Source organism: Oncorhynchus gorbuscha, linkage group LG02 (genome assembly GCF_021184085.1).
Source record: "Oncorhynchus gorbuscha isolate QuinsamMale2020 ecotype Even-year linkage group LG02, OgorEven_v1.0, whole genome shotgun sequence".
In the NCBI taxonomy this organism is placed as follows: domain Eukaryota; kingdom Metazoa; phylum Chordata; class Actinopteri; order Salmoniformes; family Salmonidae; genus Oncorhynchus; species Oncorhynchus gorbuscha.
In genome coordinates this window covers 12,907,120-12,974,572 of record NC_060174.1, presented here as the reverse complement: position 1 = coordinate 12,974,572, position 67,453 = coordinate 12,907,120, and the positions used below count along the sequence as shown (strand labels likewise).

Below are 67,453 nucleotides of genomic sequence, written 5' to 3'. Positions count from 1 at the left end.
CCCCTGATTGGAGTCCCTACTTATTCCTTTGTGTTCCGTTCCTGTCCTGTCGGTTCCTTGTTTAGTATTCACCGTGCTGTGATTGTGTTTCGCCCTGTCCTGTCGTGTTTTTGCCTTCATCAGATGCTGCGTGTGAGCAGGTGTCTCTGTCAACTACGGCCTGCGCCTACCCGGGCGACCTGCAGTCTGTGGCCGCTTCTCCTGTTATTCCCCTCTATAGACTAGAGGATGTCTGTTATTCCCTGTTTGGACTTGAATAAACTCTGTTTCTGTTAAGTCGCTTTTGGGTCCTCTTTCACCTGCATGACAGAAGGAACCGACCAAGGAATGGACCCAGCGACTTCAGACGCTCGTTACACTGCCGTCGAGATCCAAGGAGCCATGCTCGGCAGACACGAGCAGGAATTGTCTGCTGCTCGCCATGCCGTGGAGAACCTGGCCGCTCAGGTTTCCGACCTCTCTGGACAGTTCCAGAGTCTACGTCTCGTGCCACCTGTTACTTCCTGGCCTGCCGAGCCTCCAGAACCTAGGGTTAATAACCCACCTTGCTACTCCGGGCAGCCCACTGAGTGCCGCTCCTTTCTCACGCAGTGTGAGATTGTGTTCTCTCTCAACCCAACACATACTCTAGAGAGAGAGCTCGGGTTGCTTACGTCATTTCACTCCTTACTGGCCGGGCTCGAGAATGGGGCACAGCTATCTGGGAGGCAAGGGCTGATTGCTCTAACAAGTTCCAGAACTTTAAAGAGGAGATGATTCGGGTTTTTGACCGTTCAGTTTTTGGTAGGGAGGCTTCTAGGGCCCTGGCTTCCTTATGCCAAGGTGAACGGTCCATAACGGATTATTCTATTGAGTTTCGCACTCTTGCTGCCTCTAGTGAGTGGAACGAGCCGGCGCTGCTCGCTCGTTTTCTGGAGGGACTCCACGCAGTGGTTAAGGATGAGATTCTCTCCCGGGAGGTTCCTTCAGATGTGGACTCTTTGATTGCTCTCGCCATCCGCATAGAACGACGGGTAGATCTTCGTCACCGGGCTCGTGGAAGAGAGCTCGCATCAACGGTGTTTCCCTGCTCCGCATCGCAACCATCTCCCTCCTCTGGCTTTGAGACTGAGCCCATGCAGCTGGGAGGGATTCGCATCTCGACTAAGGAGAGGGAACGGAGGATCACCAACCGCCTGTGCCTCTATTGCGGAGTTGCTGGACATTTTGTTAATTCATGTCCAGTAAGAGGCCAGAGCCCATCAGTAAGCGGAGGGCTACTGGTGAGCGCTACTACTCAGTTCTCTTCATCTAGATCTTGTACTACTATGTCGGTCCATCTACGCTGGACCGGTTCGGGTGCTACATGCAGTGCCTTGATTGACTCTGGGGCTGAGGGTTGTTTCATGGACGAAGCATGGGTTCGGAAACATAACATTCCTTTCAGACCGTTAGACAAGCCTACGCCCATGTTTGCCTTAGATGGTAGTCATCTTCCCAGTATCAAATTTGAGACACTACCTTTAACTCTCACAGTATCTGGTAACCACAGTGAGACTATTTCTTTTTGATTTTCCGTTCACCGTTTACACCTGTTGTTTTGGGTCATCCCTGGCTAGTATGTCATAATCCTTCTATTAATTGGTCTAGTAATTCTATCCTATCCTGGAACGTTTCTTGTCATGTGAAGTGTTTAATGTCTGCCATCCCTCCCGTTTCTTCTCTCCCTACTTCTCAGGAGGAACCTGGCAATTTGACAGGAGTGCCGGAGGAATATCATGATCTGCGCACGGTCTTCAGTCGGTCCCGAGCCAACTCCCTTCCTCCTCACCGGTCGTATGATTGTAGTATTGATCTCCTTCCAGGGACCACTCCTCCTCGAGGTAGACTATACTCTCTGTCGGCTCCCGAACGTAAGGCTCTCGAGGATTATTTGTCTGTGTCTCTTGACGCCGGTACCATAGTGCCTTCTTCTTCTCCGGCCGGGGCGGGGTTCTTTTTTGTTAAGAAGAAGGACGGTACTCTGCGCCCCTGCGTGGATTATCGAGGGCTGAATGACATAACGGTTAAGAATCGTTATCCGCTTCCCCTTATGTCATCAGCCTTCGAGATTCTGCAGGGAGCCAGGTGCTTTACTAAGTTGGACCTTCGTAACGCTTACCATCTCGTGCGCATCAGAGAGGGGGACGAGTGGAAAACGGCGTTTAACACTCCGTTAGGGCATTTTGAGTACCGGGTTCTGCCGTTCGGTCTCGCCAATGCGCCAGCTGTTTTCAGGCATTAGTTAATGATGTTCTGAGAGACATGCTGAACATCTTTGTTTTTGTCTATCTTGACGATATCCTGATTTTTTCTCCGTCACTCGAGATTCATGTTCAGCACGTTCGACGTGTCCTACAGCGCCTTTTAGAGAATTGTCTCTACGTAAAGGCTGAGAAGTGCTCTTTTCATGTCTCCTCCGTTACTTTTCTCGGTTCCGTTATTTCCGCTGAAGGCATTCAGATGGATTCCGCTAAGGTCCAAGCTGTCAGTGATTGGCCCGTTCCAAGGTCACGTGTCGAGTTGCTGCGCTTTTTAGGTTTCGCTAATTTCTATCGGCGTTTCATTCGTAATTTCGGTCAAGTTGCTGCCCCTCTCACAGCTCTTACTTCTGTCAAGACGTGTTTTAAGTGGTCCGGTTCCGCCCAGGGAGCTTTTGATCTTCTAAAAGAACGTTTTACGTCCGCTCCTATCCTCGTTACTCCTGACGTCACTAGACAATTCATTGTCGAGGTTGACGCTTCAGAGGTAGGCGTGGGAGCCATTCTATCCCAGCGCTTCCAGTCTGACGATAAGGTTCATCCTTGCGCTTATTTTTCTCATCGCCTGTCGCCATCTGAGCGCAACTATGATGTGGGTAACCGTGAACTGCTCGCCATCCGCTTAGCCCTAGGCGAATGGCGACAGTGGTTGGAGGGGGGCGACCGTTCCTTTTGTCGTTTGGACAGACCATAAGAACCTTGAGTACATCCGTTCTGCCAAACGACTTAATGCCCGTCAAGCTCGTTGGGCGTTGTTTTTCGCTCGTTTCGAGTTTGTGATTTCTTACCGTCCGGGTAGCAAGAACACCAAGCCTGATGCCTTATCCCGTCTGTTTAGTTCTTCTGTGGCTTCTACTGATCCCGAGGGGATTCTTCCTTATGGGCGTGTTGTCGGGTTAACAGTCTGGGGAATTGAAAGACAGGTTAAGCAAGCACTCACGCACACTGCGTCGCCGCGCGCTTGTCCTAGTAACCTCCTTTTCGTTCCTGTTTCCACTCGTCTGGCTGTTCTTCAGTGGGCTCACTCTGCCAAGTTAGCTGGTCATCCCGGTGTTCGAGGCACTCTTGCGTCTATTCGCCAGCGCTTTTGGTGGCCGACTCAGGAGCGTGACACGCGCCGTTTCGTGGCTGCTTGTTCGGACTGCGCGCAGACTAAGTCGGGTAACTCTCCTCCTGCCGGTCGTCTCAGACCGCTCCCCATTCCTTCTCGACCATGGTCTCACATCGCCTTAGACTTCATTACCGGTCTGCCGTTGTCTGCGGGGAAGACTGTGATTCTTACGGTTGTCGATAGGTTCTCTAAGGCGGCACATTTCATTCCCCTCGCTAAACTTCCTTCCGCTAAGGAGACGGCACAAATCATTATTGAGAATGTATTCAGAATTCATGGCCTCCCGTTAGACGCCGTTTCAGACAGAGGCCCGCAATTCACGTCACAGTTTTGGAGGGAGTTCTGTCGTTTGATTGGTGCGTCCGTCAGTCTCTCTTCCGGGTTTCATCCCCAGTCTAACGGTCAAGCAGAGAGGGCCAATCAGACGATTGGTCGCATACTACGCAGCCTTTCTTTCAGAAACCCTGCGTCTTGGGCAGAACAGCTCCCCTGGGCAGAATACGCTCACAATTCGCTTCCTTCGTCTGCTACCGGGTTATCTCCGTTTCAGAGTAGTCTGGGTTACCAGCCTCCTCTGTTCTCATCCCAGCTTGCCGAGTCCAGCGTTCCCTCCGCTCAAGCGTTTGTCCAACGTTGTGAGCGCACCTGGAGGAGGGTGAGGTCTGCACTTTGCCGTTACAGGGCACAGACGGTGAGAGCCGCCAATAAACGCAGGATTAAGAGTCCAAGGTATTGTTGCGGCCAGAGAGTGTGGCTTTCCACTCGCAACCTTCCTCTTACGACAGCTTCTCGTAAGTTGACTCCGCGGTTCATTGGTCCGTTCCGTGTCTCCCAGGTCGTCAATCCTGTCGCTGTGCGACTGCTTCTTCCGCGACATCTTCGTCGCGTCCATCCTGTCTTCCATGTCTCCTGTGTTAAGCCCTTTCTTCGCACCCCCGTTCGTCTTCCCTCCCCCTCCCGTCCTTGTCGAGAGCGCACCTATTTACAAGGTACATAAGATCATGGACATGCGTTCTCGGGGACGGGGTCACCAATACTTAGTGGATTGGGAGGGTTACGGTCCTGAGGAGAGGAGTTGGGTTCCGTCTCGGGGCGTGCTGGACCGTTCACTCATCGATGATTTCCTCCGTTGCCGCCAGGATTCCTCCTCGAGTGCGCCAGGAGGCGCTCGGTGAGTGGGGGTACTGTCATGTTTGTCATTTATTATCATGTCTCGTCCCTGTGCTCCCCCATTCTATTCGTTTCCCTCTGCTGGTCTTATTAGGTTCTTTCCCTCTTTCTATCCCTCTCTCTCCCCCTCCCTCTCTCACTCTCTCGCTCTCTCTTCTCTCTATCGTTCCGTTCCTGCTCCCAGCTGTTCCTATTCCCCTAATCATCATTTAGTCTTCCCACACCTGTTCCCGATCCTTTCCCCTGATTGGAGTCCCTACTTATTCCTTTGTGTTCCGTTCCTGTCCTGTCGGTTCCTTGTTTAGTATTCACCGTGCTGTGATTGTGTTTCGCCCTGTCCTGTCGTGTTTTTTGCCTTCATCAGATGCTGCGTGTGAGCAGGTGTCTCTGTCAACTACGGCCTGCGCCTACCCGAAGCGACCTGCAGTCTGTGGCCGCTTCTCCTGTTATTCCCCTCTATAGACTAGAGGATGTCTGTTATTCCCTGTTTGGACTTGAATAAACTCTGTTTCTGTTAAGTCGCTTTTGGGTCCTCTTTCACCTGCATGACACGCTCTTACCTGAGTATTTCCCTGCCAGGTTCAAAGGTGACAGGTAAAACGGGTTGGTGCCCGTCTCCCGGCAGATGGCATGGACCGACATCTTCTTTCCCATGCCCGCGGGCCCTGCCAGCAGGATGGCCTTGATCATAGGAGCCTTCTCACGGACCACCTGAGGACCTACAAGCGACATTCAGAACTTGGCTAGAACCTTTAGAACCTTGGAGAAGATAGAATTCAAGCTATATTAGGAAGTATTATTTTAGCAGGTGACCTAAATCATACATTTGATCAGATTGACAGGCTTAGTGGTAAATTAAAGGCACATTTAGGGAGCCTTCAAAGCAGTGGCAGTCGGTGTCATTTAAGATGAGGGAGGACAATTATTATTTTTATGAGCATGGTCTTATTTCTATTACAGCATATTGGATGGCTGTCATTCATATTAGAGCGTTGGGCCAGTAACCGAAAGGTTGCTGGATCGAATCCCAAGCGCCAAAGAAGTGGATGTCGATTAAGGCATTCCCCCGCACCTCTCTGATTCAGAGGGATTAGGTTAAATGGGGAAGACACATTTCATTTGAATACATTCATTTGGAAAACTGACCAGTTTTCCCCATTTCCCTTTTCTTTCCATATTCCATTCACCCAGTTCAATGTAACAGTGATAGGTTTAGACTACAACATGATACTAACATTTTCCCTGTACCCATCATGAGGTTGCTACAACCTAGCCTATGAATTAAAGTTTACAACGTAGGTGCACACACGTCGCGACAGTGACAGACAGTGACACATTGCACACTCTTGCCTGCATCTAACTGATATAGGGTGTTATCATTAGCCCAACAGTTGCAAATTAAAGTTTCTATTGTACAAATTCAGGTATGTTTATCTCGTTTCATTTCATTTGCTTCCTTTTATGAAACTTTTTTTTATACAGAATTGTCGGAATGAATAGTACCTGTGGCACTCCAGGAACAGGGTTGTTTACACCTGCATTATAGTGACTCCACCAGATCAGAGGCAGTAGGGATGACCAGGGATGTTCTCTGTTTAGTGACTCTACCAGATCAGAGGCAGTAGGGATGACCAGGGATGTTCTCTGTTTAGTGAGTCCACCAGATCAGAGGCAGTAGGGATGACCAGGGATGTTCTCTGTTTAGTGAGTCCACCAGATCAGAGACAGTAGGGATGACCAGGGATGTTCTCTGTTTAGTGAGTCCACCAGATCAGAGGCAGTAGGGATGACCAGGGATGTTCTCTGTTTAGTGAGTCCACCAGATCAGAGGCAGTAGGGATGACCAGGGATGTTCTCTGTTTAGTGAGACCCTCTACCCTCTATTAGTTTATCCTATATTATTTTGCCAAACACTAGCCAGGTGAGGGCAGTATTTGCACACTTATCAAGCTCAGTCTCTTGTCGACAATACATAACAGCACTTATGATTAATGGCAGTCTGTACAAAATGTGCACAAAATGATTTAACACAGTTGAGTTGAAATTGGTATGAAAGGAGAGGTTAAGAAATATACCTTAATTTGGAGGTAAAAGTAGTGCATATCTACAGATCCCTTAAGGAAAAACCACATCATTTCCAAAAACCTGTTTTCACATGTGAAATTTCACATGAAATCATGTGATTTCCCACATGTGAAATCATGTGTTTTTTCTGTAAGGGATGGCCAAGGTATTGCTTACCTAAATAGTCCTGCAGTTTAACATTATCTGCCTGTTTCAAAAAGCTCTGCTCTACCAGCTCCTTATACAGAGATTCTATATTCCTATAGGATGTAAATATTTGAGAATGGTTGTGTTGTTTCATTAAAATCCTAACGCCCCTGTCATGTACATTCCATGGGTAAAAGTAGTGCATATCTACAGATCATTAAAATCCTAACGCCCCTGTCATGTACATTCCATGGGTAAAAGTAGTGCATATCTACAGATCATTAAAATCCTAATGCCCCTGTCATGTACATTCCATGGGTAAAAGTAGTGCATATCTACAGATCATTAAAATCCTAATGCCCCTGTCATGTACATTCCATGGGTAAAAGTGAATGGTACATAGCTAAAAGGGAGTAGAGGTGAACAGGACGTTTTGAAAGAGTAGGCTCCCAATATGCTCCACACCATCCCCAGGCTATGCCAGTGATGGATAGTCTGGACAAAGCAGTCTCATTCACCTAGCGAGTGTGATAAGCCTATGATGGCAACTGCCCCACAGGTCACTGTCCTTGGCCCTCCTTTGCCTCTCCTCATCCCTCTGGTTCTCCCTCATGAACTTGGTCCTCCTTTGCCTCTCCTCATCCCTCTGGTTCTCCCTCATGAACTTGGTCCTCCTTTGCCTTTCCTCATCCCTGTTTCTCCCTCATGAACTTGGTCCTCCTTTGCCTCTCCTCATCCCTCATGAACTTGGCCCTCCTTTGCCTCTCCTCATCCCTCATGAACTTGGTCCTCCTTTGCCTCTCCTCATCCCTCTGGTTCTCCCTCATGAACTTGGTCCTCCTTTGCCTCTCCTCATCCCTCTGGTTCTCCCTCATGAACTTGGTCCTCCTTTGCCTCTCCCCATCCCTCTGGTTCTCCCTCATGAACTTGGCCGTCCTTTGCCTCTCCTCATCCCTCTGGTTCTCCCTCATGAACTTGGTCCTCCTTTGCCTCTCCTCATCCCTCTGGTTCTCCCTCATGAACTTGGTCCTCCTTTGCCTTTCCTCATCCCTCTGGTTCTCCCTCATGAACTTGGTCCTCCTTTGCCTCTCCTCATCCCTCTGGTTCTCCCTCATGAACTTGGTCCTCCTTTGCCTCTCCTCATCCCTCTGGTTCTCACTCATGAACTTGGCCCTCCTTTGCCTCTCCTCATCCCTCTGGTTCTCCCTCATGAACTTGGCCCTCCTTTGCCTGTCCTCATCCCTCTGGTTCTCCCTCATGAACTTGGCCCTCCAACACCTGGATGATCTTTATGGCTTGCTCCCGGTTCAGGGCCCACACTCCTACAGGCTGGGGGCCCAACACAACATGGGGTACTAAAGGTGGTCCTGTGCGGCTCAGTAGGTAAGCATGGATCTAGCACTGCCAGAGTCATGGATTTGATTCCTGCTGGGGTCACAAACTTTAATGTATGCACTCCCTGTACTGTGAGTTGCTTTAGATAAAATCCATGTACTGTAGGAGACTAATCATGTTCTTGTCTTCTTATCAACTATCATTGAGCAAAAAGCCAAACATTTGGGGGCATGAACTCACAGGTGTGAATCCATTAGGCTACCTTAACTGTTAGGGGATAAGGTCGCTGCAATATAGTCCTATGTTTACAGATGACTTTCCATTGCCATGTAATTTACACCCATGACCTAACTGTCACTTAAAGATCCTATACATTTATCAATGCAAATAATGAGGAGGATAAAGGTATATGTTTTAATCTGTATTATCTCTGTGCCATATTTGATTAAAACCATATCTATCATTCTATTATCACATTACACTGTAAATAATAGGTTGCAGTGCTTGCATGATAGAATAGCATTTTAGGGCAATTTTGCAACCACAGGCTTTTTTGTGTCCCAGGAGTAGATTTTTAAGAAATAATTATAATTTAGATTTTTAAGTTGAGTCTAAAATAAAAATGTCATTTTTCAAGTATGTTTTTTTTTTCATTATCTAAAGCATGTTATTTCTGATTTCACTGTTTTGCATTGGCAAAGCAGTTGTCCCACACGCTGACTTTTGATCTTCTGCAATATATTTCCACAAGAAACATTTTGAGAATTTGAAAATAGTTAATAGACTTGGTTAGAAAGAAAGGGCCAAAATGGAAGATATATAAAGAAGCTCTTTACTCTGCATGAGCACAGTTGTTCCCCGTCATTAACATCACACTGAATAAAATGATCACTTATAGTATTTTTTAAAAACAATTTACACATTAAATCACACAAAACTGGAATTGACAGTCAAGAATATGACATAGAGATCTATTTTTCAAATGTGCCCTGTATATTAAAACACAAATATACACATTATATACTAAATATACATATATACAGTACCAGTCAAAGGTTTGGACACACCTACTCATTCAAGGGTTTTTCTTAATTATTACTATATTCTAAATTGAGGAATAATCGTGAAGACGTCAAAACTATGAAATAACACATATGGAGTCATGTCATAACCAAAAGAGGTGTTAATCAAATCAAAATATATTTTATATTTGAGATTCTTCAAAGTAGCCACCCTTTGTCTTGATGACAGCTTTGGCATTCTCTCAACCAGTTTCACCTACTGTACAATACTTTTGCAACAGTATTGAAGAAATTCCCACGTTGACAGCATTTCCTTCACTCTGCGGTCCAACTCATCCTAAACCATCTCAATTGGGTTGAGGTCGGGTGATTGTGGAGGCCAGGTCATCTAATGCAGCACTCCATCACGCACCTTCTTGGTCAAATAACTCTTATACAGCCTGGAGATGTGTTGGGTCATTGTCCTGTTGAAAAACAAATAGTCCCACTAAGCGCAAACCAGATGAGATGTCATATCGCTGCAGAATCCTGTAGTAGCCATGCTGGTTAAGTGTGCCTTTTATTCTAAACAAATCACAGTGTCCCTAGCAAAGCAACCCCACACCATCCCACCTCCTCCTCCATACTTCACGGTGGGAACCACAGATGGGGAGATCATCCATTCACCTACTCTGCCTCTCACATAGACATGGCGGTTGGAACCAAACATCTCAAATTTGGACTCATCAGACCAAAGAAGAGATTTCCACTGTCTAATGTCCATTGCTCGTGTTTCTTGGCACAAGCAAGTTTCTTCTTCTTACTGATGTCCTTTAGTAGTGGTTTCTTTGCAGCAATTCGACCATGAATGCCCGATACATGTAGTTGTAATGAATTTCCTCCTCTTCTTCCGAAGAGGAGAGGCGAAACGGATCAGAGGACCAATACGCGGCGTGGTAAGTGTCCATGGTTCTTTTTAATACGTTAAGGTACACATGAACAACTGACTACAAAAACAATAAATGTGAAAACTCAAAACAGTCCTATCTGGTGCAATCACAGAGATAGGAACAATCACCCACAAACACACAGTGAAACCCAGGCTACCTAAGTATGGTTCTCAATCAGAGACAACTAATGACACCTGCCTCTGATTGAGAACCATACTAGGCCGAAACATAGAAATTCCCAAAACCTAGAAAAACAGACTGCCCACCCAACTCACGCCCTGACCATACTAACTAAATACAAAACACAGGAAATAAAGGTCAGAACGTGACAGTACCCCCCCCCCCCAAAGGTGCGGACTCTGGCCGCAAAACCTTGACCTATAGGGGAGGGTCTGGGTGGGCGTCTGTCCGCGGTGGCGGTTCTGGCGCGGGACGCGGACCCCACTTCACCATTGTCTTAGTCCGCCTTATTGTCCGCCTCTGTGGCTTTCTCACCATGGCAACCCCTCTCAATGACCCCACTGGACAGAGGGGCAGCTCGGGACAGAGGGGCAGAAGCTCTGGACAGAGGGGCAGGGGCTCGGGACATTTAAGTCATTTAGCAGACGCTCTTATCCAGAGCGATAAGAGGGGCAGGGGCTCTGGGACAGAGGGGCAGGGGCTCTGGCACCTCTGGGCTGAGGGGCTCTGGCGCCTCTGGGCTGAGGGGCTCTGGCGCCTCTGGGCTGAGGGGCTCCGGCAGCGGCGCCGGACAGGCGGGAGGCTCCGGCAGCGGCGCCGGACAGGCGGGACGCTCCGGGAGCGGTGCCGGACAGGCGGGAGGCTCTGGCAGCGGCGCCGGACAGGCGGGAGGCTCCGGCAGCGGCGCCGACAGGCGGGACGCTCCGGCAGCGGCGCCGGACAGGCGGGAGCACCTGCAGGGAGGAGACAGAGAGACAGCCTGGTGCGTGGAGCTGCCACAGGAGACAGCGGCACCGGACAGGCGGGACACTCCGGCAGCGGTGCCGGACAGGCGGGACACTCCGGCAGCGGCGCCGGACAGGCGGGAGGCTCCGGCAGCGGCGCTGGACAGGCGGGAGGCTCCGGCAGCGGCGCCGGACAGGCGGGACGCTCCGGCAGCGCTGGAGAGGAGGAAGGCTCTGTAGGCCTGATGCGTGGTGCTGGCACTGGTGGTACTAGGCCGAGGACACGCACAAGAAGCCTGGTGCGGGGAGCTGCCACCGGAGGGCTGGTGTGTGGAGGTGGTGACGGATAGACCGGACCGTGAAGGCGTACTGGAGATCTTGAGAGCAGGGCTGGCACCAACCGCCCTGGCTGGATCTTCAGTCTAGCCCGGCAGATGTGAGGAGCTGAGATGTAGCGTACTGGGCTAAGCACGTGTACTGGGGACACCGTGCATTCCACCGCATAGCACGGTGCCTGACCAGTACCACGCCCGCCACGGTTAGCACTGCTAGGCACACTGTAGCGCTGAGCTGGCACAGGACATGCAAGGCTAGGGAGGTGCACAGGAGGCCTGGTGCGTGAGGCTGGCACCATCTTCACCAGCCGACTAGCACGCACCTCAGGACGAGTATGGAGAGCTGACCCAGGTGTCATCAAATCCTCGACACGCTCCGTCGGGCGAATTCCGTGTCTCATGCACCAACACAGCAACTCCCTCAGATCTCTCTCCTCCAATCTCCCCATTAACTCCTTCACAGTCTCTGCTTCGCTCACCTCCAACACCAGCTCTGGTTCTGAGCTCCTCCTTGGCTCCTCACGATAAGCGGGGGGAGTTGGCTCAGGTCTGACTCCTGACTCTGCCACACTCTCCCTGTGCCCCCACCCAAGAAAATTTTGGGGGTGCGTCTCGGGCTTCCAGCCGCTCTGCCGTGCTAGCTCCTCATAATGCCGCCTCTCTGCCTTCGCTGCCTCCAGCTCGGCTTTGGGGCGGCAATATTCCCCTGGCTCTGCCCAGGGTCCTTTCCCGTCAAGGATCTCCTCCCAAGTCCATTTATCCAAATAGTGCAGCCTCTCCCACTGCTTCTCCTGCTGCTGCCTTTGCTGCTGCTGCTCCTGCTGCACCTGTCGCTTCTCCTGCTGCTGCTCCTGCTGCACCTGTCGCTTCTCCTGCTGCTGCTGTTGCCTCTGTTTACCACGCCGCTTGGTCCTTGGTTGGTGGGTGATTCTGTAAGGGTTTTCTGGTGAAAGAGAAGCGGACCAAGAAGCAGCATGGTGGTTATTCATTTTCTTTAATTTATAAAGAAACTACACATGAGATAACTAACAAAAACAACAAACGTGAGAAAACCTAAAACAGTCCTATCTGGTGCAAACACAGAGACAGGAACAATCACCCACAAACACACAGTGAAACCCAGGCTACCTAAGTATGATTCTCAATCAGAGACAACTAATGACACCTGCCTCTGATTGAGAACCATACTAGGCCGAAACATAGAAATTCCCAAAACCTAGAAAAACAAACATAGACTGCCCACCCAACTCACGCCCTGACCATACTAACTAAATACAAAACACAGGAAACACAGGTCAGAACGTGACAGCATCATACTTGATTCCAACCTTTCTTTTAAAAAGCATGAGAAAAAGGTCATTCAGATAACCAAATTCAACCTCGCTAATTTCCGATTTATTCAAAATTGTTTGACTACAGAGGTAGCAAAACTGTACTTCAAATCTATGACACTCCCCCACTTAACATACTGCTTGACTCGTTGGGCCCAAGCTTGCTGTACAACATTAAAACCTATTCAGTCTGTCTACAAACAGGCTCTCAAAGTATTTGATAGGAAGCCCAATAGCCATCATCACTGTTACATCCTCAGAAAGCATGAGCTCCTGCGTTGGGAAAATCTTGTGCAATACACGCATGTCTTGTATTCAAGATCCTAAATGGCCTGGCTCCTCCTCCACTCAGTATTTTTGTTAAGCAGAAAACCCAAACATATGGCAGTAGATCCACAAGGTCTGCCATGAGAGGTGACTGTATAGTTCCCTTAAGGAAAAGCACCTTTAGTAAATCTTTCTCTGTGAGAGCTTCCCATGTCTGGAATACACTGCCATCAGACACACATAACTGCACCACATATCACACTTTCACAAAATGTATGAATACATGGCTAAAGGTCAATCAGATTTGTGATCATAATCCCTAGCTGTCTATTGCCGCTTTCCATGTTGTCTGTTGTCTGTAGCTTGTGAGGTGTGGAAACACACACCTAGTGCGCCGTGCACTCACTCAAAAACAATATCCCACAAAGCAGGTGGGAGAAAGGGCTTCCTAAATATGATCCCCAATTAGAGGCAACGATTACCAGCTGCCTCTAATTGGGTAACATACAACCCAGCCACATAGAAAATCAATGGCTAGAACACCCTCGTAGTCACACTCTGACCATTGTTTTGACAGGGGGGTGCAGAACCATTGTTTTGACAGGGGGGTGCAGAACCATTGTTTTGACAGGGGGGTGCAGAACCATTGTTTTGACAGGGGGTGCAGAACCATTGTTTTGACAGGGGGGTGCAGAACCATTGTTTTGACAGGGGGGTGCAGAACCATTGTTTTGACAGGGGGGTGCAGAACCATTGTTTTGACAGGGGGGTGCAGAACCATTGTTTTGACAGGGGGGTGCAGAACCATTGTTTTGATAGGGGGCTGCAGAACCATTGTTTTGACAGGGGAGCTTGTCTAAAATTAGATTCATGCAGCTTCTCTTCTGTCATTATATGTCGCCCTAGAATAAATAAATATTTGCTCAACAGAATGTTATATATTGATAGAATGAATGCTTCAATCTAGTTGACATCTGTAAACTTTTCTCTGTCTGGAGCAAAGACGTTTAAGAGTAAACGCAATAACAGATTTTTTAAAAGGTTTTCTGGGCAAAATGTCCAAATTGCATCAGTTTGACCGGTTGTAAGGAAATAGAGAGCTTTGAAAATGACCCAACATGTTTCTGATCAGATTTCAGTTTGGCCTGGATGCATATTTTATGTGGTTGAAATAGGCTACTAATCAGCTTTATGATGCTGATAAAAGCAGCACCTTGATAGAGGTTATCTAACTGCACAGGAGGAGGTGAGGGCCCTCGGAGTGTGGTGTCAGGAAAATAACCTCACACTCAACGTCAACAAAACTAAGGAGATGATTGTGGACTTCAGGAAACAGCAGAGGGAACACCCCCCTATCCACATCGATGGAACAGTAGTGGAGAGGGTAGCAAGTTTTAAGTTCCTCGGCATACACATCACAGACAAACTGAATTGGTCCACTCACACTGACAGCGTCGTGAAGAAGGCACAGCAGCGCCTCTTCAACCTCAGGAGGCTGAAGAAATTCGGCTTGTCACCAAAAGCACTCACAAACTTCTACAGATGCACAATCGAGAGCATCCTGGCGGGCTGTATCACCGCCTGGTACGGCAACTGCTCCGCCCTCAACCGTAAGGCTCTCCAGAGGGTAGTGAGGTCTGCACAACGCATCACCGGGGGCAAACTACCTGCCCTCCAGGACACCTACACCACCCGATGTTACAGGAAGGCCATAAAGATCATCAAGGACATCAACCACCCGAACCACTGCCTGTTCACCCCGCTATCATCCAGAAGGCGAGGTCAGTACAGGTGCATCAAAGCTGGGACCGAGAGACTAAAAAACAGCTTCTATCTCAAGGCCATCAGACTGTTAAACAGCCACCACTAACATTGAGTGGCTGCTGCCAACACACTGTCATTGACACTGACCCAACTCCAGCCACTTTAATAATGAGAATTGATGGGAAATGATGTAAATATATCACTAGCCACTTTAAACAATGCTACCTTATATAATGTTACTTACCCTACATTATTCATCTCATATGCATACGTATATACTGTACTCTACATCATCGACTGCATCCTTATGTAATATATGTATCACTAGCCACTTTAACTATGCCACTTTGTTTACTTTGTCTACATACTCATCTCATATGTATATACTGTACTCGATACCATCTACTGTATGCTGCTCTGTACCATCACTCATTCATATATCCTTATGTACATATTCTTTATCCCCTTACACTGTGTATAAGACAGTAGTTTTGGAATTGTTAGTTAGATTACTTGTTGGTTATCACTGCATTGTCGGAACTAGAAGCACAAGCATTTCGCTACACTCGCATTAACATCTGCTAACCATGTGTATGTGACAAATAAAATTAGATTAGATTTGATTTGATTTGACATTCACATTCTCTGAAGATGTTCAAATCAATTAATTGCATTTCTCCACTCCTGTTCTCAAGTCTAGCCTACATTTGGTGGAAGCCTATCATTTTACTGCAATAAATGCTTAATTCTGCAGGAGTTCTGTATTCCCAGTCATGTGAAATCCATAGATTAGGGCCGAATGAATTTATTTAAATTCAGACTGTGGGAGGGAGTCCTCGAACACAGCCGAATTCATTGACTACATTTACATTACATTTAAGTCATTTAGCAGACGCTCTTATCCAGAGCGACTTACAAATTGGTGCATTCACCTTATGACATCCAGTGGAACAGCCACTTTACAATAGTGCATCTACATATTTTAAGGGGGGTGAGAAGGATTATTTTATCCTATCCTAGGTATTCCTTAAAGAGGTGGGGTTTCAGGTGTCTCCGGAAGGTGGTGATTGACTCCGCTGTCCTGGCGTCGTGAGGGAGTTTGTTCCACCATTGGGGAGCCAGAGCAGCGAACAGTTTTGACTGGGCTGAGCGGGAACTGTACTTCCTCAGTGGTAGGGAGGCGAGCAGGCCAGAGGTGGATGAACGCAGTGCCCTTATTTGGGTGTAGGGCCTGATCAGAGCCTGGAGGTACTGAGGTGCCGTTCCCCTCACAGCTCCGTAGGCAAGCACCATGGTCTTGTAGCGGATGCGAGCTTCAACTGGAAGCCAGTGGAGAGAGCGGAGGAGCGGGGTGACGTGAGAGAACTTGGGAAGGTTGAACACCAGACGGGCTGCGGCGTTCTGGATGAGTTGTAGGGGTTTAATGGCACAGGCAGGGAGCCCAGCCAACAGCGAGTTGCAGTAATCCAGACGGGAGATGACAAGTGCCTGGATTAGGACCTGTGCCGCTTCCTGTGTGAGGCAGGGTCGTACTCTGCGGATGTTGTAGAGCATGAACCTACAGGAACGGGCCACCGCCTTGATGTTAGTTGAGAACGACAGGGTGTTGTCCAGGATCACGCCAAGGTTCTTAGCGCTCTGGGAGGAGGACACAATGGAGTTGTCAACCGTGATGGCGAGATCATGGAACAGGCAGTCCTTCCCCGGGAGGAAGAGCAGCTCCGTCTTGCCGAAGTTCAGCTTGAGGTGGTGATCCGTCATCCACACTGATATGCCTGCCAGACATGCAGAGATGCGATTCGCCACCTGGTCATCAGAAGGGGGAAAGGAGAAGATTAATTGTGTGTCGTCTGCATAGCAATGATAGGAGAGACCATGTGAGGTTATGACAGAGCCAAGTGACTACTTCCTCAATCCCTACTCACAAAGGCACCCTACCTTAAGGACACATAACATTTCATAGACACACTTCACAACATCCCAGAATGGGTATGCACATGCATACCTATTCACTATAGATATACAGTAGATTCTCTCTACACCAACATAGATATACTGTCAGGTTTAGCAGCAGTGGAATCTGCACTCCGGAGATATCCAGATCCATATAGACCAGACTCACACCTCCTTCAGCTTCTAGAACTTGGCTTAAGAAAAAATGACTTCACATTTAGTAATAAACACTACCTATAGATTAATGGGACGGCGATGGGTAAAACGTTTGCCCCGGCCTATGCTAATATTTATATGGCAGACGGGAGTTGACAGCCTTGGCTAAATGTCCATTGCGTGCCATATTTTATAGACGATACCTAGATGATATTTTCCAGGTGTGGGAACATGACCTGGTACATTTCACAACATTATGTCACGACTTCCACCTTGTTTGGGCGGTGTTCGGGCGGTGTTCGGCGGTCGACGTCACCTGGTTCCAATCCCATCAATTACATGTTGTGTATTTAACCCTCTGTTTCCCCTCATGTCCTTGTCGGAGATTGTTTGTTTGTATGTTTGTGTATTATGTACTGGTGAGCGACAGGTTCTTGTACCCACTTTTATTTATCTTGTAATTTTGGTTATGAAGTTTTTTAAAGTCTATTAAACGACTCCATTTATACCAAGTTCGATTCTCATGTGCCTGACATCCCTGCCATCTACACACACGCTATTACAGAATCTCCAACCTATTATGGAGTCAGCAGGAGAAGGATACCCCGGCCATTGAGGTGGAGGAGCGTGTCCAGGAGCATGTAGCAATACTTTACCAACTTAGCACTACCATTGATCGCGTTGTCCAGACTATGGACCGCTGGGAAAGACAGCGAGTTCTTCCAGCGCCTTCACCAGCACAACCGGAGTCTCTCTTGAGCTCCCCTTTCCCACCTGAACCCAGTGGGATCCGTCTCTCCTTACCCCAGGAGTACGATGGGAGTGCTGCCTACTGCCAGGGTTTCCTCCTCCAACTAAACCTCTATCTGGCCACGGTCCACCCAGCTCCATCGGACCGTCAGAAGGTGTCCGCCCTCATCTCGTGCCTCACAGGGAAAGCCCTGGAGTGGGCCAACACCGTGTGCCTCTACCATCTGAGGCAGGAGACGAGGAGCGCACAGGAGTATGCCCTGGAGTTTAGGACCCTGGCTGCCGGTACGGGATGGGATGGAACAACAGGGCCCAACAGGGCCCTGCAGTCTGCGCGAGGATGTCCGTCGGGAGCTGGCCTGCAGAGACACTACCCTCACGTTCGACCAGCTGGACCTGTCCATCCGGCTGGACAACCTGCTGGCTACTCGCGGACGTCCAGATCAGGGTCTAGTGGTTCCATCCTCCCGCACCCCCTCTCCGATACCCATGGAGCTGGGAGGGGCGGTGCGCCGGGAGACCAGAGGGGGTTGGCCACAGAGGTCAGACTGCTGGTCGGTGCTGGGTTGGTTCCTCTGGGAATAGAGGCAGCAGGCAGGGCGCTCTGGCGTCACCCCAGGTGAGATGGCACCATTCTCACCCAGAGCCCTCTGTTGCACATATGTTTGTGTCTGTCACTTTTCCTTGGTTTTCCCCGCATTCCCAGCATAAGGCGCTCGTAGATTCAGGCGGGGCTGGGAATTTCATAGATAGAGCGTTAGGGTGGTCGTGAGAGTTCTCAGGCAGGTGTTTAGGGGTTTCCGTTGGTGCTACTACGGTGGAGAGTCCAGACCAGGTCTCCACCGTGCATATTCCCCCTGAATATGCCGATTTCTCTAAAAAGAAGGCGACTCAATTACCAACTCATCGACAGGGCGATTGTGCGATAGATCTCCTGGTAGACGCTGCACATCCCAGGAGTCACGTGTATCCTCTCTCACAGGCGGAGACGGAGGCTATGGAAACATATGTCTCCGAATCCCTGCGTCGGGGGTACATTCGGTCCTCCACTTCACCCGCCTCCTCTGGTTTCTTTTTTGTGAAAAAGAAGGAGGGAGGTCTGTGTCCGTGTATTGACTACCGGGGTCTAAATCAGATCACAGTGAGGTACAGTTACCCTCTACTGCTCATAGCCACAGCGATAGAGTCAATGCACAGGGTGTGCTTCTTCACCAAACTAGATCTCAGGAGCGCGTACAATCTGGGGCGTATCTGAAAGAGAGAAGAGTGGAAGACGTCTTTCAGTACCACCTCTGGGAACTATGAGTGCCTTGTCTTGCCAAATGTGTTATGCAGGTGAGTGAGGACCCAAAAGCGACTTAACAGAAACAGAGTTTATTAAAGTCCAAACAGAAAATAACATAATCCAGAATCCTTAACAGGAAATGTCCAAACGGGGATAACAGAAATCCTCTAGTTGTAGAGGGGAATAACAGGATAAGCGGCCACAGACTGCAGGTCCCTTCGGGTAGGCGCAGGCCGTAGCTGACAGAGACACCTGCTCACACGCAGCATCTGATGAAGGCAAAACACGACAGGACGGAACAAGAACACAGCACAGCAAACAAGGATCCGACAAGGACAGAAGCAGAAACAGAGAGAGAAATAGAGACTTAATCAGAGGGCAAAATAGGGGACAAGTGTGAAAGAGTAAACGAGGTCGTTAGGAGAATGAGGAACAGCTGGGAGCAGGAACGGAACGATAGAGAGAGAGAGGGATAGAGAGAGGGAAAGAAACCTAATAAGACCAGCAGGGGGAAACGAATAGAAGAGAAAGCACAGGGACAAGACATGACAATATATGACAATACATGACAGTACCCCCCCCACTCACCGAGCGCCTCCTGGCGCACTCGAGGAGGAACCCTGGCGGCAACGGAGGAAATCATCAATCAACGAACGGTCCAGCACGTCCCGAGATGGAACCCAACTCCTCTCCTCAGGACCGTACCCCTCCCAATCCACTAAGTACTGGTGACCACGTCCCCGAGAACGCATGTCCATAATCTTCCGGACCCTGTAGATAGGTGCGCCCTCGACAAGGACAGGGGGGGGGAGACGAACGGGGGCGCGAAGAAAGGGCTTAACACAGGAGACATGGAAGACTGGGTGGACGTGACGAAGATGTCGCGGAAGAAGAAGTCGCACTGCGACAGGATTAACGACCTGAGAAATACGGAACGGACCAATGAACCGCGGGGTCAACTTGCGAGAAGCTGTCGTAAGGGGAAGGTTACGAGTGGAGAGCCATACTCTCTGACCGCGACAATACCTAGGACTCTTAGTCCTACGCTTATTGGCGGCTCTCACAGTCTGCGCCCTATAACGGCAAAGTGCAGACCTGACCCTCTTCCAGGTGCGCTCACAACGTTGGACAAAAGCCTGAGCGGAGGGAACGCTGGACTCGGCGAGCTGGGACGAGAACAGAGGGGGCTGGTACCCAAGGCTACTCTGAAAAGGAGATAGCCCGGTCGCAGACGAAGGAAGCGAGTTGTGAGCGTATTCTGCCCAGGGTAGCTGTTCTGCCCAAGACGCAGGGTTTCGAAAAAAGAAAGACTGCGTAAGATGCGACCAATAGTCTGATTGGCCCGTTCTGCTTGACCGTTAGACTGGGGATGAAAACCGGAAGAGAGACTGACGGAAGCCCCAATCAAACGACAAAACTCCCTCCAAAACTGAGACGTGAATTGCGGACCTCTGTCCGAAACGGCGTCTAACGGAAGGCCATTAATTCTGAACACATTCTCAATGATGATTTGTGCCGTCTCTTTAGCGGAAGGAAGCTTAGCGAGGGGAATAAAATGAGCCGCCTTAGAGAACCTATCGACAACCGTTAGAATAACAGTCTTCCCCGCTGACGAAGGCAGACTGGTAATAAATTCTAAGGCGATGTGAGACCATGGTCGAGAGGGAATGGAAAGTGGTCTGAGACGACCGGCAGGAGGAGAGTTACCTGACTTAGTCTGTGCGCAGTCCGAGCAAGCAGCCACGAAACGGCGCGTGTCACGCTCCTGAGTAGGCCACCAAAACCGCTGGCGAATAGAAGCAAGCGTACCCCGAACGCCGGGGTGGCCAGCTAACTTGGCAGAGTGAGCCCACTGAAGAACGGCCAGACGAGTAGAAACGGGAACGAAAAGAAGGTTACTAGGACAAGCGCGCGGCGACGGAGTGTGAGTGAGTGCTTGCTTTACCTGTCTCTCAATTCCCCAGACAGTCAACCCGACAACACGCCCCTCAGGGAGAATCCCCACGGGGTCGGTAGAGGCTACAGAAGAACTGAAGAGACGGGATAAAGCATCAGGCTTGGTGTTCTTAGTGCCCGGACGATAAGAAATCACGAACTCGAAACGAGCGAAAAACAACGCCCAACGAGCCTGACGCGCATTGAGTCGTTTGGCAGAACGGATGTACTCAAGGTTCTTATGGTCAGTCCAAACGACAAAAGGAACGGTCGCCCCCTCCAACCACTGTCGCCATTCGCCTAGGGCTAAACGGATGGCGAGCAGTTCGCGGTTAGCCACATCATAGTTACGTTCCGACGGCGACAGGCGATGAGAAAAATACGCGCAAGGGTGGACCCCATCGTCAGTATGGGAGCGCTGGGACAGAATGGCTCCCACGCCCACCCCCGACGCGTCTACCTCGACAATGAACTGTTTAGTGACGTCAGGTGCAACAAGGATAGGAGCGGATGCAAAACGCTTCTTGAGGAGATCAGTACAACAATCATAGGACCGGTGAGGAGGAAGGGAGGTGGCTCTAGACCGACTGAAGACCGTGCGCAGATCATGATATTCCTCCGGCCCTCCTGTCAAATCACCAGGTTCCTCCTGTGAAGAGGGAGCAGAAGAAACAGGAGGAATAGCAGACATTAAACATTTCACATGACAAGAAACGTTCCAGGAAAGGATAGAATTACTAGACCAATCAAAAGAAGGATTATGACACACTAGCCAGGGATGACCCAAAACAACAGGTGTAAAAGGTGAACGAAAAATCAAAAAAGAAATGGTCTCACTATGGTTACCAGATACTGTGAGGGTTAAAGGTAGTGTTTCACATAATATACTGGGGAGAGGACTACCATCCAAGGCGAACATGACCGTGGGCTCCCCTAACTGTCTGAGAGGAATGTCATGTTCCCGAGCCCAGGCTTCGTCCATAAAACAGCCCTCCGCCCCAGAGTCTATTAATGCACTGCAGGAAGCTGCCGAACCGGTCCAGCGTAGATGGACCGGCAAGGTAGTACAGGAACTTGACGGAGAGGACAGAGTAGTAGCGCTTATCAGTAGCCCTCTGCTTACTGATGAGCTCTGGCCTTTAACTGGACATGAAATGACAAAATGACCAGCGGAACCGCAATAGAGACAGAGGCGGTTGGTGATTCTCCGTTCCCTCTCCTTAGTCGAGATGCGAATACCCCCCAGCTGCATGGGCTCAACACCTGAGTCAGTGGGGAAAGATGGTAGTGTCGGGGAGAGGGGGGACACAGTTAACGCGAGCTCTCTTCCATGAGCTCGGTGACGAAGATCTACCCGTCGTTCTATGCGAATAGCGAGTTCAATCAAAGAATCCACGCTGGATGGAACCTCCCGGGAGAGAATCTCATCCTTAACCTTAGCGTGGAGTCCCTCCAGAAAACGAGCAAGCAACGCTAGAGTAGCTAGAGTGCGAAACTCTATAGAGTAATCCGTTATGGATCGATTACCTTGACATAGGGAAGACAGGGACCAGGAAGCTTCTTTCCCAAAAACAGAACGATCAAAAACCCGTATCATCTCCTCCTTAAAGTTCTGATACTGGTTAGTACACTCAGCCCTTGCCTCCCAGATAGCCGTGCCCCACTCCCGAGCCCGTCCAGTAAGGAGAGATATGACGTAGGCGATACGAGCAATACCCCTGGAGTACGTGTGGGGCTGGAGAGAGAACACTATATCACACTGGGTAAGAAACGAGCGACATTCAGTGGGCTCCCCAGAGTAGCACGGTGGGTTATTAATTCTGGGCTCCGGAGACCCGGAAGCCCAGGAGGTAACCGGTGGATCGAGGCGGAGATTGTGAATCTCCTCCGAGAGGCCGGAGACTTGGGCGGCCAGGGTCTCAACGGCATGTCGAGCAGCAGACAATTCCTGTTCGTGTCTGCCTAGCATCGCTCCCTGGAACTCGACAGCAGAGTAGAGAGAATCCGTAGTCGCTGGGTCCATTCTTGGTCGGATCCTTCTGTTATGCAGGTGAATGAGGACCCAAAAGCGACTTAACAGAAACAGAGTTTATTCCAGTCTTTAACAAAAACGATAATCCTGGATACTATCACAGGTAAAGTCCAAACAGGAAAACTGAAACCCTCTAGTCAGTAGAGGGGAACAACAGGAGATGCGACCACAGACTGCAGGTCGCTTCGGGAAGGAACAGGCCGTAGCTGATATAGACACCTGCTCACACGCAGCATCTGAAGAAGGCAAAAACACGACGGAACAAGAACACAGCACAGCAAACATCAAACAAGGATCCGACAAGGACAGACGCAGAAAGCAGAGAGAGAAATAGGGACTTAATCAGAGGGCAAAATAGGGGACAGGTGTGAAAGAGTAAATGAGGTAGTTAGGAGAATGAGGAACAGCTGGGAGCAGGAACGGAACGATAGAGAGAGAGAGAGAGAGTGAGGGGGAGAGAGAGGGATAGAAAGAGGGAAAGAACCTAATAAGACCAGCAGGGGGAAACGAATAAAAGAGAAAGCACAGGGACAAGACATGACAATATATGACAAAACATGACAAGCTGTCCAAAGCTAGGATAGGAGCTGTGCTCTCTCAGCGCTCGGGTACGCCACCGAAGCTCCGCCCTTGTGCCTTCTTCACGAAGAGGCTCAGCCTGGTGGAGCGAAACTATGACGTGGGGGACCGGGAGTTGTTGGCTGGCGTCAGGGCCGTGAAGGCGTGGAGACATTGGTTTGAGGGGGATAGACACCCTTTTCTCATCTGGACTGACCACCACAATCTGGAGTACATCAGGGCGGCGAGGAGACTGAACCCTCGCTAGGCAAGTTGGCCATGTTTTTCACCCGGTTTGTGTTTACCCTTTCCTACAGACCAGGATCCCAGGACATTAAGGCAGACGCATTGTCCCGGCTGTATGACACAGAGGAGCGACCCATGGATCCCACTCCCATACTCCCCGCTTCTTGTTTGGTGGTGCCAGTAGTGTGGGAGCTGGACGCGGACATTGAGCGGGCGTCATGTGCAGAGCCCGCTCCCCCTCGGTGTCCAGCTGGGCGTCTGTACGTTCCGTTTGCTGTCCGCGACCGGCTGATCTATTGGGTCCAAACGTCACCCTCCTCTGGTCATCCTGTGATCGGTCGGATGGTGCGCTGTCTTAGTGGGAAGTACTGGTGGCCCACTTTAGCTAAGGACGTGAGGGTTTATATTTCCTCATGCTCGGTGTGTGCCCAGTGCAAAGCTCCTAGACACCTGCCCAGAGGTAAGTCGTTGTGGATCACTTTTCTAAGTCCTGTCGTCTTCTCCCTTTGCCCGGTCTCCCTACGGCGCTACAAACTGCGGAGGACCTGTTTACACAAGTCTTCCTGCACTACGGGCTGCCTGAGGATATAGTGTCTGATCGGGGTCCCCAGTTCACGTCAAGGGTCTGGAAGGCATTCATGAAACATCTGGGGGTCTCGGTCAGCCTTACCTCAGGTTTTCACCCGAGAGTAACGTGCAGGTGGAGAGAGTTATCCAGGATGGGGGTAGATTTCTGAGGTCTTATTGCCAGGACCGGCCGGGGGAGTGGGCAGCGTTTGTGCCCTGGGCAGAGATGGCCCAGAACTCGCTGGGCCACTCCTCCACTAACCTTTCTCCATTTCAGTGTGTATTGAGGTATCAGCCGGTTCTGGCTCCTTGGCATCAGAGTCAGACCGAGGCTCCTGGTGTGGACGACTGCTTCCTGCGCGCGGAAGAAATCTGGAACGCCGCCCATGTCCACCTTCAGTGCGTCGTACTGCACCAGAAAGTTGGCGCAGACCGTCACCGCAGTGAGGCCTCAGTGTTTTCACCAAGGGACCGGGTCTGGCTCTCGACCCAAAAACTTCCCCTCCGCCTGCCCTGTCGGAAGCTGGGTCCGCGGTTTGTGGGGCCATTTAAAGTCCTGAGGAGAGTGAACGAGGTATGTTACAGGTTACAGCTTCCACCCGATTACCGCATGAACCCCTCGTTCCAAGTGACTCTCCTCAGGCGCGGGAGGTTCCTCCACCCCCTCTGGACATCGAGGGGAACCCGGCGTACTCCGTTCGCACCATACTGGATTCAGACGTCGAGCGAGGGGCCTTTAGTACCTTGTGGACTGGGATGAGTATGGTCCGTGGGAGAGACGCTGGGTTCCGGTGGAGGACGTGTTGGGTCCTTCCATGCTGCGAGATTTCCACCGATCGCCCTGCGCCCCGCCCTCCTGCTGGAGCCGCGCATCAGGGGGGGGTACTGTCACGACTTCTGCCGAAGTCGGTCCCTCTCCTTGATCGGGCAGTGTTCGGCGGTCGACGTCACCAATCTTCTAGCCATCACTGATCCATTTTTCCCTTTCCATTGGTTTTGTCTTGTCTTCCTTCACACCTGGTTCCAATCCCATCAATTACATGTTGTGTATTTAACCCTCTGTTCCCCCTCATGTCCTTGTCGGAGATTGTTTGTTTGTATGTTTGTGTATTATGTATTGGTGCGCGACGGGTTATTGTACCCACTTTTATTTATCTTGTAATTTTGGTTATGGAGTTTGTTAAGTCTATTAAACAACTCCATTTATACCAAGTTCGATTCTCCTGCGCCTGACTCCTGCGCCACCTACACACACGCTATTACACATTCATTGAAATACTCAATAACCATCATCCTACCGTAACAGTTAAATATGTCATCCACCCACATACAATCAACTTCTTGGACAGAACAATACTTTTTCCAGATACTGACACGCACATAGTCTCCTTACAAACAAAAGTATATTTCGAGGACACAGACACCCACGCCCTACTTCAGTCCAGTTATCACCCAAAACACACATTCACTTGTCATTGTCAAACCAGAACTAATTTGAATCCATAGAGTATGTACACAACAGAAAGACTTTCATACTCAAAGCGGTCATTGAGGTACATAAAGGCAAACACACTGGCAGGTCTCACTGGCAGGCCTCACTCAGAACAGATTGCGTGATCCGCCTAACCTTAACCCCAAACCTAACCTCAACCCCAACCTTAACCCCAACCCCAAACCTACCCTTAACCCCAACCTTAACCCCAAACCTAACCTTCACTCCAACCTTAAACCCAACCCTAACCTTAACCTTCACCCCAACCCCAACCTTAAACCCAACCTTAACCTTAACCCCAACCCTAACCCTAACCAAACACAACGCACATTTCCCCCACTCCAGGAATTCAGACCTATATCAGCATTGCTTATCCCACAACTCGTGACCATTCAGAGCACCAACATTGTCTATGCTATAACATGCACATTATGCCCCAGCATCTATATAGGCAAAACAGGGGGGCTTCTCAAAATCGATGAGAGTCCCCTTGGTTGTGGCAGGTTTTTCATCCTGAATCTTGTTCTGGAGGCAGCTCTGTGGAGTGGTAACTAGCTGGTACAGCAACAGTCCTAAAATCGTATTTTAAACCTAATCCTAACCTTAACCCTAATTTGACTGATTTCCTTATATGAATATTGGAAATTGTTGCATGTTGCGTTTATATTTTTGTTCGGTATAATTGGATAAATAAGAAAAAAAAGAGTGGAGATGCAGCCACCACTCGCATGTAGATCACTATTTCTCAAATCAATATGGACAGCGCCCGGTGCTGAAAGTTCAGTAGGCAAATATACTACAAAAGAGGGCTTTGATGGAGCCCTAAGAAATAAGTAGACTTACATGTTTTTCAGAAGCAATTATGTTATCCATGTATTTAACGGCATAGCTATTTCCTCCAATACTGTCACCATGCACTCCTTATTCCTTGACAATTTCCTCTCCAGCAGGTAACATTTTTTCTTGTTTCGCCCACCAAGAAATTAGTTTTTGTATGGAGTTCAATTGGCCATCTGAAAACTGTATGACTTATTTGTTACGTGAGGTTTATTTGAACAAATAGTAGTTTCGTCATGGTTAGGTTGTTGGGGTGTACTGATATAAGCGGGACAAGTGACATCAAGGCAAGTTTGAGAAGAAACACTTTATATCAGCATTGTCTCGAGATGGCCTTGCATAATTCATGACATTAAGATAGGAGCACAGCATCTCTCTCCATTGAATACCGGCGGCTGACGTCAACAACCCTCATCAAATATTCAAAAAAGATTACAATAATGAGATGTATCCACTAGTGTTGACCCCATATAGTCGACTGGTCGATTGTTTGGTGGAAAGGCTCTTGGTCAACCGAGATGTCTTTAATCGAGCAGTAGCAACAATATAGAGTGGGGAGAAAATGCAGGTTTTCCAACTTACACAGCATGTAGAGGTCTGTAATTTATTTCATAGGTACACTTCAACTGTGAGAGACGGAATCCCAGACACCTGTCACCTCTCAGGCCGTGAGATGGCACAGTCCATCACTCTAAAACATGTGCTTCTGAAATTCTATATGTTTATATTATGTAAGAACAAATGCGGTTTCTCCCCCGATATTGGTTGCTGTCCGAGGTTCTGAAACACATTAGTGCGCTGTTGAATTGGTGACTTTATTTAGGCCATGTTGCTATGTGCACAATAACAAAGTTAACCAACATATTGTGTTGAGAATAATTGCGGCGGAGGTACCAGTGGAGTTAGGAGAAGAGAGAACAGCCCTTGTCTAAGAAAAGTGAGGAGAGCGGAAACCACAACTTAATTAGGCCTATAATCAACAGCCTACCTGTTATATGTGCCTGGCTTTATAAATCATCCATATATATCTACAGAAATAAGACCGTTCCTGCTTCTGTTGCTGTTCTGTTGTTGTTTTAGTGTTTGGTTAATAGCCTACTTATTCTGTGAGCACCAAGCCTTATGCAACCACGTTGGATAAGCAAAATTATTTCACAAATTCGTCTGTTTTTAATCTTTGCTGTGCTGTAATAGAGGCTTTACACTTTCTTCTGTTAGACTTGTTATGCAGGTGAATGAGGACCCAAAAGCGACTTAACGGAAACAGAGTCTTTATTCCAGTCTAAAACAAAAGCGATAATCCTGGATATTATCTAGGTAAATGCAAAAACAGGAAAACTGAAATCCACTCGTCAGTAGAGAGGAATGACTGGAGACGCGACCACAGACTGCAGGTCGCTTCGGGAAGGCACCGGCCGTAGCTGACATTGACACCTGCTCACACGCAGCATCTGAAGAAGGTAAAACACGACAGGGCGGAACAAGGACACAGAACAGCGAACATCAAGCAAGGATCCGACAAGGACAGAAGCGGAAAACAGAGGGAGAAATAGGGACTCTAATCAGAGGGCAAAATAGGGGACAGGTGTGAAAAGAGTAAATGAGGTAGTTAGGAGAATGAGGAACAGCTGGGAGCAGGAACGGAACGATAGAGAGAGAGAGCGAGAGAGGGAGAGAGGGAGGGGGAGAGAGAGGGATAGAAAGAGGGAAAGAACCTAATAAGACCAGCAGAGGGAAACGAATAGAAGGGAAGCACAGAGACAAGACATGATAATCAATGACAAAACATGACAAGACTTGCCTCTCTGGTACGCTTATAATTTATTTAGTGTTTACACTGTTCCAAATGGTCAGAAAAATAATAACCCTAATTTTCCTTGATCTCCTTCTTATTGTTATTATTACTATTATTATTTTGATCATCATAATAATAAAAGACATGTCATTATCATGAGTAGGCTTAGTATAGCAGCCTTGTATAACCACCTGTAGGCCTAAGAGCCCATCCTGTTTAGTCTTAATACCATAACTTACTGAAGCCTATTTTTCAATACTTACATAGGCTACTGTATCAATCTATTATGTATATGTTCATGTCATCACACAGCATACGAGCCATTCGTGATTTGAAATGCAATCAATCATTTTGTTTTACAAATCACATAACAAAGCAAACTAATTATTGCTACTGTTTTAGTCTGCTGCTTTACAAAAAAAACTAAAAAGTGGTACAACAGACTCTCTGGTATGCTAATAATTTATTTAGTCTTGTTTACATTGTTCCAAATGTCAAAAAAATGATATTGTTATCTAACTGCACCTGTTTGACACACATAATATGCACCCAGAGCTTGCTCATTACCTTGTTTTTCTCGATCTCCAGTATTTTCCACAACTAGTCAAATTTATTCCACACATGCACATTCCTCTTTACCTTCCTCTTTACCTTCTGAAAAACCAGTAAACATTGCCCCATTTAGAGTTTTTTTGTTACGTCTTCTGCATCCGTTTTGCTGTCACATTTACTATTCTGCCTACGGCTATGGAACCCTGACCTATTCACCGGACGTGCTACCTGTCCCAGACCTGCTGTTTTCAACTCTCTAGAGACAGCAGGAGCGGTAGAGATACTCTCAATGACCGGCAATGGAAAGCCAATTGACATTTACTCCTGAGATGCTAACCTGTTGCACCCTCGGCAACTACTGTGATTATTATTATTTGACCATGCCCTCATAGGCTGGTTCCTCTCTAGGTTTCTTCCTAGGTTTTGGCCTTTCTAGGGAGTTTTTCCTAGCCACCGTGCTTCTACACCTGCATTGCTTGATTTTTGTGGTTTTAGGCTGGGTTTCTGTACAGCACTTTGAGATATCAGCTGATGTAAGAAGGGCTATATAAATACATTTGATTTGATATATGGTGTTCAGAGTTTTAAAGAGAGCAAGGGTTGAGGGAATAGGGAATATTTATCCTAAACACATTAGGGGTTTCAGTAACGCAACTTTCAGGTAACATAACTTCAGTAACACAGGCAGCGCGATACACACTGTTGATGTTCTGTGGTGGTCACTGCAGCAGGGAGGAGAGAGACACAACGGGTGCTAGTCACACAGTCACTCGTCATCCTTTTTTTTAACACAACACAGCAAGTCTGAGCCAGGCCCGGCACAATCAAATCAATTGCGATCGGACTCCCTCTAGTCATTTGTGTGTCTTAAATCAAATCAAACGCTATTGGTCACATACACATGTGTAGCAGATGTTATTGCGGGAGTAGCAAAATGCTTGTGTTTCTAGCTCTAACAGTGCAACAAACACACAATACACACAAACCTAAAAGTAAAAGAACGGAAATAAGGAATATATCAACATTAGGATAAGCAATGTCATAGTGGCATAGACAAAATTTCATCAAGCAGTTTGATTAAATCATCAGACAAGCTCAGTGCATATAGTTGATTTGATTAAAACAAATACGATGTGGGAAAAAAATCACATTTAAAAATGTTGACCAATCGATTGGTTGAAAGAACAGACAACTCTTGGTCGACCAATATTTTTTTTAGTTGTGGACAGTAGTATCCACTAATCCAAAGAAAGGATAGGCGGGAAATAGACAGCCAGCCATGCTGCTATGTGGACCACGACTCCCATGGTGAAGGCGGAGAGACGCGCTGACTGCTGACGTATCACCACGCATGCTATGTTGTGTCGAGCATGGTGTGACGCAAATGCGCCTCAACCAATAAAAACGCGTGGTGGCTGTGGCCAGCCTGAACCGACCCTGCCCACAAGCCAACCCCGTTCTGTGTGCTGCTTTGAAGGGTGCATGGGATTTTGATCACTCAGGTATCATATGAACACACAATACATGGCAAAATGTGTAGAATTGCAGGAAATTAGCTTTAAAACGGCAAAATGTTCTGTCTGACAATAAGACGGGTGACAAAATGAAGGAAATTAGAAGGGGGGGAGGATTTCGGCAAGGCGATTTTCTTGCCCCCCTTCTCTATCTTGGGACTGCAAAGCCTGGCACACTTTATAATCATAATCATGAGAATAATTGCGGCTTCTAGTTTCCTTAATTTCGTGGCAAGAGTCAAATACTTTCTATAGAACAAACTTCACCGAAATTAATCATTCATGTATGTTTGTTATATTAAACATAGAGGAGGGAGTAAAATGTAGGCAAGCAATAAACATTTCAGAACAACTACTAGTCGAATAAGACATGGGAGAGATGACGAATTTTGGCAAAGATTTTTATTTATAGACTAATACACTTGCAACAAATAGCCAAACCGAAAACTGCAGACATTACTAGTGCCTCCCCCGCGACCAAACCGCAAAAAAAATATGAAACACAGCCTAACGTGATCATTGACAGCTGCCTTGAAAGACATAAATAAAAAATGTTTTCTGCTACTAAGATCAGTGGAATGTAAGCTAAACTGACAACGGAGTGAATAGCACAAATCTCAACTAGCAAGCAAGTCGCACGCGAAGGGGGGGATTCTGGCAGGTGGGAGATTTTTGGCACAACACCGGAACCTATTTGGCCGGATCCGGTAACTCTCCTGTAATGACAAATCATGTTCACTTTTTTAAAATATAAAGATTCTAATACACGTGATCAAAATTCATGCGAGTTGCCTCTTAGTTATTTATCCTGCCCCACAAAAAAAAGCGTAATGTGAAAAAGTAGATTTTCAGCCCGGGCCTAATATTCTAAGAGTTGATGGTTTATGGTTTGCGCAACGTCACCAGCTGCATTTGAGACTAACGCGTGGCGGTAATATGTATCACATCACTTTCTGTGATCTCTTTCTCGAGCCTGCAACTCTCATCCCTCCAACAATGTATCTCATTATATAATCATAGCCACGCGATGTAAATACATTTTACAACGTTATAGAATTACTACTCTGTTCAGAAATAAATTAAATCATTCAGAATATCACCATGAGAAACCCTATAATCCAGCGACAGAGCTGTGGATTGTAGCCTAATAACAAGGAATAGCCTGCAGTCGCGAACATGCGGTAAATTTGTCAGTGAAAAAACAGCATGCAGACAAAACGGGCCTTTCGCAATATTTCAAATACAATCAAGGAAAAACACAGATTGGAAAGCAAATGGCTCCTTCTGAAAAGAAATGACTCAATGCTGTAGGCTACCAACATTTTTGATCAACTTCCAAATATTGTTTTACGAGAGAGAGATAGGCTTTTGGCACGAGCGCATCAGGTGAGCTGCGCATCATTGGGTCAGTCATTGAAACTGGAAAGCCTTTTTAGTAGCATACAATATGTCTCCACACACCTAGGCCTATAGGCTATTGATGGATTCAAGGCAAGGTCGTTTTTATTGATCTCAGATTCTCAGTTTGTCAGTGTCAGAGTAGCCTGCCATTTCGATAATTTGTGCGGTATTAAAAAATATTATTCCAAAGTCTCCTGTTACGTAAAAAAACATGTATTTTTATTTTACTAAGCAAGTGCGTTAAGAACTAAATCTTATTTACAAAATCGTATTTACTTATAACGGCCTTTCCCGGTCAAACCTGGGGCAATTGTGCGTCGCCCTATGGGACTCCCAATCACGGTCGGATGTGTTACAGCCTGGATTCGAACCAGGGACTGTAGTGACGCCTCTTGCATTGAGATGGAGTGCCTTAGACCGCTGCGCCACTTGGTCTAAGGCTCTGCATTGCATGAAATGCGTTAATAAAAAGCCAAACATTTCCCGGACCCTAGGCTACTAAATATGTTCCCCATGTGTGCACCATCTATAAGTGCCTCTTGTCTACTGCTCTATGCCACTACGCAAATGTGATGATATGCATGCAATGCTCTATTATAAAGGGGATTTTCTTTCTCATGCGTTCAGGTAGTTTAGAACTCCCAGGTCACCCCACTCTCGCGCTCACCTTTTGTTCCATTACCTCCCGATTTACAAATGAAGCACTGATAACTGTCATGACACGCATGTGTACAAAACATGTTTCAATAAAGGTTTGAGCTGTCTCCTGACATGTGTAGGCATACGCTATAACTCGTAAAAACAACACACAGCCTATAGTCTAGGCTAGCCTACTTGCCTATCTCAAAACTGGCTCTTGTCTATTTGAACTACAATTGTCCTAGAGTGATAACCAAACAATCCATAACGGAAAATATATTCGATTTTGAACTCACTCAAGTGTCGGAAACAGTCCGAGGGCTGTTATTGAAAGCGCATTCTCTGCCGGGCTTAGGCAGGTCACAAGACTTGGACATCCATGTACAAAAACATCCGCACGGCAATTAGCCCACACAGGTCAGTTTCTAGCCCATAGGCCACTGAGAAACACCTCTGCTTTCAACAGGCCTCGCAACTTTGGCAACTTAGTTCACATTCAGTTGCGCGCATTGGATAACCTACCTTTCCCCAAATGGAAACCTCAGCATTACTCTCGCCTATCCAAATTCGACATTGGAACATTGTTTTTCCTAAACAGGTATAATGAGCAAAGTGGTATTCTTATCCAACATTCAGTGATGGTTTTAGACGTAACGGATGGTTGAGGTTGCAAGGAGGGGCACATGCCAAACGGAGCGAACAGCAGTGGAAGAAATTAAACCAAAGATGTCAACAGTTGCCTACCACCCACTCGAAATCGATTGTATTACCTTCAAGAAGCTCGCTGAACGTATAAAACGGGACGCATGATTTCAAGTCTCAGAAAACTAGTTGCAGACAACGGAATCTTCTCCCAAAAAGCAAAACAACCGACAACGTCTATAGAGATTTGACACAGACAACTCGCGTCCACTTTTTAGGACACAAGCCTCCTTTAATACATTAAAGTAAGTTGTAGTTTTTTTCCAAGTACATTTTTAGATTATATGTCTATGTCCGTGTTATTGTCATCTGCTTTGTAGAGATAAAACGTAGCCTACTGTCATCAACACTTGAAAGTTACTATCCATCAAAGCAAATGTTCTCATACCTGCTTGGATTGAAATGAAGTCAAGACACCTTGTTTTATTGCTGTGTTATATTAGATAAATATATCAGCATTGCTGTAGCTTTGTATAGTGGTATGTTAAACATATTGTGAGGCATTGGCAATTGTTTTGTTGGCAACATTTTCATTCCCTCCAAATTTGATCATTTTAAGTAAAAATATCTTACTCAGAGTTGCATTTGTTACCCTGTTTCGTGTCAATTAGATTGTTTGTTCATTTATGTGCTTCATTTAATGAGCTACTTCACACTGTTCCCAGCCCATTAATTTGATACGCATATTTTGGGGGGTGATAGAAAGTCACTTTGCACAGACATCATTTGTTTCTTTCCAGCACTGTGTCTAACTTGATTTGTGTTTGCCCAGCTAGAATAGCCATGCAGGCAGTGAGGAAATGCCACATACTGTCCAGTTTATTCCTTCTGCTGATCAGCTCGGGCCAGTGTATGGACAGCAAGGAGGTGAGGCAGAAAGAGAGAAGGATCCTGCTGGACCATGTCTTACAGGTTAACGGAGACAGCCAACGGGGGGAGAAGCCTTCAGTCTCCAGTCGCTATAACAGTGACCTCTTCCCCGCAGCCCAAGACATGAAGTTCTCCTCTGGAGAAAAGCCTTTATATGTTCCTAGGCTGGATAACAGCAAACCCATAGGTAAGCTGATAAGATTTATTTTTAGGCCATGATGAAACTGTAATCCCTATTTTACTAGGGCTTGACCAGGGCTTGACAGCTGCCGTTGGTCTGTATCAATATCTTTACGACTATAGCCTTTTGTGCATGCTTCCATGTCCATTTCCATGTACGAAATGTCACACTTTGTGATTTCAGGAGGTGAGAGCTGCCAAGATGTTAGTTAAAAAAGCTATAAATTAATACTATGTTATAAACAGAACAAAAAAATCTGAGTATAAATACAAACAATGCAAGTACACTTCACTGTTTGGGGGTGAGATAATATCAGCAACAATTGGGGTAATGAACTCTATTTCAATCACTGGTGTGATAGTGTGTAAAGTGAGGATCTATATTCCAATTCCAGGACACCATTGGCACCCTGAAAAATCCACAATCCACCCTCTCACGTGACTAGTGAGGTATCATTGCGTTGTGAAAAATATTATCAATGGCTGACCATCACCAACTAAGATGCCAAGGGGGCGGAGCATCATTAATATACTAAACTTGTGAATGATTCATTCAATTCAGGATACATTGCTGAATGATAAGCCTCCTCTAGCGCCTTGACCAGCCAATGGCGAGCGTCATAGGAACGCATCACAGGTGACGTGGGACCCAGGACACTCACGTGGCACACAGTTTAGTCAGCCCTGAACACGTAGACATTTCTACCAATTCAAATCCAAGTTTATTTGTCACGTGCGCCTATAGTGAAATGCTTACTTACAGGCTCTAACCAATAGTACAAACAATAGGTAAGTAAAGAAATTAAACAACAGTGAAAAGACAGTGAAAAATAACAGTAGCGAGGCTATAAAAGTAGCGAGGTTACATACAGACACCGGTTAGTCGGGCTTATTGAGGTTGTATGTACATGAATGTATAGTTAAAGTGACTATGCATATATGATAAACAGTAGCAGTAGCGTAAAGAGGGGTTGGCGGGTGGTGGGTGGGACACATTGCAGATAGCCCGGTTAGCCAATATGCGGGAGCACTGGTTAGTCAGGCCAATTGAGGTAGTACTGTATATACATGAATGTATAGTTAAAGTGACTATGCATATATGATAAACAGAGAGCAGCAGCAGCATATAAGAGGGGTTGGGAGGTTGGGGGCACACAGTGCAAATACTCCGGGTAGCCATTTTGTTACCTGTTCAGGAGTCTTATGGCTTGGGGGTAAAAACTGTTGAGAAGCCTTTTTGTCCTAGACTTGGCACTCCAGTACCGCTCGCCATGCGGTAGTAGAGAGAACAGTCAATGACCGGGGAGGCTTGGGTCCTTGACCATTTTTAGGGCCTTCCTCTGACACCGCCTGGTGTAGAGGTCCTGGATGGCAGGCAGCTTTGCCCCAGTGATCTACTGGGCCGTTCGCACTATCGATTATGATGTTTCAACACTGATACCGATACCGATTATTGGAGGACGAAAAAAAGCCGCTCCCGATTAATCTGCCAATATTTTTTTTTTTTTTGTAATAATGACAATTACAACAATACTGAATGAACACTTATTTTAACTTAATATAATACATCAATAAAATCAATTTAGCCTCAAGTAAATAATGAAACATGTTCAATTTGGTTTAAATAATGCAAAAACAAAGTGTTGGAGAAGAAAGTAAAAGTGCAATATGTGCTATGTAAGAAAGCTAATGTTTCAGTTCCTTGCTCAGAGCATGAGGACATATGAAAGCTGGTGGTTCCTTTTAACATGAGTCTTCAATATTCCCAGGTAAGAAGTTTTAGGTTGTAGTTATTATAGGAATTATAGGACTATTTAGCTCTATACCATTTGTATTTCATTAACCTTTGACTATTCAATGTTCTTATAGCCATTTTAGTATTGCCAGTGTAACAGTATAGCTTCCGTCCCTCGCCTGGGCTCGAACCAGCAACACAACGACAACAGCCACCATCTAAGCAGCGTTACACATGCAGAGCAAGGGGAACAACTACTAGAAGGCTCAGAGCGAGGGACGTTTGAAACGCTATTAGCGCGCGCTAACTAGCTAGCCATTTCACTTCGGTTACACCAGCCTCATGTCGGGAGTTGATAGGATTGAAGTCATAAATAGCGCAATGCTTGACGCACAATGAAGAGCTGCTGGCAAAACGCACGAAAGTGCTGTATGAATGAATGTTTAGGCTCCTGCTTCTGCCTACCACCGCTCAGTCAGATTATATGCAATGCAGGACACGCTAGATAATATCTAGTAATATCAACAACCATGTGTAGTTAACTAGTGATTATGATTGATTGTTTTTTATAAGATAAGTTTAATGCTAGCTAGCAACTTACCTTGGCTTACTGCATTCTGTAACAGGCAGTCTCCTTGTGGAGTGCAACGAGAGAGAGGCAGGTCGTTATTGCGTTGGACTAGTTAACTGTAAGGCTGCAAGATTGGATCCCCAGAGCTGACAAGGTGAAAATCTGTCGTTCTGCCCATGAACAAGGCCGTTAACCCACCGTTCCTAGGCCGCCATTGAAAATAAGAATGTGTTCTTAACTGACTTGCCTAGTTAAATAAAGGTATAAAAACAACAACAACAAAAACAATTAAATTTTAAAAAATTAAATCGGCAAATCGGCGCCCAAAAATACAGATTTCCGATTGTTATGAAAACTTGAAATTGGCCCGAATTAATCGGCCATTCCGATTAATCGGGCGACCTCTGCTCTGTAGTGCCTTGCGGTCGGAGGCCAAGCAATTGCCGTACCAGGCAGTGATGCAACCAGTCAGGATGCTCTCGATGTTGCAGCTGTGGAACCTTTTGAGGATCTCAGGACCCATGCCAAATCTTTGTAGTTTCCTGAGGGGGAATAGGCTTTGTCGTGCCCTCTTCACGACTGTCTTAATGTGTTTGGACCATTCTAGTTTGTTGTTGATGTGGACACCAAGGAACATGAAGCTACCACATTCACTGACTTCATTTCACCTGTGAGATCAAAAGACTATACTAATATAAAAGTTTTTATGCTCAAGTGGAACAATATAATCCATACTATTGCTGTTGGATTTTGGAACCTTGAGTACTTTGAACGCTAATATATATATATTTTTTACATTAGTAAATGTAGTAATCTTGTCCAATTCCATGACTTGCAAAAGCATGAATTATTGCTTCTGAAAGAAATGTTATCTATGGCTTTGATATATCCTTGAAGTCATTGTCAAGTCAAAGTGAGTATGGCGTTACTGTGCCTTAGTCATTCCATAATAGCATATGTACTGACTGAAACTGAACCATACTAGTCCTTCCTTAATACTCATCTGTGCAATGGTACACGTTCCCTCAGACTGTCCATATTACCATCCAACATATTGGTTTTAAAGATGTTCCGACATTTCGGTCAGACGTTGGGTCAAGGTTTAGTCAGAGGCTTTATTTGTATTGACCTCCCTCCAATGTTTCAGACCCACTGTGCAAGAGGCAGAGAACCATATAGGTCGCTGGCCAGACGGAATGTACCTTTTGAGGAAGTCAAAATGCTGCACATTAGTAAGCAGTGCATGCACCATTCCTTAAGACCCACAGTCACAGAAAAAAAAGAGAAATAGTTAATGTACACAGTTTCCATTATCTTTGCCAAAACATAAACTATAGGTATCTCTCTTTTCTTACCACCAAAAACCTGAGTTGTTCTGAGATGCTTGTGTATTACCATATTTTTCTATGTACCTGTCCCTACCTGATAAACAGAAGCAGAAGAGTGACACTCAAAGAAGTAGACTGACAGAGATATTCCATGTTTATCGTGAGCAGGGCCAGTTGATTTATCGTCAGGATCATGGGGTACTGTATATCTGAAGTCTTCTTCTTCAAAGTGATCATGCTAACAAACTGAAAAACACTACAAACAAACTGTATGTTGCATTAGTCAGTCCCTTTGGTGCCTCCATCAAAACAGTGTTATTCCCTTATATCAGTGGATAGTCAGCAGGTATGTAGTGGTGAACAATAGGTGGGTAAATTCTGATTGTCGGTTGTGGAAAAAAAGTAACACTTCCTATTCTTTCAATGCATTTCTCCACAAAAGGTGGGTAAACTGTTGCCCCCCCCCAAAAAAAATGGGTAAACTGTTGGGCCCCCAAAAAAGATGGGTAAACTGTTGCCCCCAAAAAAAGATGGGTAAACTGTTGGGCCCCCCCCCCCCCCCCAAAAATGGGTAAACTGTTGGGCCCCCACCCCAAAAAAGATGGGTAAACTGTTGCCCCCCCAAAAAGATGGGTAAACTGTTGCCCCCAAAAAAAAGATGGGTAAACTGTTGGGCCCCCCCCCCAAAAAAAAAAAAAAGATGGGTAAACTGTTGCCCCCTCCAAAAAAAAGATGGGTAAACTGTTGGCCCCCCCCAAAAAGATGGGTAAACTGTTGGCCCCCCCAAAAAAGATGGGTAAACTGCGTTTACTTGCGTTTACCCTCCACTACCACCACTGGTCTCATGACCGATGTACAGACTCCAGCAGCCAAAACAATATTTCTGGATTTGGGGTAATCCAGCCTGCTAGTGTTCGCATTTACCTGCCGCTTTCACACTTACATAACTCACGTCTGATCTAGTCTGGAGCCAGGTTAAGGTTTCAGAACCCTTATTCCCTTTAGATAAGACCCATAGCCTGTTCATCTCTTTATACTGGAGTGATGGGTCGTTGTTTTCCTTAATGCCCAGTGGTATGTCTGAACATCAAACACATTGCCTTGGCTTACTCTAGTCTAGTGGTTTGTAATTGAACCGATCATCTTTTGCAATTTCTGCATCAGAGAGTACTGCTCATTCCTCGGTCCGTTCTGGTAAAATAAGCACCACAGCTAGCGGCACGGAATTATTCTCATGACATTGATAAGTATTATAAATGCTGGGAAATAATCTCCTTATGCCGTTTCCCTGAAAGCCACGTCTGACACCTGTGTGCTTTGCATGTTTGGAGAGTGGATGGGCTTGGCTGAGATACAGAATGTGTACAAGAAGTCTACAAGCCTCTGGCTGAGATACAGAATGTGTACATGGAGCCTATAAATCTGTTGGCGTGTCCTTAGTTGTGAGACAATCTGTGAGTTTTGATATAAAAAACATTTATCACATACTTAAGGACTCATAGTTGTTTCCTCCCATCAGCTCTGTTCCAAGAAAAAAAAAACATGTTTAGGCAAATTCTCTGATAGCATTTTCTTTACTGCATTGGCACAGGTGAGGCGGGTGTTTGTTGGTATCTACATGCTCTAGGTAACTTTGTAACATTTACACACATTTATCTATTTCCAACGGGTTATCTTAAAGCTGAAATGCGTAAAGGGGAAACAGTGCCAATGTTCGCCCCAGCGCCTTTGTTATTGTTTAGGTTTTGTTGATGAAATGGAGGAGAGGAGCGCAGTACCTATTCTGGTGTTCTATCGCGTGTGCCATGATGTCAGAGAGAAAAACATTGTGATTGTTGTTGAAGTAACTTCTCTGTTGTTGAAATATCGTGGGCGTGGCCATTTCACCATTAAGGATTTCATCTTTAATGGTAAGAGGTGTCACTGATTGGTAACTTCTCTCTTTCCTTTTTTTGTAGATAATGTCCCAAGAGATATAAACCTGAAAGACAAGTTCATAAAGCATTTCACAGGTAAGACAAATGCTATCAAAGAGTATTTAATCAACGTTCAATATTTTCCCCATTTGTTTCGGGATCAATCTCACCTTACATCTGGGACCATGTGTATCAAGCCTCTCTGAGTAGGAGTGCGGATCTAGGATCTGGTCCCCTCTGTCTGTCCATGTAATCTTATTCGTTGTGATTTAAGAGGCAAAACTGATCCTAAATCAGCACTTCTACTCTGAGACAGTTGATACATACAGCCCTGCACACATTATATCAGCTAAAAAAAATAAAAAATACTATTTAATTTGTCAGACGAAGACTCTGCTCTGTGAGCTGATTCCCGCCTCTTTAATTTCTAATCAAGGAGCAATTTTATTCAACTTTCCAAAGTTCAGCCATGTTGTGACAGTTCAAAGTTATTCCTAGACGAGAACCAAATCCCTAAAACTATGTCATTACCTGGGATGGACCTCAAAGTTGTGCTGGAGAAAGTTGCCATTAAATTAATTTATGAGGGTAGTAGGGGAGAGAAGGTGAGCACATTACTCTGGCAGAAACAGGCGGGGTAAAGTTGAAGGCAACGTAAGGTTAAGCTGATTATTTTTAGCAGGACCTCTGAACAGACTTCAGTAATTGGTGTGAAAATCTGTTATCCAGAAGCTCACTAAAGGCCCAGAAGTACTTAGGTGTGATCATTAAAGAGGCAATCAGCTAATTAAAACAATAATAAAGCGAACTCAGCGCCACTGTTTTGCTAAAAAAGCTGAGGAATGGGGCTGGAGAAATGTAACCACTGTCAAATCCATAGACCGAGCAATGGATGCAAGAACTGACCATCCATCATAACAACATAGTTTGAACCATGTTTTGAGGCTATATAGAGTTTGTTTACATTTACTTTGTTTACAAAGATATTTTTGGTTCTCATGTAGTGTGACAGTTTAACTAAGTTCATGAAAGCATTTCTAAGTTATATTCTTCAAGAAACAATGGGTAAATATCATTCATTTATAAGTAAAAGAAATGGATGTACTGTACCTACTGTACCTATTGTCCCTTTCATTCTAAGTCTGAGTCCTTTTGTGATGTCATATCATGTATTAGTATGGACCAGTAGAACAATGATTAATGAGTCTATAATTGTAATGGTAGGTTTATTTGAACAGTGAGAGACAGAATAACAACAACAAAAATCCAGAAAAACGCATGGTGGCAAAACCCTTGTTGGCAATCACAGAGGTCAGAAGTTTCTTGTAGTTGGCCACCAAGTTTGCACACATCTCAGGAGGGATTTTGTCCCACTCCTCTTTGCAGATCTTCTCCATGTCATTAAGGTTTCAAGGCTGACGTTTGGCAACTCGAACCTTCAGCTCCTTCCACAGATTTTCTATGGGATTAAGGACTGGAGACTGGCTAGGCCACTCCAGGACCTTAATGTGCTTCTTCTTGAGCCACTCCTTTGTTGCCTTGGCCGAGTGTTTTGGGTCATTGTCATGCTAGAATACCCATCCACAACCCATTTAAATGCCCTGGCTGAGGGAAGGAGATTCTCACCCAAGATTTGATGGTACATGGCCCCGTCCATCGTCCCTTTGATGCGGTGAAGTTGTCCTGTCCCCTTAGCAGAAAAACACCCCCAAAGCATAATGTGTTCATGTTTGACAGTGGGGATGGTGTTCTTGGGGTCATAGGCAGCATTCCTCCTCCTCCAAACACGGCGAGTTGAGTTGGTGCCAAAGAGCTCCATTTTGGTCTGATCTGACCACAACACTTTCACCCAGTTGTCCTCTGAATCTTTCAGATGTTCATTGGCAAACTTCAGACAGGCATGTATATGTGCTTTCTTGAACAGGGGGACCTTGCGGGCACTGCAGGATTTCAGTCCTTCGCGGCATAGTGTGTTACCAATTGTTTTCTTGATGACTATGGTCCCAGCTGCCTTGAGATCATTGATAAGATCCTCCCATGTAGTTCTGGGCTGATTCCTCACCATTCTCATGATCATTGCAACTCCACGAGGTGAGATCTTTCATGGAGCCCCAAGCCGAGGGAGATGGACAGTTCTTTTGTGTTTCTTCCATTTGCGAATAATCACACCAACTGTTGTCACCTTCTCACCAAGCTGCTTGGCGATGGTCTTGTAGTCCATTCCAGCCTTGTGTAGGTCTACAATCTTGTCCCTGACATCCTTGGAGAGCTCTTTGGTCTTGGCCATGGTGGAGAGTTTGGAATCTGATTGATTGATTGCTTCTGTGGACAGGTGTCTTTTATACAGGTAACAAACTGAGATTAGGAGCACTTGTGTGTTCCTAATCTCAGCTCGTTACCTGTATAAAAGACACCTGGGAGCCAGAAATCTTTCTGATTGAGAGGGGGTCAAATACTTATTTCCCAACATTTTTGACATGCGTTTTTCTCGATTTTTTGTTGTTGTTATTCTGTCCCTCACTGTTTAAATAAACCTACCATTAAAATTTCTTTGTCAGTGGGCAAACGTACAAAATCAGCAGGGGATCAAATACTTCTTTCCCTCACTGTATTCAGTACGATGTCATACAATATAAAACCGAAGTGAAATATATGATCAGCCTAACTATGTGGACAGTACATTATCAATAAGTCATAGCTAAGTCATTAAACAACAAATTGGCATACCACAAAATCTATAAATATACATTTCAATGTCTTTGGTAATAGAGTGTCATTTGCATAGTTAGTCATATGCATATTTGGAGCTCTGCCTTGGTTGGAGCTCTGCCTTGGTGGAGCTCTGCTTTGGTTGGAGTTCTGCCTTGGTTGGAGTTCTGCCTTGGTTGGAGCTCTGCCTTGGTTGGAGCTCTGCCTTGGTTGGAGCTCTGCCTTGTTTGGAGCTCTTCCTTGGTTGGAGCTCTGCCTTGTTTGGAGCTCTTCCTTGGTTGGAGTTCTGCCTTGGTTGGAGCACTGCCTTGGTTGGAGTTCTGCCTTGGTTGGAGCTCTGCCTTGGTTGGAGTTCTGCCTTGGTTGGAGCTCTGCCTTGGTTGGAGTTCTGCCTTGGTTGGAGTTCTGCCTTGGTTGAAGCTCTGCCTTGGTTGGAGTTCTGCCTTGGTTGGAGCTCTGCCTTGGTTGGAGCTCTGCCTTGGTTGGAGTTCTGCCTTGTTTGGAGCTCTTCCTTGGTTGGAGTTCTGCCTTGGTTGGAGCTCTGCCTTGGTTGGAGTTCTGCCTTGGTTGGAGCTCTGCCTTGGTTGGAGTTCTGCCTTGTTTGGAGTTCTGCCTTGGTTGGAGCTCTGCCTTGGTTGGAGCTCTGCCTTGTTTGGAGCTCTGCCTTGTTTGGAGCTCTGCGTTGGTTGGAGTTCTGCCTTGGTTGGAGCTCTGCCTTGTTTGGAGTTCTGCCTTGTTTGGAGTTCTGCCTTGGTTGGAGTTCTGCCTTGGTTGGAGCTCTTCCTTGGTTGGAGCTCTTCCTTGGTTGGAGTTCTGCCTTGGTTGGAGCTCTGCCTTGGTTGGAGTTCTGCCTTGGTTGGAGTTCTGCCTTGGTTGGAGTTCTGCCTTGGTTGGAGCTCTGCGTTGGTTGGAGTTCTGCCTTGGTTGGAGTTCTGCCTTGGTTGGAGCTCTGCCTTGGTTGGAGCTCTGCCTTGGTTGGAGCTCTGCCTTGGTTGGAGCTCTGCCTTGTTTGGAGCTCTGCCTTAGTAAAGAGTATCTTGACAGCAAGATCATGTTTTGCACCCATGTCCGAAAATATTGTTGCTCTTTTGACGTTGTTTCTAATGTCAAATGGGATCCACTTCAGTTCTGTTATGGAGATGTTCAAAAGAAGGAAAGGAAATGGAACACATTAACATTTGTTTTCAGTTTCCTGATAAGAGCTTTTCTTTTAAGCAGGACCAGTCAAGTTCTCATCAGAATGTAGAACACATTTTCATAGACTCTATCACAACACAAGGGATTGTTCAAGACCAGCATGTATGTATACATTTTTAATGTCATAATACTGTGTTCATCTATATTTGTGATAAGTAATCTTGGTTTCTGATAGTCATTTACACCACTTTATTCATTAGCTAACCACTCATTTACAACTGTGGTCCCTGACTACATGATGGCAATGATGTTCCTTCCATTGCCAATATTATGCTGTGGGAAAATTTATTTACTGCCAACATTTTCTTTCTTTGCCACAGGTCTTACTCTAAGTAAATTAATGACCACAGACAGAAAGCAGACATTCATCAAGGCTATTTTGCCTTTGGAAACTTTATTCTATACTGGTCCCAGATCTGTTTGTGCTCGAACCCAAATACTCATTATGAATTAATTGAATGTGTAGGTGGTGTAATAACGGTGTTTTGCTCTAACATTAGTCACACTCTCTTTGATGACCTCATATCCACTGTTTTTTTCAATCAACTTCACAATAGAGTCGCTTGTCTTTGAATGGAAGCAATAAGTGGACTCTTGAATCAAATCCCTGTAACAAGTCAGTGTAATACATCATGTGCCATTAAATGATGTAAACATTAGTTTAGCAGATGTAATGAACAAACGTATTGTCGTTGTAGTTTTTATTGGAAAAGGGACCGATGACATCCTATAGTAGGTAGGGAATGTCCTCAGTATGTCCCCAGACAGTATGTCAGTTTCTCAGATGGCTGCCTGAACTGAGGTGTCTAAGCAGCAGCCCTGCCTCCATTGTGGACCAGTGAATTAGAGCATGGACTTTCTCAGTCTTCTTTTTTGTGTTGTCAATAAAGAGAAACACAACCACAACAGCCTTGTACACTACTGAAACTCAGTTTAGTGTACTCTTTATATCAGGCCTCCCTGCTCCCCTGGCCTCCAGGGTGGTACTCAGTCCCTTGTTCCCCTGGCCTCCAGAGTGGTACTCAGTCCCTGGTTCCCCTGGCATCCAGGGTGGTACTCAGTCCCTTGTTCCCCTGGCCTCCAGAGTGGTACTCAGTCCCTGGTTCCCCTGGCATCCAGGGTGGTACTCAGTCCCTTGTTCCCCTGGCCTCCAGGATGGTACTCAGGCCCTTGTTCCCCTGGCATCCAGGGTGGTACTCAGTCCCTTGTTTCCCTGGCCTCCAGGATGGTACTCAGGCCCCTGTTCCCCTGGCCTCTAGGGTTGTACTCAGTCCCCTGTTCTCCTGGCCTCTAGGGTTGTACTCAGTCCCCTGTTCCCCTGGCCTCTAGGGTTGTACTCAGTCCCCTGTTCCCCTGGCCTCTAGGGTTGTACTCAGTCCCCTGTTCCCCTGGCCTCTAGGGTTGTACTCAGTCCCCTGTTCCCCTAGCCTCGAGGGTTGTACTCAGTCCCCTGTTCTCTTGGCCTCCAGGGTGGTACTCAGGCACACGTGGGTCCTGGGCAAGACAATACACTGTGTACACAACACAATGAAATGCTTACTTGCTGGTTCACGACAAAAATAAGAATAGAACAAAAAAATGTCATAAAAAAATGAAAACAGAAGCTCAATGGAGTAAAATTATAATACAAATGTTGCACTCAACACATCTACAGTACAATATTTACACACTTTGTGTTTGTGTTCAGAACAGCTGAATTAACATACAGTAGAACATGTAAAAGTATTGTGGCCTGGGCTGATATAGTGATTCATGCTGATGCCGTTGGCACACATTTCTACTGCATATGCTCTGGTTCTGATACACACTTCTATTGCATATACTGTGGTTTTGATACACATTTCTACTGCATATGCTCTGGTTCTGATACACACTTCTATTGCATATACTGTGGTTTTGATACACATTTCTACTGCATATGCTCTGGTTCTGATACACACTTCTATTGCATATACTGTGGTTTTGATACACATTTCTACTGCATATGCTCTGGTTCTGATACACACTTCTATTGCATATGCTGTGGGTCTAACCCTGATACACATTTCTACTGCATATCCTCTGGTTCTGATACACACTTCTATTGCATATACTGTGGTTTTGATACACACTTCTACTGCATATGCTGTGGTTTTGATACACACTTCTACTGCATATGCTGTGGGTCTGACCCTGATACACACTTCTACTGCATATGCTGTGGTTTTGATACACACTTCTATTGCATATGCTGTGGGTCTGACCCCGATACACACTTCTACTGCATATGCTCTGGTTCTGATACACACTTCTACTGCATATGCTGTGGTTTTGATACACACTTCTATTGCATATGCTGTGGGTCTGACCCTGATACACACTTCTATTGCATATGCTGTGGGTCTGACCCTGATACACACTTCTATTGCATATGCTGTGGGTCTGACCCTGATACACACTTCTATTGCATATGCTGTGGGTCTGACCCTGATACACACTTCTATTGCATATGCTGTGGGTCTGACCCTGATACACACTTCTATTGCATATGCTGTGGGTCTGACCCTGATACACACTTCTATTGCATATGCTGTGGGTCTGACCCTGATACACACTTCTATTGCATATGCTGTGGGTCTGACCCTGATACACACTTCTATTGCATATGCTGTGGGTCTGACCCTGATACACACTTCTATTGCATATGCTGTGGGTCTGACCCTGATACACACTTCTATTGCATATGCTGTGGGTCTGACCCTGATACACACTTCTATTGCATATGCTGTGGGTCTGACCCTGATACACATTTCTACTGCATATGCTGTGGGTCTGACCCTGATACACATTTCTACTGCATATGCTGTAGGTCTGACCCTGATACACATTTCTACTGCATATGCTGTAGGTCTGACCCTGATACACACTTCTACTGCATATGCTGTAGGTCTGACCCTGATACACACTTCTATTGCATATGCTGTAGGTCTGACCCTGATACACACTTCTATTGCATATGCTGTAGGTCTGACCCTGATACACACTTCTACTGCATATGCTGTAGGTCTGACCCTGATACACACTTCTACTACATATGCTGTAGGTCTGACCCTGATACACATTTCTACTGCATATGCTGTAGGTCTGACCCTGATACACACTTCTACTGCATATGCTGTAGGTCTGACCCTGATACACACTTCTATTGCATATGCTGTAGGTCTGACCCTGATACACACTTCTATTGCATATGCTGTGGGTCTGACCCTGATACACACTTCTTCTCTCCTTTCCTGTCCCTCCACTGTATCCGTCTATACCTGTCAAGTGTTTGAGAGTAATTCATGACGTGCTCATATTTAGTATAGAAAGACAGTAAGAAAATGGGAACAAGAAACAAATAGCGATGAACTGTTTTCTTTATCATTTTACAGACTACAAAAGATGTGCAAGATTGCTAACACGGCTAGCGATGAGTCCACTTTGCTCACAATCGTAGACATTGCATGTGAGTATGAATTATTTCAAGGGGTTAAACTGTCAAAGGGGCTTTATGTTGATTAGTACACTTGGCCTAACATTGTATGACTCCTTGCTCTAGAGGTAAAGCTACAGAGAAATGATTTACAATATTTTATTTCTATTGTGAATGATTAACTGTAAAGATTGACAAGTGGCAATCCTGTAATATTTCCCTAGTAACTATGTATTGTACACATGCTGTACAGCTCCACCAGATTATAGCTGTGTTTTCAACCCAGCCATCTTGATTATGTGTGATACCAATCACAGGAAGAGAGAATGATGTTGTTGGTGGGTCAACGCCATTCTAATTTGTGTCTGTGACATCTGTAAGTAATCTGAAAGGATTTGAAAATAACTCATGTTCACATAATCAGATCCATGTGTCCCCACAGTTTCTGTCCTACATGTTCCGAAATATAATGTTACGAGGCTCTTTTGTTTCGTTCCAACTCTATTCCATCAAAGACAAGATCCTAATGTAATATACAGCACCTTAACAAACGGTCATCAAAATACATTTACGCATGATTATTTACAGTCTAGCTCATTCTTTTGGAAATCTAAAAGACGAGAACAAGTATTTGACTAGCTGAAATCATTTTAAGTCGAATGTCATGAGAAAGTTACATGTCAGCGGTAAGTTAGGGCCTACATACAGTGCATTTGGAAAGTATTCAGACCCCTTGACTTTTTCCACATTTTGTTACGTTACAGCCTTATTCTAAAGTAGATGTTTTTAAATCATCATTAATCTACACATAATACCTCATAATGACAAAGCAAAAACAGTTTTTTTATAAATTTTTGCAAATGTATTAAAAATAAAAAACAAAAACCTTTATTTACCTAAGTATTCAAACCCTTTGCTATAAGACTCGAAATTGAGCTCTGGTGCATCCTGTTTCCATTGATCATCCTTGAGATGTTTCTACACCTTGATTGGAGTCCACTTGTGGTAAATTAAATTGATGGGACATGATTTGGAAAGGCACAAACCTGTCTAGGTCCCACAGTTGACAGTGCGTGTCAGAGCAAAAAAGGTATGATGACGAAGGAATTGTCCGTAGAGCTCCGAGACCATAACATTTCTGCAGATTAGAAGGTCCCCCAAGAACACAGTGGCCTCCATCATTCTTAAATGGAAGAAGTTTGGAACCAACAACACTCTTCCTAGAGCTGTCCGCACGGCCAAACTGAGCAATTGGGGGAGAAGGACCTTGGTCAGGGAGGTGACCAAGAACCCGATGGTCACTCTGACAGAGCTCCAGAGTTCCTCTGTGGAGATGGGAGAACCTTCCAGAAGGACAACCATCTCTGCAGCACTCCACCAATCAGACCTTTATGGTAGAGTGGCCAGACGGAAGCCACTCCTCAGTAAAAGGCACATGACTGCCCGCTTAGAGTTTGCCAAAAGGCAACTAAATGACTATCAGATCATGCGAAACAAGATTCTCTGGTTTGATGAAACCAAGATTGAACTCTTTGGCCTGAATGCCAAGCGTCACGTCTGGAGGAAACCTGGCACCAATGCTGTGGGGTGTTTTTCACCGGCAGGGACTGGGAGACTAGTCAGGATTGAGGAAAATATGAACGTAAGAAATTACAAATAGATCCTTGATGAAAACCTGCTCCAGAGCACTCAAGACCTCAGACTGGGGTGAAGGTTCACCTTCCAACAGGACAACAACCCTAAGTACACAGCCAAGACAACACAGGAGTGGCTTCGGCACAAGTCTCTGAATGTCCTTGAGTGGCCCAGCCAGAGCCCTGATTTGAACCCGATCATCAAACATCTCTGGAGAGACCTGAAAAAAGCTGTGCAGCAACGCTCCCCACCCAACCTGACAGAGCTTGAGAGGATCTGCAGAGAAGAATGGGAGAAACTACCCAAATACAGTTGTGCCAAGCTTATAGCGTCCTACCTAAGAAGACTCAAGACTGTAGTCGCTGCCAAAGGTGCTTCAGTAAAGGGTCTGAATACTTATGTAAACGTGATATTTCAGTCGTTTTTATTATACATTTGCAAAAATGTAACAAAAAACGTTTTTTTCATTGTCATTATGGGGTATTATGTGTAGATTGATGAAAAAATGATTTAATCAATTTTAAAATAGGCGGTAACGTAGCAAAATGTGGAATGCACTGTACGGGCAATGAGCATTCTCCTGTATGTAGAAAGTACAACCTTTAAATGTCAGCAAGCCTTGCACCAGCTTAAGAATGTGAGCAAAACGAAGACCGTTTGGAAGTGCAACCAAGTGTGTTAAGAAGTTGTGGGGTCACACGACGTTAGATGCTCACCGCTTGGTCAGACAATGAAACAGGAAGAACCTGATTGTCTTGATCCTGCTCATTTTGGATACCGTCATCAGTGTTAAGTTGATAACCCTTTGTTACACTTTTCTATTACCTCCACCTGATGAGGCTGACGACAGCAGAGATGATGATTTCTGGGCCTATTTGTGTTCAGGCTCACTTAGAACTAACTCCATGTCAGTTGATGGCATCTATGGGCCTTTAGATGGTCCAACATGAATGAAGCCTTAGCGAATAGCCTATTACAAGCACAACGTTAGTTGGAGTGTAATTGAAATTCATTTGATTGGAAAATTGAGGGGGCTGGCACATAGACAGTTTTTCAGTCTCTCCAGTCATTATTCTTTTTTACTCTGACAATGTGCTCTAGCCGGAACCATAAAGAGAGGTCTCGCTGCTGCCACTGGAGGGAAGGGACTAAAGAATGACCTAAAAGGGCCTATTAGCTGAATCATTGATTGATTCATTCGGCTCATTAGAAAATAACTCATGAAGTGCCCTTCCTTAGTCCCTAAGGAAATACGGAAGGGCAGCTCCAACCTAATTTTAGACAAGAGATTCTGTGGCCTATTTTTCAAACTAACACTGTACGGAATTCAAAATGACATTTGAAAAATAAACCACTGTGTTTTTGACAATAACATTATGGTAGTATTTGAATTGTGTTTAATGTTTGAATTTTGCTGTGTGTTTCAGGCTCAAAATTTTGAAAGAGGGATATATGTTTTGCCCAGGAAGTGCCTTCAATTCACAGCAGTCACATTAAGAACATATTATTGTAATTGTTTATAGTATTTTTATTTATGTTGTTGATACTGTATGTATATGAAAATGCTGGCAGCCTTTATTGGTTTTATGAAATAGATTCTTTTTATCTTCTTGTAAAATGTATTTTTAAGAAAACCATAATTTAATATTGAATACACCAATTTATTGAAATGACATGTATATAATTCATCACAATAATTCAGAAATATACAATTATTTTCTTCTCATGTCTGAATTAATCTCACTTAATATGATTTGCTTTGTCAATATTACATTCTGAGACGGTCCTACCATGGTCGTTGAGATATTTATTTCACTGTCCTTGTCTCCATTGTATTTAATTTGGCACTTGAATGATTCCAGTCAATGAAAACATGTTGAATGACGACGAATGTAATAATGCACTGCAGTACTTAACAATAAAAAATATTGAAGCACAGAATATTTGCAATTTTTATAGAAGAGCGTGTTGAGGGAAACATCTCTGAGCTTCTGGTGTTGGGACAGTCAATAGGGAAGCTGTAAGTTGGTATATATCCCAAATAGCACACTATTCCCGAAGTAGTGCACTACATAGGAAATAGGGTGCCATTTGGGACGTAAACTATAAACCCATAGACGCACACAACTGTTGGGTAGACCACGAGATATTAGAAGTGCAATTATTTAACTCTGACAACTCAGTCAGGACACTTCTGTCTGCACCTCATAACTACTACAATTTTCAAAACAACACACGTTTTAGCAACAACAAAAAATGCTAAATCCTCAATGTGTTCATAAAGGCATAACTGAATTCCCCAATTTCATGTATCATGTACAGTGGGGAGAACAAGTAATTTATACACTGCCAATTTTTTCCTACTTACAAAGCATGTAGAGGTCTGTAATTGTTATCATAGGTACACTTCAACTGTGAGAGACAGAATCTAAAACAAAAATCCAGAAAATCACATTGTATGATTTTTAAGTAATTAATTTGCATTTTATTGCATGACATAAGTATTTGATACATCAGAAAAGCAGAACTTAATATTTGGTACAGAAACCTTTGTTTGCAATTACAGAGATCATACGTTTCCTGTAGTTCTTGATCAGGTTTGCACACACTGCAGCAGGGAGTTTGGCCATCTCCTCCATACAGACCTTCTCCAGATCCTTCAGGTTTCTGGGTTGTTGCTGGGCAATACGGACTTTCAGCTCCCTCCAAAGGTGTTTTATTGGGTTCAGGTCTGGAGACTGGTTAGGACACTCCTTAGTTGCCCTGGCTGTGTGTTTCGGGTCGTTGTCATGCTGGAAGACCCAGTCTAGACCCATCTTCAATGCTCTTACTGAGGGAAGGAGGTTGTTGGCCAGGATCTCGCGATACATTGCCCCATCCATACTCCCCTCAATACGGTGCAGTCGTCCTGTCCCCTTTGCAGAAAAGCATCCCCAAAGAATGATGTTTCCACCTCCATGCTTCACAGTTGGGATGGTGTTCTTGGAGTTGTACTCATCCTCCTTCTTCCTCCAAACATGGCGAGTGGAGTTTAGACCAAAAGGCTCTATTTTTGTCTCATCAGACCACATGACCTTCTCCCATTCCTCCTCTGGATCATCCAGATGGTCATTGGCAAACTTCAGACGGGCCTGGACATGCGCTGGCTTGAGCAGGGGGACATTGCGTGCGCTGCAGGATTTTAATCCATGATGGCATAGTGTGTTAGTAATGGTTTTCTTTGAGACTGTGGTCCCAGCTCTCTTCAGGTCATTGGCCAGGTCCTGCCGTCTAGTTCTGGGCTGATCTCTCACCTTCCTCATGATCATTGATGCCCCACAAGGTGATTTCTTGCATGGAGCCCCAGACCGAGGGTGATTGACCGTCATCTTAAACTTCTTCCATTTTCTAATAATTGCGCCAACAGTTTTTGCCTTCTCACCAAGCTGCTTGCCTATTGTCCTGTAGCCCATCCCAGCCTTGTGCATTTCTACAATTTTATCCCTGATGTCCTTACACAGCTCTCTGGTCTTGGCCATTATGGAGAGGTTGGAGTCTGTTTGATTGAGTGTGTGGACAGGTGTTTTTTAAACAGGTAACAAGTTCAAACAGGTGCAGTTAATACAGGTAATGAGTGGAGAACAGGAGGGCTTAAAAATAAAAACTAACAGGTCTGTGAGAGCCGGAATTCTTACTGGTTGGTATGTGATGAAATACTTATGTCATGCAATAAAATGCAAATTACTTAAAAATCATACAATGTGATTTTCTGGATTTTTGTTTTAGATTCCGTCTCGCACAGTTGAAGTGTACCTATGATAAAAATGACAGACTTCTACATGCTTTGTAAGTTTGTAAATTGGCAGTGTATCAAATACTTGTTCTCCCCACTGTACTTGGTTTCAAAATCGCTGGCAAACTTTTCTGTTAGTCCCTTGAGAACCCAAATTAATTGCAATCTTAGACTGTTGATCAACAAAAAGTGAAGCAATCAAACTCGATAAAGCCAAATGGACCAGAAAAGAGCCTCCTTTCTCTATCCTGTTCTGTTTCATAGCCTGAAGCAAAACAATTGATTACATGAACAACAAGCGTTAAATATTGGTAACATATTTGACTTTGAATTGGTGAAGTCCATAGTGCATCCACTGACGTTGTATGCACTAAGATGTATCCACTAAGATGTCTTAATAATTTTAGTGCATGACTGATTTGTTTTCTTGGTCTTCAGGCCAGGATGCAGCTGGCCTTTTCTTGAAGATGCCTTTCACTTTGAGCTGCATGCATCTGGTATTAAACCTCCAGTGACACGGACATCTGGCAGTTACAATAACTTGACATTCACTGAACAAACTTTTACTTTTGGACTCAAATTTGTATATCGTTATGATGGCTCAGAAGTCCCTAAAGTCAGTTATCACAGAATGATGAAACACCCCTCCTTGCAGGTGCATTGTGAACAAATGATGAGTGCTGTTATAACAAGCTCCCGCAGTTGCCTGCTCAGTGCTCAGACATTACAAGAACATTACAAAGAACATTAGTGTTTATTTTCTAGAGTTATCCAGGATATGCAGCCTCTCTAGGTCCAATTGTCATTTAAGAATCTTGTACAAGAAGGGCAAGCAATAACAAATAAAAGGGATAGAGACTTTAGCAATTGAAGAAAAAACAAACTGAGGCTAAAAAGAAAATAGAATTGTAAAACAATTTGAATATAAATAAATCTGGAAATGTAAGGGACATTACACTCCAAAACAAATTTTACCTCATATTTCCAGTAATTTTATAAATATTTATAGCAAAAATGTTCTTACAAAAAAACTGCACAAAAAACTGTTATATAAATTCCTATTGCTATCGTCTTGTACAGACATACGCCTGGGAAACAGTGGATTGTTCATTGATTTGATTTTGGAGAGTGATAAAAAACAGATACATTGATACATTGAACCCCTCACACATAAGGAAAGACTGGAATGACTGAATCTTAAACACTTACTAGGCCAAAGATTACAACACTACAGTTCTCACCCCAGCATGTCTCTATTGTCCGAAAGGCTATGAAGTATTTAAGATGATCATATAAATAGATATAAAGTTCTTCATGTAAGAGCTGTAGTGCCACCCACCGGTAAGTGGCGCAGAGCATGCTGGGCAATTTCAAGCTCAGACTCCTGTGATTTCCTTCAGTTAGCTTTTGTTGTGTTAGCCAAGGCCAGTGTGCATCCTTGCAGATATTTGCCATACCACTAAGTGCCTTAGCCCATCCATTCTATATACACTGTGCTGTGCTGTTTCGTGCCCATACTGTGAATCGTTAGCGTCATTAAACCACCTCGACCTTACCAGCACATGGGAGAAAACACAAAGTTCAAATCTAGCCTAAAGAATACACAGTCCACCGAGACCTCAGCTACACTATAGACTGTTTAAAATTATCTGTAACATCAGCTGAAGAAATCCCATTTTAACCAAAACAAATCAGTTGGCTCTCCTATGAGCAATCTCCCCTTATTTCACCAGATATTAGATATACAACCTCTCCATCAATGACAGATGTGAAAAGAAGCCGTTCTACCACTTCATCGTGATTCCACAACAAAGAATGTGTTATACATCATCATGTGATATAGCTCATGTTTCATCACTGCGTTTACACCCCACTCTGAACAGTGGCCTCTACTTCTACAGCTTTGAAAGTGGAGTACAATGCAACACCTGCAACTTAGACCTTTAAGATATGAACTTTTAATGAATGTGATATTTTTAGGACTACATTTCATTTGAACACATTTCTTATTGTTCTCCAGTGGCATGGTTAGTGAAATATTTACAAGTCCATATAAAAAGGAGATAATTGTTACTGGTCCTTAGGGCTTATAAACCTCCGTCATACCACTGCCTTTCACAAATCATGCCACCCATCACACCATCAATAGGCTTACAAACTCTTTGGAATGAAGGAGACAAAAACAAACTACGGAAATTATGCTTCCACACAATTTATCATCAATGATCTTTATATGTTTAGATCATCAATGGCACTATCGATCATTATGATCTTTATATCTCTCATCATCACTGTATCATCATCACCCAGGACATTAACACAGGAGCGGTCTGGTGTTTGTGCCAACACCATAAAAGGATTAGGGTGCTATAAATAAGGGGTTGGTCCTTACAGAGGTACACGGTGGTGGATCCCTTCCTCAGCAAGTGGGTGGGTAGGGACACCAGATCCTAATCCAAGGAGGATATCACTTATCTGGAGACAAACCGCTCAGATTAAGGGAAGAGACAGAAAATGCACTGGGGATGGAGTGTGGGAAGGCCCTAACACAATTATACGCAATTCTACTGAATCCTCCAGAGCTTTCTCTGAGACGCACCGAGATAAATAGAGGCAAAGCCAGGTCATTTCCCCTCTGTCTGAAGTGCCAGAAGCAACGGTCAGCTGAGAGACAGTGGCGGTGTTCCAAATGGCGCCCTATTCCTCATGGGCCGTGGTCAAAACAAGTGCACTATATAGGGAATAGGGTGCAATTTGGGAGGCAGACACAAAGGGGAGCAAGCAGGGCCCAGTATGTTTATGACTCTGCCTTGGAGTCTTTCTGATTCTATTTGCGATGGCTTTCCATTCATTTGGTCTGTATTGGGCCCTCACTAATGGTATTGTCAGTAATGCTATAAAGCTGTAGAATAGGTAAATAGCACCTGAGTCTCCGTGCAGGGACTAATAAAGTCCTCTTCCTATTGGTTAACATTTTCTGTATGAACACAATGGCAATGGTGATACGCAAAGAACAAACTACCACACCATCTTTTCTGTAAGAGATTATGTACGTATAACCCAAAACGTTGCTCCATGTGACTTATGTTACAAATGATTATTTATTGCAGCAAAAGTAAACACTTTAATCCAATTAAGGCTTTGTGTAAACAAACTACCTTTGTTTATAGCGGACGCTACATTTATGAAGACGGCTGCACACATTTGTTTTTTATTTGAGATGCTCACACACATTTCTATCATAGGGGACCCCTTGATTCCTTTTGTGTGGTCTTATGATTCATTCATAACTCTCATATCTCATTTTGTAAATGCACACATCCCTACATGGTGATTACTAATGCATCAAGCATTATCAGTAGAACCTGCATCAAATGTAAAAGAGATGTAATCCTTGGTTCCTCACAGCAGGTTGAATACCACTCTACGTCTAGTATTGTTCTGCTTTTTAGGTATGAAACACTGGTCTCCGGTGGCGAAGCATATATACGTCCTGGTCGTGAGTTTGAACCATTTGACCACGGCTCTGCACACAGGAAGTAGGTATTTCTATATACCAGCTGCATGTGAACAGAAAGGTAAAAGGCTTACATTGGGCGGCAGGTAGCCTAGCTGTTAGAAACGTTGGACTAGTAACTAGGTGAAAAATCTGCCGATGTGCCCGATGTGCCCTGCACTTATCCCTAATTGGTCCAGGGCCACCTTCAAAAATGGCTGATCTCTGAACCCACTCTACGAGGGTGTTTTAGAGGAAGTTGAATATGTAAAAAAAAAAAAACATTTCCAATTTGTACCCACCCAATTATTATTTTAGAAAACTAAGATCAAATACTATAGACTTTAACTGACAAAGAAATTCCTTCCTGTTCCACCCAATTCTATTGTCATGAGTGTTTTGGACCGGTTTTGACCCTTCCACTCAAAATGGCTACTCTGATAACACACTGGTCTGCTGGGTTCTTAATGGACAAGACCCCAGGGTTGCTGCAGCGTTTTTCACAGTAAATGAAGGCGACGTCGCTCTCTGTCTCGGTGCCAGTTGCAGTGTCTTTGATTCCTGTTGCTTGAAGTGCTGGCAAAGGCTTCTATCTTGCCACCATCTCCCTGCCTTCATCACACCACAGCACTGTGTTCAGTGTGCTCTAATGTCTCATTAATAATGCAGTGGGACATATGTCATTATTACAGAACAGTGGGGCGGCAGGGTAGCCTTGTGGTTAGAGCGTTGGACTAGTAACCGGAAGGTTGCAAGTTCAAACCCCCGAGCTGACAAGGTACAAATCTGTCGTTCTGCCCCTGAACAGGCAGTTAACCCGCTGTTCCTAGGCCGTCATTGAAAATAAGAATTTGTTCTTAACTGACTTGCCTGGTTAAATAAAGGTAAAATTAAAAAAATTAAATTAACAAGGCATTTTTGAGCTGTAGCCATTTTGAGCCCTAAAAGAAGTGCAATGGATGATGACGGTGATGTGACACAATAAAACGTATGTTATTTAAAGAGAAATGGATACATTTGAAGACAAATTACTATATACATTGACTGCTTAGCGATCAATAACTGCGTTACAACAAATAAAGGTAACACTTTAAGATTCCTTAACATAAAGCATTTATAATGGATTAGTAATAGTTTATTCATTGTTTATTCATAATTACTCCCACATTTGTAAACATTAGTAGCCTAGATATTCACACATTTAAACAACTTTAAAAGTATTTAATAAAGATCTTTAATATTAGTCCTTATAAACCATTTACTGATCATGAGTTAAGTATTTGTGTGGCCTCATCTAAAGTGTGGGCTATTTATATCAATGTTTTGAGTGACTTGTAGTAATTTTCTCACAAAAAGATGGACATGCCATTGGTAGACATTCCATCAGTACCTGATGCTCCTTAAGGTCTCAAAAAGATGTCAATAGTTAAACAATAAGCACCCACTGTCAGGATTTGGCCAGGGTTGTTCCGGTTTTTGGTCACTAGATGCCCCCATTGTGCCTTTTGACCTTTTGTTTTTCCTTGATCCCCATTATTATTTGCACCTGTGCCTCATTTCCCCTGATTGTATTTAAACCCTTTGTTTTCCTCTGTTCTTTGCTCTGTGTTTGTATGTTAGCACCCAGCCCTAGTACTCTGAGAACTCTTGTTGATCCCGGTGGACTCTCTTGTGGAATTCTGTTTTTTGTTCTTTGTTTGTTTTTTGAGTATCTTTTGATGCTTTTTGTGCTTTACCTTCCACCTTGTGGATTTACCTTTTTTGTCTTGGAGGATTACCTTTGTTCTTATAGGATTCCTTTTGAGGTTGTGGAGTTACATGTTTTCCTGAAGAACTTCACTTTTTACTTCATTAAATACACCGTCTCAAGTACAGCTGTGTCTGCCTCATCTTCTGGGTTCTGCCGACTATTCGTGGCTCAGTTGGTTAAGTGACTGTTTCTCACTCCGGAGACCCGGGTTCGCAACTGGGTCCTGACACCCACAGAGGATGTTAAAGAAAATATATTGAACATTTTATTCCTAAATAGTCGCACTGCTGTAGTGTGAGGTGTAACTTCAGACACACTCTATGCTGAGTAAAATAACGTATTTAGTCCAGAAATGCTAACATAAGTGTTTATTGTCGTTGACTTTTCTACCAAAACCAAAATGTGGACTGCAGTCACTCCTTAGAGTTGTCTAATATCGCTAACCGAGGACTAAAATCTTGCGTCATTTGGTAATTTCTAGGTCCATATATGTTAGAAATTCCGGTTTGCGAAGTCTCCACCCCCCTTCCCCTAATTTCACCACACCACGAAGCAGTCGAAGCACAACACCCCATAATGACAAAGCGAAAACAGGTTTTTAGACATTTTTGCAAACTTATTTAAAAAAAATTATAATAATAATTCAGACCCTTTGCTATGAGACTCGAAATTGGGCTCAGGTGCATCCTGTTTCCCTTGATCATCCTTGAGATGTTTCTACAACTTGGTTGGAGTCCACCTGTGGTAAATTCAATTGATTGGACATGATTTGGAAAGTCACACACCTGTAATGTCACACAGTTGACAGTTTATGTCAAAAACCAAGCCATGAGGTTGATGGAATTGTCCGTAGAGCTCCAAGACAGGATTGTGTCAAGCCACAGATTTCTGCAGCATTTATTGTTCATTTTACGTTTATTTATACAGGTTTTTCTCATTGAGATAAAATCTCTTTTTCAAGAGTGACCTGGTCCAACAGCAGCAGCAGGAACAAAGTTTCAGACAAAACAACTTACTAACACAACATTGAACAAAACTATAGACACCCATACAGTATAACAATTACATATTACGTATATAAAAAAAACACGAACGTCAAAACTAAAGACAATTACACTCTTCTATGATATTTACAACGATCAAGTGTTTAAACTCCACCAACGTGACTAGATCATCACATTTTTAATTGTTCAAGAGATGGAGGACCACGGAGCTGGGTAACTAAAACTATTTTGACCATGACCTGTTCTAATTCTTTGTACTGTTAAAAGCAAATGAGAATGGGACCGTGATTGATATTTATTTACTGACTTGATTAAAAAAGAACAGTGGCATTTTACCCAGTATGGCCTTACAAATCAGTGTACACCCGTGTTTAAGCCTACAATATGCAAGGTCAATGACGAACAGCCTAAGGCGCTGTAGAGATCATAATGACGTTTTTGAATGGTAATGAACCTGAGAGCCACATGATATACTGAATCAAGAGCTCTCAGGGTAGTGGTTGAGGCCTGCATATACTGTATATATACAGTTGAAGTAGGAAGTTTACATACACTTAGGTTGGAGTCATTAAAACTTACTTTTCAACCACTCCACAAATGTCTTGTTAATGTTTTTCCTCATAATCCTGGACTATCGGACCACCATTTTATTACATTTGCAACAAATAATCTGCTCAGACCCCAACCAAGGATCATCAACAGCTGTGCTATAAATTCTTGGACAACCCAAAGATTCCTAGATGCCCTTCCAGACTCCCTCTGCCTACCCAAGGACGTCAGAGTATAAAAATAGGTTAACAACCTAACTGATGAACAAATTTAACCTTGTGTAATACCCTAAATGCAGTCGCACCGCTAAAAACTAAAAACATTTGTCAAAAGAAACTAGCTCCCTGGTATACAGAAAATACTCCAAACTCTGAAGCAAGCTTCCAGAAAATTGGAACGGAAATGGGGCTACACTGAACTGGAAGTCTTCCGACTAGCATGGAAAGCAGTATTGAAGAGCCCTCATGCTGCTCGAACATCCTATTTTTCCAACTTAATTGAGGAGAATAAGAACAATCCAAAATAGATTTTTTTATACTGTCGCAAAGCTACTAAAAAGCAACATTCCCCAAGAGAGGATGGCTTTCACTTCAGCACTGATAAATTCATGAACTTCTTTGACGAAAAGATCATGATCATTAGAAAGCAAATTATGGACTCCTCTTTAAATCTGCGTATTTCTCCAAAGCGCAGTTGTCCTGAATCTGTACAACACTGCCAGGACCAAGGATCAAGGGAGACACTTAAGTTTTTTAATACTATATCTCTTGACACATTGATGAAAACAGCCTTGGCCTCTAAACCTTCAAGCTGCAAACTGGACCCTATTCCACCTAAACTACTGAAAGAGATGCTTCTTGTGCTTGGCCCTCCTATGTTGAACATAATAAACTTCTCTCTATCCACCGGATGTGTACTGAACTCACTAAAAGTGTCAGTAATAAAGCCTCTCTTGAAAAAGCCTAACCTCGACCCAGAAAATATTTATTCAACTATCGGCCTATATCGAAACTCCCATTCCTCTCGTAACAAAATTCAAAAGCTGTTGCGCAGGAACTCACTGCCTTCCTGAAGACAAACAATGTATACGAAACACTTCTGGTTTTAGACCCCATCATAGCACTGAGACTACACTCGTGAAGGTGGTAAATAACCTTTTAATGGCGTCAGACCAAGGCTCTGTATCTGTCCTCATGCTCCTAGACCTTAGGACTGCTTTTGATACCATCGATCACCACATTATTTTGGAGAAATTGGAAACCCAAATTGGTCTACATGGACAAGTTCTGGCCTGGTTTAGATCTTATCTGTCGGAAATATATCAGTTTGTCTCTGTGGATGTTTTGTCCTCTGACAAATCAACTGTAAATTTCGGTGTTCCTCAAGGTTCTGTTTTATGACCACTATTGTTTTCACTATATATTTTACCTCTTGGGGATGTCATTCGAAAACATAATGTTAACTTTCACTGCTATGCGGACGATGCACAGCTGTACATTTCGATGAAACATGGTAAAGCCTCAACATTGCCCTCCCTGGAAGCCTGTGTTTCAGACATAAGGAAGTGGATGGTGGCAAATGTTTTCATTTTACTTAACCCTGATTTCAAGGTATTACTGCTAACCTAAAAAGCATTACATGGGCTTGCTCCTACCTATCTTTCTGATTTGGTCCATCCGTACATACCTATACGTACGCTACAGTTACAACACGCAGGCCTCCTTACTGTTCCTAAGCAAACAGCTGAAGGCAGGGCTTTCTCCTATCGAGCTCCATTTTTATGGAATGGTCTGCCTATCCATGTGAGAGACGCAGACTCGGTCTCAATCTTTAAGTCTTTATTGAAAACTCATCTATTCAGTAGGTCCTATGATTGAGTGTAGTCTGGCCCAGGGGTGTGAAGGTGAACGGAAAGGCACTGGAGCGACGAACCGCCCTTGCTGTCTCTGCCTGGCCGGTTCCCCTCTCTCCACTGGGATTCACTGCATCTAACCCTATTACGGGGGCTGAGTCACTGGATTACTGGTGCTCTTCCATGCCGTCCCTAGGAGAGATGAGTCACTTGAGTGGGTTGAGTCACTGACGTGAGCTTCCTGTCCGGGTTGGTGCCCTCCTCGGGTTCGTGCCCTGGAGAAGGTCTTCATGGGCTATACTCAGTCTTGTCTTGGGGTAGTAGGTTGGTGTTTGAAGATATCCTTCTAGTAGTGTGGGGGCTGTGCCATGGCAAAGTGGGTGGGGTTATATTCTGCCTGTTTGGCCCTTTCCGGCAGTATCGTCGGACAGGTCCACAGTGTCTCCCAACCCCTCCTGTCTCAGCCTCCAGTATTTATGCTGCAACAGTTTATGTGTCAGGGGGCTAGGGTCAGTCTGTTATATCTGGAGTATTTCTCATGTCTTATCCAATGTCCTGTGTGAGTTTAAGTATGTTCCCTCTAATTCTCTCTCCTTTTTGCTTTCTTTTTCTCTCTCTCTCTTCTCTTGGAGGACCTGAGCCCTTGGACCATGCTTCAGGACTACCTGGCCGGATGACTCCTTGCTGTCCCCAGTCCACCTGGTCATGCTGCTGCTCCAGTTTCAACTGTTTTGCCTGCGGCTATGGAACCCTGAACTGTTAACCGGACGTGCTACCTTGTCCCGGACCTGCTGTTTTCGACTCTCTCTCTACCGCACCTGCTGTCTCTAACTCTGAATGATCGGCTATGAAAAGCCAACTGACATTTACTCCTGAGGTGCTGACCTGTTGCACCTTCTACAACCACTGTAATTAGTATTATCTGACCCTGCTGGTCATCTATGAACGTTTGAACATCTTGGCCATGCTCTGTTATAATCTCCACCCGGCAAAGCCAGAAGAGGACTGGCCACCCCTCAGAGCCTGGCTCCTCTCTAGGTTTCTTCCTAGGGTCTGGCCTTTCTAGGGAGTTTTTCCTAGCCACGTGCTTCTACATCTGCATTGCTTCCTGTTTGGGGTTTTAGGCTGGGTTTCTGTACAGCATTTTGTTATATCGGCTGATGTAAAAAGGGCTTTATAATACATTTGATTGATTGATTTCAACGGCTGGGACTGGGAGACTAGTCAAGATCGAGGAAAAGATGAAAGGAGCAAATACAGAGAGATCCTGGATGACAACCTTCTCCAGAGTGCTCCAGGACCTCAGACTGGGGCGAAGGTTCACCTTCCAACAAGACAACAACCCTAAGCACACCGCCAAGACAATGCAGGAGTGGCTTCGGTTCAAGTCAATGAATGTCCTTGAGTGACCCAGCCAGAGCCCGGACATGAACCCAATCGGAAATCTCTGGAGAGACCTGAAAATAGCTGTGCAGCAACGCTCCCCATCCAACCTGAGAGAGCTTGAGAGGATGTGCTGAGAAGAATGGGAGAAACTCCCCAAATACAGGTGTGCCAAGCCTGTAGCGTCATACCCAAGAATACTTGAGGCCGTAATCGCTGCCAAATGTGCTTCAACAAAGTACTGAGTAAAGGGTCTGAATACTTATGTAAATGTGATAATTCCATTTTTTTATTTGATACATTTGCAAAACAATATAAAAATCAGTTTTTGCTTTGTCATTATGGGGTAATGTATGTAGATTGATGATGGGGGGAAAAACGATGTAATCCATTTTAGAATAAGGCTGTAACGTAACTAAACGTGGAAAAAGTCAAAAGGACTGAAAACATTCCAAATGCACTCAATAATGAAGGAATACAAATCCACTAGAGAACAACTGTCCGGTCCGACCAGCTGTTGTGTGTAGTCTACATCTCCATGTTTTATGATCAAATAATATTCGCCAAGTTGACAACTATAGCAGAACATTCACATTACAGCTCTTCCTCAAGTCCTTTGTAACAGTTGTTTCACAACAGTTTTGTGAATAAAATGTTAAATATATTTCCTTTAATAACATTCTGTGTTGTGTGCGTATTCTTTAACCATGCGTATGTTATAGGGGCCATTTTGAGACCTTCAGGTTTATAAGATTAAATAAAATCAAATGTTATTTGTCACATTCTCCAAGTATGACAGGTGACCTTACTGTGAATTGCTTGCTCACAAGTCCTTAACCAACAATTCAGTTTTAAGAAAATGCCTAAAAATGCAAATAGTCTGGGTAGCCATTTGATTAGCTGTCCAGGAGTCTTATGGCTTGGAGGTAGAAGCTGTTAAGAAGCATCTTGAACCTAGACTTGGTGCTCTGGGACCGCTCGTCAATGCGGTAGCAGAGAGAACAGTCTATGACTAGGGTGGCTGGAGTCGTCAACAATGGTTAGAGCCTTCCTATGACACCACCTGGTATAGAGGTCCTGGATGGCAGGAAGTTTGGCCCAGGTGATGTACTGCACCGTACGCACTACCCTCTGTAGTGCCTTGCGGTCGGAGGCCGAGCAGTTGCCATACCAGGCAGTGATGCAACCCGTCAGGATGCTCTCGATGCTGCAGCTGTAAAAACCATTTGAGGATCTGAGGACCCGTGCCAAATCTTTTCAGTCTCCTGAGGGGGAATAGGTTTTGTCATGCTCTCTTCACAACTTTCTTGGTGTGCTTGGACCATGTAAGTTTGTTGGTGATGTGGACGCCAAGGAGCTGGAAGCTCTCAACCTTCTCCACTATAATCCCGTCGATGAGAAAGGGGGCGTGCTCGGTCCTCCTTTTCTTGTAGTCCACAATCATCTCCTTTGTCTTGATCATGTTGAGGGAGAGGTTGTTGTCCTTGCACCACACAGTAAGGTCTCTGACCTCCTCCCTATAAGCTGTCTCATCGTTGAACCTATATTAGTAATGATTAATACATTATGAATAAACTATTTACTAATCCCATTATAAATGCTTTATTACGGCGAGTTATAATAAAGTGCTACCCAAATAAATGTTAATTTACTGTGTGAAAATGCATTTAAAGGGATTTGGGAAAAGCAACCATGTAGGCTAAGATGAAAGTATTGTTTACAAAAAGGCCCAAAATGCCAAGTCATCACTCTCACATGGGCAATTCAATAACACTATGACTATGACCCTAAGTTAAGGATAAATCGAATCTAGCCAAAACAATGAAATAAATTGTTTGGCCTCGGCTAGAGGCTCATGCTCAAATAGTATGTAACGTTATCATGAGTGGGTGGAGATGTTTCTGCAATCACTCAAGCTTCAAATACATAGCAACAGATGGCCAGTGGTAAACTGATTGGGGAAGCTGCGATTTACTTCCATTCAATCAGATTGGAATAAAACCGGGCTCAACCTTTGTGCATTGTTCTTGCGAAATGGAGAAAGAAATACAACATTCATAAATATTGTTGTATTTGGTTGTGGTGCCACTATTTGCTCCTTTTCTTGACATAAACTACATACAGTGCATTTGGAAAGTATTCAGACCCCTTTACTTTTTCTACATTTTGTTACATTAGAGTCTTATTCTAAAATGGATTAAATAGTTTATTTCCCCTCATCAATCTACACAATCTACACACATGACAAATGACAAAAGCAAAAACAGGTTAAGATTTTTTGCAAATGACTTAAAAATGTAACTGAAATATTACATTTACATAAGTATTCATATACTCAGTACTTGTTGAAGCACCTTTGACAGCGATTACAGCCCTGAGTCTTCTTCTGTAAGACGCTACAAGCTTGGGGGTTTCTCCCATTCTTCTCTGCAGATCCTCTCAAGCTCTGTTCATCATTCCCTCAATCCTGACTCCACGTCCCTGCTGCTGAAAAACTTCCCAACAGCGTGCCACCATGCTTCAAAATAGGGATGGTGCCAGGTTTCCTCCAGATGTGACAGTTGGCATTCAGGCCAAGGAGTTCAATCTTGGTTTCATCAGACCAGAGAATCTTATTTTCCATGGTCTGAGTCTTTCAGTTGCCTTGTGGCCAACTCCAACCGGGCTGTCATGTGCCTTTTACTGAGGAGTGGCTTCGGCCTGACCACTCTACCATAAAGGTCTGATTGGTGGAGTGTGCAGAGATGGTTGAAGGTTCTCCCATCTCCACAGAGGAACTCTGGAGCTCTGTCAGAGTCACCAACAGGTTATTGGTCACCTCCCTGACCAAGGCCCTTCTCCCCTGATTGCTCAGTTTGGCTGGCTGGACAGCTCTAGGAAGAGTCTTGGTAGTTCCAAACTTTTTCCATTTGTATTGTGTGTAGATTGATGAGCAACATTCTTTATTTAATCCATTTTAGAATAAGGTTGTAACGTAACAAAATGTGTAAAAAAGGAAGGGGTTTGAATACTTTCTGAAGGCAGTGTCGATGCACTACAGGTGTTACACAATCTCCTGACTTGACATTTACTTCACGTAAAAAAACACTTGAATGAATATGCTGGTGGGAAAAAAAACGTCATAAAAACATTAATGTCTATACATCCCACGCACACACACACACTCCCAAAATTGCTCATCCTAATATTTCTTAATTCCATTCTTTTATTTTTAGATGTGTGTATTGTTGTATATTGTTAGATTATTACTGCATTGTTGGAGCTAGGAACACAAGCATTTTTCTATACCCGCAATAACATCTGCTAAATATGTGCATGCGACCAATACAATTTTATTCGATTTTGATTTGGCAAACATGAACATTTCATATATCTTCTCTTCTGTCATGGAAACCAAGAGTGAGCAATGTTGACAACATTCAGGATCCATATACAACTCAACAGTGGCAGCAAGAGGACAATCAAGGCATTGCATGTGTCCAAGTGCAGTCATTCACTGAAGACAAAAGGCAAGAGACAGGTGATCCACAACTTTTAAATTAATAAAACTAATTATTTTACAACTCTGACCATTCAAATAAAACATCTACAGTCAAAAATGTTTTATAGTTTTAAAATACACACGTCCATTTCACAAATAACATCAAATGGTTAGATATGTAGTATATACGGCATGTAATAGAATAATGTTTGAAATATAATAATACCTTATGGATATTGTCATACATTAAAAGGTAGAGTGAGCTAAATGACATTGCCACAAGCCGCACAGATGATATTGTGATGAGCGAGATGCAAGATGCTCTTAGCTGTTGCAGAAATAACCGCTGACTCTACCTTTTTGACTGATGGTCATGAAAGATGCATGTCATAGGCTACAACAAATCCAAGGCACTCCTCTTTATATTGGGCATGTCCATGTAAAAAAATGATGAGGTAAAGACTTGTTTTAAGACGTATGAATCAACATTTCCTGCACCACTTATAAGAACATCTTCAGGCATTCAAAAACAATTAGGCTACCTGGGGACAGCGACTAGCCCAGTGGATAAGTGCCAGTAACCGAAAAGTCGCTGGTTCAAATCCCTGAGCGGACTAGGTGAAAAACCTGTCAATGTGACCTTGAGCAAGGCACTTAATCCTACTTGATCCTGTAAGTCACTCTGGATAAGAGCATCTGCGAAATGATTAAAATGTAAATTACATGTACAAAATGGCCTCCATGATCGTGTCAACACATGTGGTTGTTGATGAAATACAATAATATTTATACAAATAATATATTTTATACCATGGTTCTCCAACCCTGTTCCTGTAGAGCGACACCATTTTGCTCTAACCTGATTCAGGTGTGCTAGATTAGGGTTGGAGAGAAAATCGACAGGAAGGAAGCTCTCCAGGAACCGGGTTGGAACAAAAATCAACAAGATTGAAGCTCTCCAGGAACAGAGTTGGAGAACCCTGTTTTATACAATACAAATACACTGACTGTCCAAAACAGTAAAGTGCCAAAATGTAACACCAGCTACAAAACACCTGAAAATAAAATATTTGGGGTTATGGAAAATATATTTCATAGTGGTTTAGACGGTACAATGATTCTCTACACTGTACCATCTTATTTTGTCACATAGATTAAAATTAGAGTAACTATTAGAATTTCATCAAACAGGAAATGGCGGAGTGATTTCTGCATAGTGCAACTTTCACAATACCTTCCTAATATTGAATTACCAGAAAAAAAACAGAATTGTTGCATCTCGTTATGTTGTTGTCCTCCGGTGGCTAGCTAGCTAGTTAGCTAAATTGGTCCCTTTCCTAAATTAGCCATGGATGGAGATAGGGATTTGGATTTGTGGTTTTATTTAAAGATGCACTATGCAGAAAACACTCTGCCATTTCCTGGTTGTTAAAAGTCTAATAGTTCACCTAATTTCTGTATATGTGACAAAACAAGCAAGAATAGTGTAGAGAATCAT

The 67,453-nt window shown here is 44.6% G+C and overlaps 1 protein-coding gene and 1 long non-coding RNA gene across 4 annotated transcripts in view; one reads left to right on the top strand and one right to left on the bottom strand.

The window, feature by feature from the left end:
- The first annotated feature begins 34,077 nt into the window (after positions 1-34,077).
- Positions 34,078-47,046, top strand: LOC123991200. The gene is made up of 4 exons (XR_006830763.1): positions 34,078-34,130; positions 39,716-39,769; positions 43,598-43,681; positions 46,993-47,046. It is a non-coding gene; the product is annotated as an uncharacterized LOC123991200 (long non-coding RNA).
- A 19,015-nt stretch (positions 47,047-66,061) lies between these two features.
- The window catches only part of mindy4 (MINDY lysine 48 deubiquitinase 4), a 17,113-nt gene continuing 15,721 nt past the window's right edge, over positions 66,062-67,453 (bottom strand). For 2 of the 3 annotated variants that reach the window (XM_046301493.1, XM_046301502.1), the window contains exon 18: positions 67,418-67,453. This exon is cut by the window's right edge and continues 1,338 nt beyond it. The gene's annotated coding sequence lies outside the window, so the exon portion shown is untranslated. Of the gene's footprint in view, positions 66,652-67,417 lie in introns of those variants that run through there. The other variant, XM_046301487.1, reaches the window with a different exon arrangement.